Consider the following 72089-nt stretch of genomic DNA (forward strand, 5'->3'; position numbering starts at 1 on the left):
AAAATTTTCTTAGATTTGTAGCACAATAATATACAACCGAAATGTTCTTTGTTAACCAGGTCCTAGGACCAAAAATTTTTTCGTTTAATAGACTAAAACAATAAAAAGTTAAAGTTCAAACTTTAATTAAACAAAAAGTTTAAGTTGAATATTTTTTACGATTGTTCTTATTAAAGTAGGAATTGCACTTAAATTGTTAGAAATAGAAAAAAAAATCAAAATTTTAACTTTATGAACTGTAACAGCTTAAAACATTACCAAAATTTAGCTTGATATTAAAAGATTATTTTGTTGCAACATTTCAAGGTAACCAGTTTTATTACATATTAATAAAAAGTTAATCTAGAAGTTAAATTAGCTTTTACTGGTGTATTTTAAAAAATAGTAATATATTCTTCGTTTATCAGCTGGGTGCCTTAGCAGGCGCCTGTAATCTAGCTATTTGAGGCTAGAAAGGAGGGACAATGATACTAAGTTAAAACGCTGATTTTTATCACCGTGTAAAAATTACTTGACTCCACCGGCAAGGTAATGTCAATCTTTGATATTGATGTTAAAATTGCGAAATAATGTTAAACTTTAAAAATAAGTTTGGTAATGTTAAACCCTTTTTTAAATAAACACTTTAATAATAAAAGTTTGTTAAAGTTCGTCAAACAAAACTTGAAAAACAGTTATAAATTTAAATAAGATATTGAGTTAAACTATGAATTTTTTTACTTTTTGTTTATTTTTATTTTTTAACTGATAAAAATTATTAATTTAATTTATACCTGAAAATCTTAAATGAAAACGCTTAATTAATTTATACTTTTAGTTTATATACGTTTTGAATATATATACATGAAACATAAAACGTTTTAAAACTTTAAATTATAAAAATCTAAACAAGCAGAGACCATTAAAACAAAAAACACTTGTTTACGAATGTACTCACAAAGTTTTGCTGTTTATAAATTATGAATAATTTTACAGAACTACTAAAAGATTAATGCAGATCAAGAATGCATTAAACATTGCATTATTGTTTTATTTAATTTACTAGAAAACACACATACTGTAAACATGATTTATATCTAAATTTAAAACAACATGTAACATTTTTTAACATTAAAAACTTGCTTTAGACAACAAATTTAAGGCTTAATTAAAGATAAATAGTACAGTAATATGACAAGTTTTCGTAAATAGGTACAACAGTATAAATCTTTTTAAGTTAGTTTTTAAATTCAGAAATAAATGTAAATAATCATTATTTTAAAAATACTTTGTATAAAAGTATAATTCACATGTGTAAAAACTAAATCATCTTTTTGTATCGTATTCAACTAAGGCTTGTAAATATTTAACCTGTAAATTAAAGTTTCTCTTAAACTACGCTCTGAATGTACAGCGACGTCATAATTTTTAATTTCGAGAAAATGTTTTAATTTTTTTTGGAACTTTATACTAATTATAATATACTGTTTTATTTCTCGTTTTGAGGTAAACTGATTTAAGTTACTTAAAGGCTTTTTAAAGGGATAAAAGGTGAAAACGTTTTTAGATAATAATAAGTATCTATTCAAAACATCGAAATAATGAAAAACTACCATCATTTTTTAAAAATCTCTGCGAGAAGAAACAAGCTAAATTTTTTTTGAACACTTGACATTTTTTTAGCAATCTCATTTAAAAAAATTAACTAAAAAAAATAACACATTGCAAAAAGTCAAATCAAACAGTTTCATAATATTGACAAATAGTGATTTTAAATATAACATAAATACTTAATTTAAATAACTTAGTTTCACTATAAAATATTCTTTATACATCTATAAAATATAACAACTTGCTGTATGATCAAAACCTAAAACTTGAAGTTTTTCTTTAATTACTTTGCATAGGCCTAATAATAGGCCAAATATCTCATTTAGTACTTGACCTATTTTTTTAGTGTTATTAGACTTATTAGTGGTGGCTAAATACTAACATCACTAATACAAATAAAACAACAAAAGCAAAAAAAAAAGTACTAATAAAGAGAGTAGTTAGCTTAATAAAAAGTTTTTTCAAGAAAAAGAAAATATTAAAACTACAAGAAAGCAGATCAGTTACTAATATTTTATCACTAGTCATAAATTTCTGATTTTAAATAATTGATATGTTATAATATATATCACTGATTATTTAAATCCTAAAATATAAATTTCAGCAATATTACAACTATCATAACACAGTACATCTCCACAATACAACTACCACATCACAATAGTCTCAACAAAACAACTGCAATATCTCAGTACATCTCAACAATACAACTTTCACATCACAGTATATCTCAACAAAACAACTATCACATTACAGTGCATGTTAACAATACAACTATCACATCACAGTACATCTCAACATACAACTAGCACATCACAGTACATCTCAAAAATACAACTATCACATCACAGTAGATCTCAACAATACAACTATCACATCACAGTACATCTCAACGATACAAATACGTATACAATTTTTTTTTATTAAATTATTCGTTGAGTGGAAAGTTTTTTTTTGCAATACATTTACGTTAACTTTTATTTTGGAAGTTGTAATTATATTTGTAAGGTTTTAAACCAATGCTACGTCTTTTTAAGAATTGCGTCAAAAGTTTATTTGAATTTTAAAACAGGTGTGATGCGATTTTTGTAGAGTTGAGTTATACTATGATGAGATAGTTGTATTGTTGCAGTTTACTGTGATGTGATAGTTGTAACAGTGCAATTTACTGTGATGTGGTAGTTGTAATTATGCGGTCTACTGTGATGTGATAGTCGTATCGTTGAGATGTACTGTGATGTGCTAGTTGTATGTTGAGATGTACTGTGATGTGATAGTTGTATTGTTAACATGCACTGTAATGTGATAGTTGCATTTCAATCTTTAATTGTATCTTTGCAATCTAATGTGATTAATAATGTGATAAACTATCTAAACTTAAGTTATTTAAGTTAGGAAATAACTTTCGTTATAGTTTTAGGAATTTAATAATTTTAACTGAAATCTAATACTTTTACCTAAAAATATAGTCTAAGTTATTTGCAAGGTTATTTAAAATTTTCAACATAGAAGTAAGTTTTAAAGTAGTAAAGAACGCAGAATCTGTGAGAAAAACCGAGTTAAATTAAACTTATTAGTTTTTAGTTTCTAAGTATGGAAAATAGACCAATATAATTAAATTAGTGATTACTGTTAAAACATTATTTCAGTACTTAATTTGTTTAGTTTGTTGGTTCAAAGCTTGTTTTCTACATAAATTAAAAATATCAATTGGAGTATATTGTAAAACTTAAGTTATTTCAAAACTTATTTCAAGTATTTAGGCTGTTTTCACAAGCTTTTTTTTACTGTACTTTGTTAGTTTATAAAAATATTATTAAAATTCTAAAGTTTCTGAAATTGTTTGTTACTGTTTAGTTTGTACTTAATTTTTATCTTACTATAAAAACAACCTAACTTAAGCAACTAATATAAAAGTATTAGATGTGTTTATTTAACGTTTATTTTAAATTTTTAAGTAGTTAGTAGCTTTTTTTGTTAAGGAAACGCATTTAAGAAACCATTTTTAGCTTATTTAATATTCAGATTACTAGAACTAAAAGTTTTACAGCTAGTAGCTTAACAAATTACAAAAGATAAAAACAGAGTGATTATTTTTCTAATTGGATTGAACAAATAATGTTTTATTGTAAAATGTTATTTTTACGAAGATTTGACTAAAGTTTGTAAATCTAAAAACACAAACCATTGAAGAATGTATTCAAAAAACAAATCTATAAAATAAAATGGTGATTTTGAAGGCACTTGTAGTATAATTGCTAAAAAGCTTATAAAGATAACACAATATTTAATTAACTGACCGAAATATGTGTCACTATTATAAATTAAAATTTCACATAAAATTTTCGGTTTTATTATTACAAAATCTATTGTTATATAAATGTTTATTTCTAGAACACACAATCAATTACAACAGAAACTAGAATTTAATCTTATATAAATCCATTTATTTTTAACTCAGCTAAGCTCAATAATATATTCACATTTATGAATTCAAACAGGTGGGTGATTTAGCAGGCGCCTGTTATCTAGCTACACTAAGGTTTGAAAACTAAAACAGTATTTAAAAAACTAACCTTAGTCGTTGGCAATTTATTAAAAACTAATCAAATGAAAAATTGTAAACCGTTCTAGGAAATTTTTTTGAAAACAAAATTTAAGCCTTTACAAACTACATCAAAGTTCCGCTTACAAAAAGTATATATAAATAAGCATGTTTAAAAATTTGTACGACAATTTTCTATTATACTTTACTAAACAAGGATTGTAAATATATCGTAAAATCAAAGTTATGAACAACACAAGTTTTGATATTTAATTAACAACTTACTATGATAATTTTATGTTTTCACTTAAGTTAGTCTCTTATTAGTAGTGTATGTTAGTCTCAAACTTTTAACTACTAACCTTAATATACTATTAACCAGAATAATTTGATTTTTAAATTGTTATTTTATTCTCACAAAACAAAATTTCATCAACTTTGGTACATTTAGAAAAAAAAAACAAAAATTCTACAACAAAATAATTTCACACTTAAAATAAAGTTATAATATTAGATTAGCAAAATTAAAACTAGCATACATTTAAAATTTAAAAAAAGGGAGATATATTAATTTCAGCTTTAGTGTTGCTTAGCAACTAAAAAGCATGACTGTAACAATAGAAACGAACGATATTTAAAATACTTTGTGAAATAAATAATACTAACATTAGAACAAATTACTTTTTATATTGTTCGAATAATTTATTTATTTTGATCTCAAGCTGATATGCTATGAAAGGCTGCTGAGTTTAGTAATTAAGAAACTCGAAACAGTGATAGTGAAATTTTAAACTAATTGAAGAAACAAATTAAAATATTTACCTTACCGTCATTTGATATATGTGCTATGGTAAAATCTAGTCATTACTTGTCCAAAAGTGGTTAAAATGTTTTTAAACATATTCTACTTATATATTCTTATATACGTGAAAATACTTTAGTTTTAATTTTATACTAATATATGTTTTTTATTTTAAGTAAAACTTTTACTACTATCACCAACAAATGAAAATGAATGTTCTGTTAAATAAAATCAAAACTTTTACTTAATTTAATGTAACTTAATTTAGTTTATTGTAAAAGTAAACATTGTAATTCAAAATTTACACTTTAATGATTTTACTAAACTAATAAAACATTTTCAAAATTTTTTTGTAAATACTCTAAATCCAACAACTTGACTACTTATTTTTTTATTACCGCTGAAAAAATAAAGAAGTTTATGCTTTGTAAAGTATTAAGTAGTTAAACATATAAATTTCAACAGCTGGGCGTTTTGACAGGTGCCTGTAATCTAGCCACTAAGAAGCTTGGAATGGAGACGACTTCACTAAATTAAAACACTGATAATCATCACCGTGTTAAATTACAAATGAAACAATATTGACTATGCTCTCGGTAATTGTTGGAACCATTTCTTTTATACTTAAACTGATCATCATCTTTTTTATATACAGCATTATAGAAATGAATACCAAGGTAATGCTAAAGCACACTGTATACGGAGATTGACTATTGTATAAACTGCTTTATTCAAGTTACTGTTAAAATAAAATAAAAGGAAGAAAATATACATTAAGTTTGTTTTAACGTTACTAACATTATAAACACAATTTATCAACCAGAATAACTTTAAGGTTTTAATTTAATTTTGTCTTGTATATTTTGTAATATTTTTTAAGTCAAAGTAAAACAAATAGAAAATTTATTATTTTGTATTTTTACTAACTTAAATCTTTATACTTTAATTTGTAATTATTAATTAAGGAATTAATTGTAAACAGTAACATTTCTCGTAAGATAACTTGTTATTAATTTATTTTTATGTAAGAATTAGCTTCGAAAAATTTATTAATTAATAAATATATTTAAAACTATAGAATAAAACTTTTGATAACCACTGTTTCTGGCTATAAAAAACCTTTATGTAAAATAATGAAGGATAGTTAAAAAAACTTAAAACTTTACCCATCTTATGCTGTAAATTTTTAATACAGAAAGAAATTTAAGACTCATTAGAAAATGTGTGCAACAATAGTGTACTTAGTTCAATTAGATCTGAATGCGATGAGTTTGTAGATCAATTTACACCACAAATAATAAAATTGTTAGAACAATTACAACCTGAAACACTGTGTGGTGAAATAGCTCTTTGCTCGTTCTACAGGAAAAAGTTTCGTCCCAAATTACAAGTGATATTTTCAGCTTCTGTTTAAAAAATGTTGATAAAAGTTTTCAGTACTTCAAAACGTACTTTAATTTTATGAATACTTTCAATTCAAAACTATATACTTATTTTTTTTTCTTTTATCAAAAATTTTTCTAACATTCTTTTGAAAAAGTTGTAAAATATTCAGTGTCTGATAAACTTAATTTGTCGTTGTTGTTATATAAAAACTTTTTTTAAATATAAACACAGGTATCTAAGAAACCGAAAAAACTCAGAAGTTAAACAGAGTGTGAGATTTGTCAGTTTGTAGCTCAGGAATTAGATAAAACATTAGATGAAGATTCCACTCAGGTATTTAGATAGCTAAATCTTCGTTTGCAGCGTTGTTTTTACAAAAATTTGTTTATTTTTTATAGAAAGAAGTAGAGCAGGCCTTAGAGCAGATTTGCCAAAAAATCCCAGGACCCATTGCAGAGTGTTCAGCTTACATTGAAAAGTACACTGAAAAGATAATTAAGTTCCTCACCTCGGGAATGTTCAGTCCTGATGAGTTGTGTCCCGGTATCGGATTTTGCTCGACAAACTCTGATTTGAAAAGGTGGTAGAAAAACTGTTTATTTCTAGCGATATAGAAAGTATCTAGTTGGAGAATATTGAGCTCTTTATGTCGAGCTTTGTAAAGTCATTTTACAGGTAAATTCAGAAAGATTATTGAAAATTCAGTTTAGTTGGAATACAAGGAATTTTAATTAATGTGTTTAGCAGTTTTATGCATGTTATAAATAGCAGTATTGCTTGTATACTTTTTAGTAGTTTGCATGAGTTCACTGTTTTATATTCAAGCAAAAACTTAAAAAACCTACTCACTTGTCGGTTATTTAAACAAAGTTTAGAGATTACAAATGTATACTTATCCTTTAGGGCAACGTGGTTCTAATGTCTAAAATCCAACCAGCCAATGAAGACGCAGCACTGGATGTCTCGTCCAACCACAATGCAGAAAAGATGAAATTCACCAATCACAACGTCGGAGATTCAACGCCTTGCGACATATGCAAGTTGATACTGGAGGTTCTCGAACAGAACTTGGCAGCCAACTCAACAGAAGATGAAATCGAACAATTCCTGATGAAAGCTTGTGACGTATTACCGGATAATTCACAAGCTTTTGTGAGTCACTTGTTTTGTTATGAGTTAAAATTTTATATTACATTTTTTATTAAAAAAAATTCCAGATTTATATAACAATAAATTTTAATGTATGTTTTGACATGAAAGTATATTTTGATCTGAGTCTTTTTTTTTTAAATTTATTGTGTATTTTTTTTTTTTTCAGTGTATTAACATAGTAAATGAAAATTAATTTAAAATATTAAAATCTTTTATAAAGTTAAATATTTTTGTTTTTTACAGTGTATTTATTTACATTGTGAACGAATATATGCCCAAAATAATTTACGATTTTCTTTAAATATATAAAAAAAGACTAATTTGTTATATTAATTTTACTGTATGTTTTGATTTGTAGAAAACGAATAAAGAGATTTCAAATACTAGAGGGGATATAATATATTTATAGGGTTGCCAAAAAAACCTGGAAAAACCTGTATCTGACAATTTAGGCTAAAAGTCCTAGGAATTTTCACTATTTTATCATGTTAAGTAGTAAAATTTCGATTAGACACAAAAATCTATCCTGTTGATAACTTATTTTTCATCGTTTAATATTTTTTATTAAAAAAACATTTAAAGTAGCGTTACAGTATCTTTACAATTTTTTTTACTACTAAACAAAGTTTCTTATCTAAAACTTAACTTTAAACTAAAATTAGACTTTAAAATGTGTACTTTTAAAGACCTAGAGGAAATTTTAAAAACCTGCAGTGAATTTGCCAAAAAACATTATTTATATATATACCCGAAATAATTGATTTATTTTTTTAAATAAATAAATAGTGAACTCATTTATTTCATTTTTTCAGTGTATTGATGTAGTAATAGAGTATATACCCGAAATAATTGATGTTTTTTTTTAAATAAATAAATAGTGAACTCATTTATTTCATTTTTTTAGTGTATTAATATAGTAAAGGAATATATACCCGAAATAATTGATGCTTTTATTAAAAATAAATAAATATTAAACTTATTTATTTCATTTTTTCAGTGTATTGATATAGTAAAGGAATATATACCCGAAATAATTGATGCTTTTATTAAAAATAAATAAATAGTGAACTCATTTATTTCATTTTTTCAGTCTATTGATATAGTAAAGGAATATATATCCGAAATAATTGATACTTTTATTAAAAATAAATAAATAGTGAACTTATTTATTATATTAATTTACAGTGTATTGACATAGTAAAAGAATATATACCCGAAATAATTGATGCTTTCCTAGACAAAGAAAGTCCATCTGCCATATGCAAGGTTTGACAGTTTTAAGTATAATAAAGTAAAATTAAGTTGAACTTAGGTTGTTATTAGACTTAACCTAAGTAATTATTTATTTTTTAACTTACTCACAGACTATGACTTATATGTTTACAGTTTTTTTTTTTTAAACAAACCAACTTGTTATCTATTAAGCGAAGTTTTAAAGGCGCATTTTGATTTAAGATCTTTTATTTTACTTTTATCTGATTAATATATTAATTTATATATTTATACATTAATCTACTAAGGAATTACTTTTACTAAGTATAATTAATACAGAACATAGGATTATGCGAACAGCTAGTAGGAGTTGACAAGTGCACATTTGGACCAACTTTCTGGTGTAAGGACATGAAATCTGCTATACAATGCAATGTTTGTTATCTTATATTAGTAAAATTAAAGTTACTCAAATTTCCACCAATAGTTATATAGCTGTAGATTATATCGTTATCCGTTAAGCTTTAATAGTTTTTTTTATAATTTTAATAACCTTATAACAGTACTAGTATGAAATACACTAATTACAAAAATACTTTTTTATTTCGGCTTATTTTGATTTGCATATAATAGTTTCGTTTTGTATATGATTATACTAATTGGATAAATTTTTTTTTTTTTATTTTATACATTATCTGCTATCAAAAAATATTTTGTTTGCTTCTTTTATTTTGTATTAGTTTAATTCCATTCATTAGCATGAAGTTTTTTAACTAAAGATAGTTTAGTTAAAAATTCATTAATTTACTCAATTATTTATTGTACCTGAAAATCATAAGCATTAAAAGTCTTAAGATGATTACTACTACAGTTAAATTAAGCTTAAAGTTTACTAAGTTAAACAATATACCTTTTTAAAATGTATATGGTTTAATTCCAAGTAAAGACTATTTTTAGATTAAACGTTACAAATATAATCAGTTTTTATATTTAAATATTTTTATTTTTTATCTCATTTTGTTTATTTTTTACGTTTAATGATTATAATTTTTTTTCAGGCCGTAGCCCACTGCAAGCATCATTTCTGGTAAATTCCCAAAACCGAAAGTACCGCTGTGAAATCCAAAACATTAGTATTCCCAACTATTCACAAATACTTATCTTGTTTTAATATAAATATATGTTTACATTTTTTTATTTTCAGAAATCATTTGCGCTCATCTTATGTTAAAGATTTTTTAATTCTTTGTTCTTATAGTTTCGTTATTTTTGTATTACTTGTGAATTTTTTTGAATGTACTTTAAATGCTGGAGCCCATATAGTAAAAGATGCAATAAAGAAAATTTTCTCGTGTTTCAATTATAAACGTTTTTCAGTGTTTTACTTACTGTAAATTTTCTATAGTTATTTGATGAATTTAATGATAAAATATAACTGATGTTGATACAACTAATGAAACTTTTTATAAAGTTGTCTATTTTTTAATTTAAGTTTGTAAGGTTTTTTCTACTAGTTTTTATAGTCTTGTTATAAATTTTAATTTAAGTTCTACATATTTTCCTAGCTTTTTAATCTAAAAATTTCTTAATTAAAGAAGTAATTAAGAAATTTAAGTAAGAACTAAAAGCTAGTAATTGTGATTGCTAAACTGTAAAGTTTGAAAAATAATATCAAATATTTCTGTAGAGATTGTGCTTAAACAAAATATAAAAAAATTCTTGAACTATTTTTAAGAATATTATTACTTGTACAAATAGGCAAAAAAAAAGTTTTGTGCTGAAAATTACATTAAGTTCTATAACCTATTCTAGATTTTTCTTCTAAAAATTACTCATTCAAAAAAGTACAATTACGAAGAAAATACTTTGTTGGTAACTATAATATTGAGAAATACGAAATAATCGTATATAAGTTTTTTCTTCTACATAAACAAGTTGTAGAAAATTCATTTTAAACTTATCCTTTCAAAGGATATGTTAATATTTGTAAGGAAAAGCATAAAAAAGTTATTTGCTAAAAAGTTTCTATAACTGTTTTTTTTTTTAAATACGTTTTCTATCAGACGTAAAAATTACTTAAATTATTAAACAGAGAACTGTTCAAATATGCAGGAAGAAACTTCTGCAAGAAGGGTCAATTTTCCATTAAAAGCGAAGAAATTTTAAAAAAATATTGTCTGAAAAAGTTTTTATTTCTTTTAAGTTCTAGCCTGTCGACTACAAAAAGTTTGACCGTTCCTAGTTGAAGTTTATATGTACATTGTTTATACAAATTAAAACTATACTGATACGTGATGTACTGTATGTATGTATATTTACAATACATATAAGCTCATTTACCAAATATGATATTTCATAAAGCAAGAAGTAGTTTATCGTTTTTCAAAATTAAGCTGAGTCTCTACTAAAACTTAAAAGACGATTTAAAAAAGTACAAACCTACAAACAAAAGGTTTAAAACCTACAAACTTCAATTATTCTTTAAAAGAATGTCAATATATAGCAATGCAAAAATAAAAAAGAAAACTTGAGAAAACGTAGTTAGGCTTATAAAAAAAACAGATAAAAAATATTCCATAAAAACTGGATGCCTGGATAAAACTTTAATTTGGCTTTTTCTAGTAATTTAAAATTTCAATCATAAAAATATATATCAAAATCAGTTTACCCAAATACTTTACAACGCCTTTCATGACAAAAACTATTCTAGTTTTTTTTTTTCTTCTTTATGTTATTTATATATTAAAAAAAAAATTAAGAAAAGAAAAACACATTTTTCTGCACTGATATGTATTAATAAAGTGTTCTTAATACAAAACAAACTGTGAACATTCGGCTGAAGTTTCAAGCCATTTTCGCAACGCACACCCAGTCCAGTTCCTGGTACAAGCCGGTTTCTCTGTTTTGCGACCACTCTTCCGCCTCGACGTCGTAGTACACCACGCTGACGCCACCCAGCCTCACCAAACCAACTTTGCCGCCCGCGGAAAACACCCGGTCCACGTAGTTGCCCCGCGTGAAAACAAACGAGCCCGGCTGCTTGAGCAGAGCGAAGCGACCGCTTAGGAAAACTTCACAGCTGGAGTCCTGCTGCCCGGCGATCAAAAACAGCTTGCCCTCTACCGCCACCTGAGCGTGCAGGGACCTGCTCCCCACCGAGTCCGGCATCCTATCCCACCGCCCCGTCACCGGGTCGTACGCGCTCACCGACTTCCAGTTCGACGGGGAATCCCCTCCGGACACCCACACCCGCTCGTGGAACGCCGAGCAAGCCGAAAAGTTTCCTCTGACGTCGCCGCTCGCGATCGTCACCATTGCGCGGCTCGCAGGGTCGAACTGCAAGCAGCGGTCGGCGTGCCCGAAAATGTACATTCTGCCCATGAAGCCGCACGCGCACAGCTTCGCGCTCGACGGCAACTCGTCGTACTCCGTCGCGACGCTCGTCCACTTTCGTTGCCTCCTGCAAAACTTTTCGATCCTCAAAAAGTAGTGCGGGCCGCGTCTGCCGCCGAGCAGGTAGAGGTCCCCGTGAATTTCGATCATAGTCGCGTGTATGCGCTTCTCGGCCGGGCTGCTGTCGAGCGCTTCCACGGTGCGAAAATCCCCGTTTTTGATTTTGTAGGTTTTCAGGGAGTTGTCCTCCATTTCGCCCCTCCCGCAAATAACGACGTCGAATCCGGTTCGACTGCAGCAGCGGCTTTCCTTTCCAACGAAAGTGGGATCGTGACTTTCGTTCGCTGTTCCAATCACGCGATCGATGTAATCCCTGCACTCTTTGGAGGCGCAATGAAAAGAAGTGTTTTTGAGGAAGCGAGTCAAGGACTCGCCCGACAAGAGGTTGAAACGAACCTTTTCTAACAACCTGGCTGCGTATTCCGCTCTCGAGCTTGGATAACTTTTCAACCAGGAATCAACGGCGCCGACAACTTCTAGCTCGGAAGTAACGTTTAAGTTGGAGCTGGACAAAACTTGTTCGAAACAACAAAAACTTGTATCTTTGTGTTTGTTATCCCTCGAAAGTGAGCTGAACAGCATCTCTATGACCTTTATGCAATGTTTTTTTAGTTTTTTCTGACCCATGATACAAGAGATGTTGAGGTAGAAGTAAACTTCCTCAGTGTCTTTGTGTTTCTTTATGTAGGAAGCGCAATTTTCAGCTATCTCTTCACTTCTTGTCATTTTGCAGTATTTCATCATTGGAACCAAGCTTTTGTCATTCACGTCTCCGAAGCATGCTAAATATTTTTAATATTTATACAACGTTAACTTTTTGTATCTTTTAATGCAAATTTAACTTAAGTAGTTTTTACTTATTAAAAAATATGTAATTAATTAAAGTACAGACTAAAAACATATTTTGTACTATTTTACTGTTCAAACTTCAACATTCACTATTTGTTAACAAAAATTAGTTTTCCGCATGTTTATAATGACGACACAAGTAAAATATAGCTAAATAGTTCTTAAAATTTACATCTAAAACTATTTTAAACATTTTAGTTATTAAACATTTCACGAAAAAAAAACCTATACATCTTTTCAAGTTTTAAAGAGCTTTAAGTCTACGGATTTAGACATCCTTAAAAAGTTGTCTTCATAAATATTCGTCCTAACTTGGAGTGTAACACACCAATATGGTCTCCATACTTAAAAAAATATATCAACCATACATAATCTGTTCAAAGAAAATATACCAGGTTAATGCCCAACCGCTGCAACATTTCTTATACGTCTTACCTTGATAGAATAACAAAACTTAATATTAAATCTTTAGAATACAGGAGACGTATATTTAACCTCATTACTTTCTTTAAACTAGCTAACGGTGAAACTACAAATAATAAATTAAATTTTGAACCTTATAATTACTTACTGAGAGGAAATAACAAAAAATTTACATGCAAATATAATTTCAATAATGAGCCTTAGCATAGTTCTTTTTTTATCGGTTTATTTATTTTTTATTTAAATATGGAACAAACTTCCAAATGAATTAGTATCTTGCAAAAAAGTTGAAGAATTTCGATTAAAGTTAAATAATTTAATTTAAACATAATATTTGTTAGTAAATTATTAAGTATTTTTTATTAACCATTGATTTATTTAAAGATTTAGCTTAGTCCAAAGTTCAATTTTATTAGCAGCGCCTTTCCTCTATTAATGATGAGTCCTTTTTCAATGTTTAAAAATTATTTATCTGGCTAGTCCATTGTTATAATTCTTGGGGCTTTAGGTATTTATTTTTGTTGTTAGTCAATACATTTAAAAAATTATGTTGCTTGTTCTATATCAAAGCGTAAATAAATATAAGCTTGTGGTTAAAAATCTTGTTTTTTTTATCTATAAACTTTATAATATATTACATTATGACTTTATCCTTCTTTTAAACAAAATAAACTTTTTGTATTTTTTTTTGATTTTTTTTTTATCTGTCTTTTAATTTAAGTGCTCTAAGTTTTGATGCCGAGGTCAAACTTTCAATAATAATACACTATTATTATTATCAATATTATTATTTTTACTATTGTTTTTATTATATTGTTACTTAAACATTGTTAAGTTTTAATAATTACTATTATAAAATTGTTTATAAGGTGTGATATTTATCTAAATAACAAAAATTTATAAAAAATAAAAAATAAAACAAAAATTCATTTATGGTCGTTTTTTATTAATGTCTTTTCTTTGAAATATATATATATATATACTGGTTAAAGTTTTCGTTTACTTATTAAAAAAAAATTTAACCTTTTTTATCTACTTCATCCAAAAGTTTCATTGATATATTTTTAAATGCGTTAATTATTTCAATATCATCGCCAACTTTATCTTTTTCATTTGAATGATACAGCTTTCGTTTTTTGCATGGATTGACAGAACTGCAGCCAGAACTCATTGCTTTATTTCTCATTAATTTTAGCTTTTTTACTGTAAATATGTGCAATTTTATTTTAGTTTCTACGTTAAACTATATTAGTCAAAGGTAATTTATGCCTAAAAACTAGAACAATTAGTATATTTACAAAACTGTATTGACTTTTTAAATAACTCAGCACAAATCTATTTCAAACTCCTACATAGACAGTAGTTATTTAGTCTGCCTTTAGCAAAACAGTGAACACTTTTACGTTATCATTCAATACACTACACCGCAAGACCATCAACAATAGTCAGTGTGACAATTTTCGACGTGGTTTTGTCTTTAGAAAAATTAAGTGCAATTTTTTTTATCGAGAAATTTTTATGAAAAAAACTATCAAAAAAAAAAAACTTCAACAATTTTTTATTTCACTTGTTTTCGTATTAATAATAGCTAATTGACAGTAAACTTAAAAAAGAGAAGTTTAACTTTATTAGACTTGTGTCATTCATGAAAGAAGTAAGCAGTTTTTAATACAACCTATCAATTTTAAGTTGTAAAAGTCACAGTGGACCAGCAGCTTGACAACATTTTTATTTCAAGATTGTTAGCCGAAATGCCAAAACTTGATCGCATTTACACCTTCAAACTAAACTTAATTACTTAAAACAAAATTTAAGCCAGTTACGCGGGGCGATTCAAATGGTTTTTAGATAGTTCAGATTTTGACGAAAAAGATTCTAAAATATTCTTAATAATAACAAAAGTATTTTTCTATAATTTGTTTTAGTCAAGCTAACCTAACCTTCAGAAAAACCCTGTAGCTTTTATTTTTTAAGTTTCATAGATTTATTTCTTTATCATAGTTCTTTTTTTATTGTCTAAATTTCATTTATAAAGTCTACTAAATTTTTAAAAGCTCTTACAACATAAGTCCAGTGATTTTTAAAAATAATCCACTTTTTGTTCAAAAAATATGAAAAAAAAAATTTAAGGAGATAGACTTACTATGAAAAATTGAATATATACAATATTGAACTAAATTATGAAAATTTTTGTAATATTTTACAGATAATAACTTCATACAAAATTTCATTCCATATGTGAAGTTTAACGCAACTCTGGTCTACTGTTGAATTAAATTACTTTTAAAAACGATAAAAAAATCTCGGCTTATCTTTAGTAAACATTGAAAAAAAAAGTTTGTGCATTTCTGTCGTTAACGGTAAATATTTTTATAACTATGTTTTGCCAACAAAAAATAGTTTACTACTGTTACTTAACAAAGCTTGTAGTATATTTTTAATAGCAATTTAACATAGGTGTGGCTCTAGACTGCCTTCTTAGAGCCCAGGCTACCTTGGAATTAAAGGAAGTTAAGATGGTATAAATTGTTTTTAAACTATATATATATTACATATGGTTACAGATTTTTTTGTTCTTCTATTTTAATTTATAATATTCTAAATGATGAATTCATAAAGTGTAAACATAAAGAAAAAAGGATTATTCAAGAATTTAATACTTTAAAAAAGTAGTAGTTAGCTACAAATTATTAATGTAAAGCAGTAGCTTTTCCCACTTAACACAAAACAAAATTAATAAAAACACAAAAAAAAATAAAAAAAGTACTTACTGACCAAGGGTAAAGGTTAGGGCCTGTGGGTAACAGTGATAGTATGTATAAAAACTAAAAAACACTTAAACAAAATTTAATTGGAAGAAAAATATATATAAAACTAATATCTAAAAACAAATTAAACAAAAAAGAAGAAAAAAAAAAGATACCGACCAAGATCAAGGGTTAGGGGTAACAGCGATAAAAAAATAATAACAAATTAGAATTATTAATAAAAACAAAAATAGGAAAATTAAAATATTAGTTAATTAAAAAACTAAAAGATGAAAAAATTTACCGATAAGGGTTAGAAGTAATAGTGATGGTAAAAAAAAACATTTAAAAGAATTAACAAAAATTAAAAGTTAATTAATAATAAGATTTTTTTTTTCAACTCATGCAAAAATGTCTTCATGCAAAAAGACCCTTCGTGCAAAAGTTTCCTTATGCAAAAGTGACCCCTTGCGCAAAATTGGCGCCGTGCAAAGGTGTCTTTGTGTAAAAATGTCCCTGCATGGATAAGTGTCCCTTCGTGATATTTGACACCTACCCGAAAAAATAACTTCCAATAGTAATTTTAAACAGAATACTTTATAAATTTATATAGTTTACTGAATTAAATACAAATCAAACAATTACTATTAAACTTCAATTATATTAGTACAGAATTATGTTTTATTATAAAAAAAAAATGCTTTGAAAGCAGTATACAATTGTTTCACTTTATAATTTATTTTTATAGGTTACAAAATTCTCTTTTATTAGACAAAAACTTATGTGCTACCCAACAAAAACTTCCTAAACCTAGTTCTAATCTAAACTTTTTTGTTATTGACTTTTAAAAGTCTTCCAAGTTTCTACAACTACTTTCTATTGTATGTCCACCGACCTTTCAGTTTTATTTAATTTAAATAAAAACTAATATACCTGAAAATATTGACAAAAAAATAAAAAAATAGTCAGGTCATTTAATGTAATACACAAGCTAGCAATTTTGTTGTAAAAAAAATTAGTTAGCAAGAACTAGGCAATTAATTTAGTAAAATAGATTTCAAAATATATAGTTTTATACACCAAAACAAAAAGTAAATATCTATTTTTAAAAATTACCAACTTTTAAAAAGAGGTAGTCAAATTTTCTTTAACTTAAAAATTTATTCATCTAACTAAGTTTAGCTCAAGTCATGGAAGAAAGTCTTCATTTGAGTAATTAGTAAATTTTTAAAAAGAGAGATAGACAAAAATTATCACTTTGAGACAGAAATTTTTAAAACTTAAAACTATTTTGACCAAAAAATTGTCAATCAAATATTTTGTATGCATTATAACATGTGTTTTAAACAATAACAGCAAATAAAAAATCAGTTTTTCACAAGACATTTTTATAAATCCAGGTTTTTTAATTTTGAAATAACATTAAAAAAATTTGCTAAGAAATAGTAACAAACAGTTATTACATTACAATTATTGTAAACTTTAAGAAATATGACTAATTTTTTGAGTATAGCTTTAAAAGTCTTAAAACATAAGTAATATATAACACATAAAATCTCCTATAACTTTGCAAAAACAAAACCTTTTCTCTACCTTAATTTATTAGTTTGATGTATAGTTATACATTCGTTTCTTTTGTAAAATTCTAGATATATTATATTCTAAAAACTTTTTAAGTTTACTATAGAATAAAGCTTCTTCATGCAAAAGTATTTGTTGATGGATTGACGAATTTTTGAAAACTGAACATCATTGATTGTTTCATCAAAATACCAACGTAAAAAAAAAGCTATAAATTTCTGATAATATTTTTATGAAAAGCATATTAGTTTTGTAAGACAGTTATTAGTTTTATAAGATATTTAAAAGAGTTTTTTTCCTCGCAACAGGAAAATAATTTTGATGCTCTTCATCACCTTTAACAAATAAAACTTTGCCCCTGTTGTACTTTTATCCTTACAAATACTTTTTAGACATTTTATTTAGCGGAAGCTATTTTAACGTATAAATGAAAATACACTTTTATAAATATGCTTTTACTCTAAATTTAAATCAGCTTAAAACCATTCAAAACAATCTTTTTATTATTTATAAGACAAAAAATATCATTTTTTATAATTTATTAAATGGCAAGATTTTAAATAGTCTAACTACAAAATATTGAAAAAAATCTCGTTTTTATACGGTCCTTAAAGTTAATATATCATTTATTTTTTTAGCAATTATTTTTTGTTCTACCAATCCAAGTTTTGTTCCGAATAACCACTTCAAGGAAAAAGTATACATTACTTTCTTGTGAATCAAAAAACAGACATCTTCTTGCTAAAATTGCCAAAAATAAGTTTTATTGAAATCTAGCGGTTTTAAATGCTTTGTACATTTTTTATCATCGTGTGTTTCGCATTAAGGTTCAATTGTGAAAACATTGAATATTGAATGTTTCTTTTCAATGATTCTTATGTAAAATCAACGTGGTATTTCATTTCTGCCACATTTTAGGTACACTTGTTCTATTACACTTTGAAATAAACGCACATAAAATATTTGACTTTGAATGTTTAAAGGTGTTTAATCTGTTATTTTTGAATGAAAAACACTCAATTCTTTACTTGTTTGAAAGAAATTTTTTACATGTTAAGGTTAAAAAGTTATAATTCTTTCAACATGTTACTTGAGAAAAGCTACCTATGAACTTTGGATATTTATTTTTATCGTTTATTTTTGCTCTTAATTTATTTTTTTTCTTAGTTTTAATTTATTAAAGCTGAAATATTTTTCTAAACTTGTAATGATGTTTTTGTAGTAAAAAAATCACAATGACAAATTCCTTTTTTTTTTTTGTCTGCTACTTCTTTCTTTTTAAGCAATGAACACATCTGTAGCTGAAAAAGTGTGTATCGAAATATTTTCTACTAAAAATGCAAAGTATTTGCGAAAGTTTGTTCGATCTTTGGTGGATGAAACAGACAGTCCTGGACAAGAAGTTGAAATGTACCCGTTGTGTGCGAGTCGATAACCAAAAGGTTCTTCGTGCACCAGGTCGTTGGACCAAATATTTTTGAGCGACTTTTTTTGTCGTTTGAATAAAATATAGAAAAAAACATTAACAGCAAAGATACATTTGTTTTCTATCATCACAACGACCTGTGTTTGAGTAATAACAAAAAAGGAAATTTTGCTTAAATAAATGATTTGTGGAAAATGGAAAAGGTTGAGACGTGAGAAGTGGGCAGTGAGATTGTGAAATGCGTAAGGATTTTTTCAAGTACAAATTAGCGGCTCAAGTATTTGTAATAATGGTTTTAATGAACAGAATTAAGATAAACAGCCAATATGTTAAAATTGAAACAAACCGCTGTTGTTGTAACGTTTATAAATTGAGAAAACAGATTAGAAGTTCTCCACTGAAAATCATCCTAGGATCAAATATTTTGAGCACTTTTTTTTCTGTTTTTTGTTAAACTGCAAACTATAATAATATGACCAGGTTTGATTTAGAATAACTTTTCAAAATTCGAACCGTAAAAAACAAGTTTTTAAAATATTTTACTTATGTTAGAGCATTTTTGACTAATACCAAATGATTTTAAGATTTAATGTTAAGAACTAATATGAAGTTAATTATGTAAGTCATTTTAATTAAACTCATCTGATTTCATAACATCGATAAAAACAGTTATATAAGTTTTAATTACTTTTGATGTCATAAAAATTGGTTGTACAAATTTATACAAGCAATCAAAAAATTAACATTTTGCATAAAATTTTACGTTTGTTTTATATTTTTACGGATATATACAAAGCTTATAAATTTATAAAGAATTTTTGTTACGTTTTCATTGCCTAATAAAATAATTTATACGAATTTATTTTTTCATTTATCCGCAGGACTACAAATATATTTAAAAAAATGTGCACTAATCGTCAAGTTTAAGATAAAACCTTAAAAAAAGTGTCAAATTTATTCTCTAAAAACTATATAATATTGTTTAGTAAGGGGTGGGCAATTTTTTCAGTCGGCGAGCCAGAAATAAAAAGTTTAGTCTTTAACGGGATGGAGCACTTTAATTTTATTTTATTCAAAAAAGTTGCTAAATTATTTAATTAATTTCGACAAACTACTAATTTTATGACCTTTTATTTTTACTACATCTAATACAAGTTTTAAATACTTCCGTAAATTGTACATAAGACCTTTGTGTTTTTCATTTCATATCCAAAAAAAATTCAAGTGTAAATTTCAAAGTTTGGTTTAGCGGGACAGACTTACATGCTTTTGGAACCAGTTTCAAATTTCACAGTGCTGGTTAATTAAATTTTTAAAAACATTAGTGGGCAGGATTCGTAGTTTGCTATTATAAAGTGTCAATAACATATAATTTTTAGTAATTCCACGTAAGAATTAGGATATCTTTTTGGATACTTTAAAAATTCTAAAAGTTTTTAACTTTACACATATCATAAGACTTCAACAGAAGAAGAATAAATTAAAAAGGTAAACTTTACTTAAAGTTTGTTTTTCAACATATTTTACTGTACACTTTAAAGAAAACAAAATAAATAATTTTTGAACTATAAACTGTTCTTAAATTAAATTAACGCAATTTTTTTATGTGCTTTTTTACTGTAAACACCAAATGTTTTTGTATTTTTTGCGATAAAAAAAAAATATTTGAGTAGGCCATTAAAATTAATTCAGGTTTTATATTATATAAGTATTTTTCGGTCTGAAATTATTTAGGCAAAAATTTAAAGTAAAACACTATCAACACTAAAGGCACTTTTTAAATAAGTTGTTATAATAGTTAAAACACAATTGTAAACAATTAAAAATGTAAAATGCTCATGCAAAAGTATAAGCGTCAAATACTTAGACAATAGTAAAGTGACAACTCGTATGATTATTTAAAACAACTGTTTGTACATTTTAAATTTGTACACTATTTTTTTAATTAAAAAAAGTTGAACAGTTTTATCTAAAATTGAAACCTAAAACACAGTTTTAGTTACACTGATTGAAAAATCAATGAGTGATCAAATGAATTTAGTAAACACCTGATAAGTCTAAAAAAAAGTTAAGTTTTGTTTTTATAGTAAAATATTTTATCAAATTCATCAGTTTTAGGCGAAATGAAATATTTAGCTAGTAATGAAAAACTTTATAGACTATTGAGTCCTAAATATTTCATTGTTCCTGTACTATTAAAATAAATATTAGAAAAGATAGTCTAAAATTATAACATTTAAAAAATATCAAAGTTACATCAAAAACATTTTTTAAGAAAAATTCTCATAAGGACAACAAGAAAAGTAAAGTATACTAACACATTCAATAAAGTTAAAATTAAAAAAATTGTTGTGATTTAATCATAATAAATTTTTCTTTCTGGTGTAACTATACATCTTATTTTATAGACAAGTCATTGTGGTCTCATGAACTTAAAATAATTATTTGTCAGTAATAAAAAGAATTCAATAACAGGAAAGTATATACTTTAGTATTATTTAAAACTACTTCATTTAAACAATTGAGCTACTCAACATGCGTACTAATATGTAAAATACTTTTATTCATACTAAAGTATTTATTTTCACTAAAATCTGAATTACATTGCCTTTAATTGTATTTTGTGATGTTTTTTAAGATGTTTTGCTTTATTATTTTATATATATAAACTTTTCAAGATATTCTCTATAAACCATTTTGATTCTGATCCATAGAAATATTTATGTGACCGTTTTCAAAATGCAGCTCATGTTGTTAAAAGCTTTTTAAAAGTTGAAAAGTAAAAACTATATAAGGAATATTGTTAAACTTTCTTAATATTTATTTTAATTACGAATAATTTTCAAAAAGATAAACCATAAAATAACATTAATACCAGCACAGTTTGATATATTGGTTCATTGATATCTTCGTAAGAACAATTTAAGCAATCAAGAACCATTTCATGCTAGAAAATGTATTGGTCCTGTTATTAAAAAATATTGTTTTATTTATAATCATGAAAATTAATTTAGTTCTAATGTAAAAATCAAAATGAAAAAATTAAACTTTAAGAAAAAACCAAAACACAAAAAAACAAAATCGTAAGCCTAATAACAATTTTGTTTTTTTGTGTTTTGGTTTTTTCTTAAAGTTTAATTTTTTCATTTTGATTTTTACATTTGAACTAAATCTGCTTCCTAATTCTATATAACTTTGATTCAATCATTACAAACATTCTATATATAATATACATGTTACATCGAGTTTCTGTGACTCTTATTGCCTTCACCGTCGTTAAGTTTTATTAAATTTTATTGATCAACTATCTAATGGTTAATGTTTTATTTTTGTTCAAAATAGATTACATAAAAACTAAATCAATGATCTTTGCAATACAAATTAAATAGTTTGAATAACCTCGTTTACATTGTGACGTAATTATTAGTTGCAATGAATTTATTTTTCCTTAGTTAACGACAATAAATTTTGAATCAGTTATCTTTCCCATTAACGTGAGTTGTTTGTTTATATTATAACTTGTTGTTTTGTTGTTTAATTTAGCTTACTTTACTTATTTTAGACTTAATAATCATAAATATTATATAGTTTTATAACAGTCGGATTTAATATTAAGTATTTTACCTATTAATAACTATTATCTGTAGAAAATATCTTATTTTAATGAAAACATGTATACACATATTCTATTCTATGCTTCTATTCTCTCATTACAGTAATTTTTTTTTTACAGAACCCAGTTGAAGTGTGTTGATTCGTTGACACACAGAAACATATGTTGGTAGAATAAAGGAAGATTACTGTATAATTTTTTTTTATAAATACTAACTACAGATTGGAAGAGGTACATTCTGTGAAGGTTCATTTCATACAAAATACTATAGAAATCAACATATTTGTCATTTGCCAATTGTTGCAGTAACATGTCTGTTGCTATAAATACTCCAATGCTACCACTGGTGCTGTTGAGTATTAAATAGATTTCATTAGATCAAGAAAGATTTATGGTTTTAGAACTAGTTTTAAAAGTGAAATAAATTGTAAAGCTATTTATAGATTATTTTTTTAGAAAAAGATAAAAAACAAACTAATTTTTAAAAGTTTAATATAACAAATTAAATTTTTTTCAGAGAGTTTACTCTTATGATAAAACAGGAAACAAATTATGTACGATTTATTAACTAATTTTGTAATAACTTCAGTATTTTTAAACACATTACACATCTTTTCCTACATTAATTGAATGTAATCTTATTAGAAACCTCAATTAATATTTTTCTAACAAATAAACAGATAAATTTTACCAGCAAAAAATAACAACAAATGTCTATAACCTTAATTTTGAAAACATTCGTTATTTTAAACAATTCTTATAGTTGATAATATGTTTTTAAAATTCTTCTTTGCGTTTTAAGACTTAAAGTAATCTTAATTTAATGTATCTTGTCTTTAAAGCTTTAGCTATAAAGCAACAAAAAGTATTTATTTCTTGAGGATCTTTTAAACTAAGTCTGAAATACTCAATATTAGGTTTTTATTATCAATATCAACTTTACTACCAAAAAAAAGTTTTTTTTTTTTTCTGAATTAATAAAGCAACTTCAGGGTGGTTTTATTTTAGAATAAAACGAATTAAAACAATCAAAAACTTTTGATAACTTGATAAACTTTTTATTCTTGTTAAAATTAATTAATATTTTTGTTGGGAAAACAAATTTTTTATTAATTATTAAGTGATGATTGTTTTAAATATTAAGTTATACTATATAGTTATTCATTTAAATGTTTTTAAACTAAAACTACACTTAAATAAATAATCAACATTAAAATTAGTTTTTAAACATTTGTATTACAAGTAAAATAAACTAAAACAAACGAACTAATAGAGCAAATATTGAAAAAAAAAAACGTACATATAACTTTTATCTTTGTTAAAAATCTATATATGTTTGTTCAATAAAGAACAGTAAACAAACTTATATTTAGTGAAATTTTATAACTAAAAGTTTTCTTGAGAAAAAACAGTTTGTGTTGTTTATAATTTTATTTTTCTTTTATATTTACAAACTTCAACCCAATTAATAACTTCTCTAGTCAAACAAAAACAAGCTCATTTAAGACTTTCATTCATAGCAAATTAAAAACATAAACTTTTTTATTACAATTAAAAAATCAGTAGTGCATTTTTATTAAAATTTTGAAACTTTTAATCACTTCTAGTACTCTAAAGTACTTCTAGCAATAAGAATGCAGTGCGTAGTTTTGAAACAGTTGTTCAATAAAAGAGTAAAAACTAATTAAAAAATCAAATAAAACCTGCAATGCACTACAATGAGGCTACTAGTAACAAGTTCATTCGAACAAGTCCTGACATTTTGGACAAATTGGACCAACACTTTGGTAATTGGACAAAAAATTTTGTAGGAGACTTGACATCACTGACAAGAGTTAAATTAAAGTCAAGTTGTCGAATCTTGCGGGTTTCTCTGGTTTTCTGTGAAAAGTTGAAATAACAATTTTTCGAAACTTATAAAGAACAACATAGCTTAACAAACAATCAAGTGTGCGGATTGTTAAAGTAACACGCTTGATAAATAAATATAAATATACATCAAAGTCTTGTATTTTTATAAATTTTCATATCTAGTTTTTTTTTATGTTTGTTTAAAAAACTTAAGAGATAAAAATCGATATTGTTTTCAAGATAGTTTTTCTAAACAGAATATATACAATTTTTTTCTTTTTTCTTTAAAACAAATTTTTACAATTTATCTAAATTATTTTTTTTGTACAAAACAAACTGAACTAACGTATTGCCCAATCAGAGTTGGTTTCCTTTGTTTCCATGGTAACAATCAATTATTGCATTCTCAGTGCTTTATCGTAGCCAGTAGTGATCGATATTCAATTTTTCAGTTTAAATAAACTTTAAGTTAAACTTTCTTTTTTACTGAAGATAAACTAATACATTTTTAGTACTTTTAAACTTTAATGTATCTCTACAATACAGGTAGGTGTCAGAAAAGCACAGCGTCACTTTATCACGGAATATCACTTTAGCAGGGCGTCACTTTAGCACAGGGTGACACTTTAGCACGGATTGACATTTTTGCACGTAAAAACTTTAAATATTTTAAAATGTTTTTTTAAGTAATGTTTAATTATCTAAAATTTTTAACTTAAAAAACAAACAATTATGAAAATTCTAACATTTTTAAAAGTATCGCTCTAAAAAAATTTATAAATAAATTTTTTACTATGAGCTTAAATTGAAATAATAAAAATACTGATCTTTATACTTCTCACTTTTTATTTAAAACTTACGCTTAAAGTTTAGTTTTATTAGAATTAGTTAAAGAATTTAAAAAAAATTCAATAATCTTAGAGCTTATATTTATAACTAGTTTTATTAAAATAGTTTTATGTCGAAAACTTTAAAGTAAAAGTATCAAAATGTTTAAGCAAAGAAAAAAATACAAAAAAAATTCTGTGCTAAAATGACACTCTGTGCTAAAGTGTCACTCCGTGCTAAAGTGACGCCGTGCTAAAGTGACACTCTATGCTAAAGTGACACTCTATGCTAAAGTGTCACTCCGTGCTAAAGTGACGCTGTGCTAAATTGACACTCTGTGCTAAAGTGTCACTCCGTGCAAAATTGTCACTCCGTGCTAAAATGTCACTCCGTGCTAAAGTGTCACTCTGTACTAAAGTGTCACCCGTGCTTTTCTGACCCGTTCCCCTACAATACAGACTAATACAGAACAGTACACAGTTTAGAAAAGTTTTTCTTAATTTCAAAACTTTTCAAGCTTAATATTGTTATATAAGAAAATATTTAAAAAAAAAATCTAAAGCATAAATTTTAACTAATATGAATAAAACCTTAAACAAAAACAAAACAAAGTATTTTTCAAAATAGTTTTCGACATTTTTATAAAACGGTAAAATGTTGCTTTTAAAGTGTCTTTTTTTTATTAATCTTGAGTATAAGAGATAAAAAGGTTTTCTAATTAGAAAATTATATCCTTAGTATTTTAGTAAAATAAAAAGTTTAAAAACCATTTTGTTCAAATTGAGTAATCATGACAACTGTTCTTGTTTTTTCCTGCCAAATCATTTTCCAGAAATCTTGTTAAGTTGATTGTAGAGGTTCTAGGTTTTTTATGTACTCTTTTTCTCTGTTGTAACCGTGCGTATTAAGTTTTATTATTGATTAGAATAGATAATCAGCTTACTAGTTTTGGATATAAAATATAAAATTCAAAAACTTTCAATAAAGTAAGTATTTTGCACAATAGAACATTTTGCCTTAAGAAAAAAATTAACAAAAAAATAGATTAATTAAAATTGATTTAATAAAATAAAGTTACCGATCTATATGTTTGGGGTAACAATGATACTAAAAATGATGTTAAAAAGTTTCCATCCTTGTAAAAGTGACCCTACGTGCAAAATTGTCCCTTCTTGCAAAAGTTACTCCTAGTGCAAAAGAGATGCCGTGCAAAAGTTATCCCTTGTGCATTTTTGAAACCTACCCATTCAAACAGTATTGTAGGAAAACGAAATTGCAGACATGTTATAGTTCCCCTTTACTCTTTCTAAAAATATTAGCATAGGTATTTTTTTTGAATAACCTAGTGAGTTCACTATTTCAACTGATGGGATAACTCTTTGAATCTTACCAAGGTATTAATTGAAAGAAAACAGTATAATTGCTATAAAAAAGCACGAACTTTTAAAGACCTTACTGTTTACCAATGACTTTTTTTAAATTTATTTGGTCCCTTATGCGGCAAAGTTCATTGCCAAACTAGCTTATAAATACGAAACCATGAATACATTTTTTTTAATTAACATATTTAGTTATCATATTTCAGGGCTGCCAAAAAAACCTGGAATTTGGCAATTTAGGCTAAAAAACGTTAAATTTTGAACAAAAACTAATAAAAAAAGTTGAATTTTAAGTAATTTTTACATGTTTAGTAGTAAAAATTCGATTTGACACAAAAACCTATTGAATGGATAAAAGTTTTTTTTCATCATGATAATTTTTTATCAAAAAAGATATATAAAATAATTTTTTATCAAAAAAGATATATAAAGCAGCTATACAGTATCTTTTTAATGTTCTTATATTATTTAACAGGGTACAGTAGACAACAATGTGATGTGACAGTTGTAACATTGTTGTCTACTGTGATGTGACAGTTGTAACATTGTTGTCTACTGTGATGTGATAGTTGTAACATTGTTGTCTACTGTGATGTGAAAGTTGTAGCATTGTTGTCTACTGTGATGTGATAGTTGTACTGTTGCAATCTATTGTGATGTGATAGTTGTATTGTTTCAATCTACTGTGATGTGACAGTTGTAACATTGTTGTCTACTGTGATGTGACATTTGTAGGATTGTTGTCTATTGTGATGTAATAGTTGTATTGTTGCAATCTATTTAGATGTGATATTTCTATTGTTGAAATCGACTGTGATTAGATAGTGGTATCATTCATTGCTGTAATGTATAATGTATAATATATATAATCAGTGATATATATATATATATATTATAACATAGGAATTTGTAAGCAGAAAATGGTGATTAGTGACAAAATGATAACGAATAATTTGCATTCTTGTGAGTTTTAATGACTTTATTTTTATTTAATTATGTTTGTTCAGCTAAATACCTTATGTAATAATACTTGTCTGTTTGTTACCGTGTATTGATTTTCATTAGTCCCGTTATTATTTAACTTCCACTAGTAAGCCTAAAAGTACTTTAAGAAACAGGTCATGTCTTAGCGACATTGCTGGCCTATCAAAATTTTATAAGTTTTCAAGGTTTGAGATATGATATGATGAAAAATTATTAAGAGTTAGATTTTTATTTAAACAAAAAAACACGATTGGTAAACAGTAATGACACTGTTTGATTTAACTTTTTGAAACATGTTTATTATTATTTTTAAATTATGTATAGGAGATAGTCAAAAAAATGTCAAGTGTACAAGAAAACATTTATCAAAAACAAGTTTAAAAATACATAAGTTCTTTGTTTTTTATTGCAGAAAATATAAATTAATGGTATATTTTACTTAAACTTTTAGCTTTACGATGGTCTCTTAAATTAGCCAACACAGACCGCTTTTACCACATACATATGTAAATGTAAGACAACATAAGAAAGTGCTTCGTCTTTTATAAACATACTCATGCTAGTATAAACAAACAGTAAAAACAAAATTATTGTTAACAACACTAACGTTATTTATTATTTGAAATTATTGTAAATTTAATATCAAGTAAGTCTTAATCAAAAAGAGAAAAAAAATCTTAATTTTAGAGTCAAACAGCACGAAATTTATGACACACAGAAACATATGTCAGTATAATCAAAGAACTACTGTATAATTTGTTTTAGTTAAAGTATAAATTATGGACAATATTTTAAAAGTTTTAGTTTAACAAACATTAGTAATTTAAAACACCATGTATATTTCATTTAATACTAATCGCCTAAATATTTTCAATAAAAAAGTGTTAACAGATTAATACAGATAAAATATAAGTAAGTTTTAGAATATACGTTTTTCTGTTGTCTAACAAAATATTTTCAATTTTGTTGTTTAAGCAGTTTAGCATCTTACATACTAAAGTAGTTCGAAAATATGCTAGTATAGTAAGGTAACTAAAAGTGTACGAAAACTTAATAGAATGAACGTTATTTATTTTGAGAGTGCTTTATTGTTGTTAAGCATCTATACTTTAAACAAAAGAATAAAATATTTAAATGGATCTATAACATAGCTTTGTAGTGCCAATGATTTTGTCATTTCTACTAATAAGTAAACGATGAAACATAAAATATGTTTAATACTTATAATAAATAGTATGTGTTTTAAATGTTATCAGCTGAGCGCTTTGGCAGGCGCCTGTAATCTAGCTACCTAGAAGTTTGAAATGGTAACGACATTAATAAATTAAAATGCTGATAATTATCACCGTGCTAATGCATAATCAGAAATACTATGTTGGATAACTTGAAGAAGGTAATTGTCGAAATCATTTCTTTTAGATTTAAAAGTAATTATCATATTTTTAAGTACAACATTATAAAAGTAAATCTCAAAGTTCACTGTAAACTGAAGTTGACTACTGAACGTTTTTTTTTTTGTTTTTGTTAAAATAGCATAAAAGTATATCAATTCAAAAGTATGACACACTTTATTAACTTTGTCTTAACGTTTGTATAAACTTAAAAGTTTAATTTTAATTTCAAAAAATAAAATAGCATACGAATAATGTATATAGACTTTGGTACATTTACAAAAAAAATACGAACATCTCTAGTTTTTATAAAAAAGAAATAAGTACTACGCATTACACTAGATAAACAAACATTACTATTTGTTATAAGTTTTTCAAATCTACTTGTTACAAGAAATGAGTTTGTAACAAGTTATCTTACGAGAAATTAAACTATTTACAAGATAATTCCCCTCTTAAAATAAACTTCCAATATAAAATAATAAAAAAAGCTACTTATAATTTACAATTACAAAGATTAAAACCTTTTATTTTAGCTTTGTTGTTGCTTAGTTAGTAAAAAGTAAACTTGTTAGAGTAAATACGTACAAAGTTTAAACAACCAACTGAACTTTTAATTTTACTATAGAAATAAAACTAACACTTTAACAGTTTATACTTTACAATGACGTCATCGTTGTTCGTACTAAAGTTTCGGACAAATAGTTTTGTAGGGCATCTTAATTATTTTTGAATTTATTATTTTTTAAAAGTATAATTAGAAGCGTTGCTTATTAGCTAAAAACTTTACTAGTTGCAATTGTCATAAGTAAAAATTGTTAAACAAATTTACTTTGTATAATTTAACACTAATAAGATAAATAAGACTAATATATTACCCAGTTTTTTATCAATACAAACTGCTAAATAAGTTTGAATATAGGGCTGTGTTGATTATTTTACATATTATTTAGTTCTTAAAGTTTTTTTTAATTAATACTACTACAGTACTATTTTTTTATAATACATTTAACATTTGTTAGTATATATTACTTATTAAACGATAAAGATAAAGCGCTCAATAAATTTGTCTACAGACCTGGTGTATAAAAAACTTTTGGTTATTGAATGATACACTTAATAAAAGTTGTTTACTTTTTGATATATTATTAATTCAATATTTAAAACGTTCGTAAAATTAAAATAAACACTACTAAAACAATAATTTGAAATTATAACTGAAACAATTACTTAAAACAAATTTAAAAAAGTTTTAAGAGTTACGTTTGTTACTTCTCAGCTTTATAGTTTAAGTACTAAATGCCAAAAAGTTTGTAATTACTTAAAAAACTTCAGTATTGCATTTTGAACTACGTTTATTTCTTAGAACTAGTACCAAAAAGTTAACGCATTTAATAGCTGGGTGCCTGTAATCTCGCTAAGTAGAGACTTGAAATGAGGAACAGTATTATTAAATTAAAACGCTGATAGACTTCACCGTGCATATCTACAAAATAATTGATTATTCAACATATTTAAAGATGGTAATTGCTGGACCCTTTTCTTTTTTTTTAAATTACACGAAGTAACGAGAAAATCTAAACATTAACTAATTAATTTAAAAGTATAGAGCATCAAATGCTCTTAAAAATAATCAAAATCATTTAAATGTGGTTAATGTTTTGTTTTGTATTTTTTTTTTTCGAAAGCTTTAATTAGTACCATTAAATTAATTCTATTGATAATAACACGTTTCTTAACAGCTTTTTAACACTAACTAACAACGAAAACGCATAAAAAAAAATTTGCAAAAATGTTTATTTCAAATTTTATCAGTTTAATTGTTAAAAATCATATCGTAAATTAGAAAACAAAATGTCATTTAAGCATTTACTTATTTAGCTACTGATAAAGTTTTGTTATATTAAAATATATTACAGTTTTTAGCTTAAATAGTAACAATATAAATTTTTGAGTTTTTTTTCTTTTAATCTTATTAAAGGCATGAAGTGGTTGACAATAAAATTAAGTCAAACATTAAAGAAATGACGTAAATAAACTCAAAACGTAGGAAGTTATGACTAAAAAGGTAAACTATTAATCATATTTTTTGTATGTTTTAACTACGACGAGGTATACGCCTTAAAGTATAAAATTTAAAAATCAAATTTTTAAATTTGATATTTGGGATAAGGTTACATGAAAATATTTATTTTTTGTTTGATTGAATTTATTTGTTTACAAAGTGAGTAAAGTTCAAATCGAAAATGCTTCGGTTTTAAGCTTTATTGTGGCATTAATAATGGAAAATCATCCAATTTTAAAATATTTGTAATTTATAAACCAATCTTAAAAGTCTTAGTAGCAACTGTGAAAAGAAGTTAGAATAATTATAATAAAACATGGAATGTGTTTGAATCGAGCTTAATTAAAACATATGCTGAATAGTTTTTATTTCTTTTTTGTTTGAAAATAATGAACTTTAATAAAAATTACAACTAGAACATTGTTAGATTAATACTGTTTAAGTATAATTTGCATAATATGCAGTTTCACTACAATGAAACATTACGAGTTTTTTCTCAAGAAAACTTTAATATTTTACAAGCTTTAGTTATTAATTTGTAGTTTTATAGTAAATATATGAATAATTCAATAGTTAAACTACAGATTTTAATAAAAAAATAAAAATTTTGATCATTTTAAATTGAATGATATACATTTATAAAATAAAAACAGCTGAGTGATTTGGCAGGAGCATTAATCTATCTGCTAGGATGCTGTAAGTTGGAAGCAGCACTTATTTAACTATTCTCTTTTAAAAAGTAAAAAAAATAATTTTAAAAACTTTTTAATAAGTTAATTATCTGATTAGCTCAGTTTTTAAAACTTATGTATAATTCAAAATTATTAATAAAACAACTACAATTAGAAAAATATGTTTTAACCTACTCAAGTATTGTTTTTTTTTCCATAAACTAGATGTTTTCCATCTAACAGCTTAAACTTTTTGAGAAAATTAAAATATAATATTTATTAACAGTACTCTCAAAATATTAAAAAAAATTTGATTGTAAATTTTGAATTCGTTATACTAACATCCTAGCAGTTAATTATATTAGTTTTCTATTTTATTGCGGGACTTAAAAGGTCACATATTAACAAATGTTAAAAAATAAGTAAGACATATTTTTTCATAAGTAAAACTTATTAAAGAGAGTTTGTTTTTCTTACATGTGATTATAACCTCAAAAATGTGATGTTTGTAGACGCCTTTAATATAGCTATTAAACGATTGTAAATTGGAATGTTTAGTAATAAAGGAACTCTTTAGGGAAGCATCAGTACACGAGTACAGTTTAAATATATTTACGATCGACTAAACAATTAAAGAATATACTGTAAAGTGTAAACTAAAGTAGCTAAAGTTATATAAAAAAGGAAATAACAAAAAATTAACTTGATAAATAACAATATAATTCGTAAAATTTCATTAATATATCCTTTGTCGTTTATTTGCTAAAACAATTACTGTGACCCTAAAACGGTTAATTTTATTAAAAAAAAACGGAAAGTCGTTGAGAAAAAAAATTATGAGAGTATTAATAATTTTTTTGAGTTGTTTGCTTAAAATTGTTGCAAAAGCTTTTAAATATAGAAATAGTTTTTCATTTCAATTTGTCAGATTTGAGTTTTATTTTCAACTGATTGGTACAAACTAATAAGTAAAAATATTTTTAGTACATTTGAACTGTTGGTATTTTAACTTAAACAATTTATTACTTTTTTTAATAATTAGTTTTACGTGTATCAAAATGGTCGATCATGCCAATTCGATCATCAGACCACAAATTTTGGTAGACCGAGACTGGTTTCTGACGATCGAATTGGCATAATCAACCATTTTGTTAAACTTGAGCTTGTCTCACGGCAAACGAAAGTCCAGGCTTCTGCTTTGCAGACTATCGCTGATGTTTTTGTTTTACGTGTATCTAATTTTTTATAATATGTTTCTAAAGTGATACAACTTTTTTACTAAAATATCTTTAGCATTTCATTTAAAAACTAACTCAATTCAAAACTCGCGTTGCTATTTGTTAAACCAACAATTTTACAAGAGCTATTAAAGAAATTACTTTATCATTTTTTAAGTATTCAGTGTTAAGATTGAATATAATAAAAAAAACTTATCAGGTCAATTCTAAATATTTTCATTTATATTTAAATACTTAACTAAATTCAATCGTTTTACTCAGTTCATCTTCAGTTAATCTCTGAAAATATTTTTTCATAAAACAAAATTATGTAAGCATAAAAAGTGTTAGCTTTGTTTTTATTAGAAAACAAGTATTACAACCATTGCACCAGTTCAGATTTACCACTATAATAATATTTAGTGAAAATAGGAATAAATGTTTTGAAACGTTTATTAAGATTATTATAACACACAAAATTACAATCAAAAGTAAAAGTGTTCATTGTTACGTTAAACAAGTAAACAGGTCTTTTTTTTTGTGTTTTACAACTGAATAAGTTTTTTTATTTTAATGCAGTTAACAGCTGGGTGCTTTAGCAGGCGCCTGTAATATAGCTACCAAGAAGCCTGAAATGGTGACGACTTTACTAAATTAGAACGATAATGAAATCATCGTGTCAATGTTCTACAATTACTGTGATAGGTGGTTGTCGAAATCATTTCTTTTAAATCTGAAAATAATTGTCATGTTATAAATATATCACTATAGAAAAAAATATAAAATTAATTCCTAGCGTGTACTCTAAAATAAGTTTAACTATTGCACGTTTTTTTTTCTTATTTTAAAGAAAAAAATAATTTAGTTTGAAATTGTGAAAAAAATCGTCAATTTTGTTTTAACGTATGTAAAAATTTAAAACAAAAAAAAAAATTAAGTATCATATTAACATAAAGACTTGATTTTAGTTTTCTATTCTACAAAAAAGATTTTTTTACCAATCATTTATAGTTTGATTTAATCAGAAAAAAAAATTGTTTAATAAAGTTTACTTTATCGACTAGTCGACTTTACTTTACAATTTGTACATATTTTATTGAAATCTTAATAATTGGTTTTCATGGTAATTAAAATCTGGTTACAAGTCGTAAAAAAATTTCTCTATGCTCAAAGATTGAAAATTCAGAAACTCAAAATTAGTTTTATGCAGTCCACCTTGATCTCCAGAATACTTAGTATAACATTCTAAACCGCTATTATTTTAGTGCAATTTTCTATAAATTGAATGCACACTGTGAAGATAACTGGTATATATCATAGTTTAATTTTGTAGCTTGTATTTTTAAAAATACGAAAGTCACTAAAGTTTTACAGTAAACAGCTTTAGTGTGAAAATTACAAAAAGTTCAAAATATTTTTCTTAAAAATATACACCATGAAACGATAACGTCACTCACTAGATGATTATCAAAAAAAACTGATTATTTAAACTTCAATTTCAGTAAAAAAGTTGTCTATAACAATTATTAATTAACGTACCTGTTTATATTTAAACATAAGTAGAATTAAAGTTAAGTTTATCACATGTTACTATTATTTTTACAGTTTATCTAAGATTTATCATATCAAAATAATATTTAATTAGTTATAATGTTATTGCCTTAACCATTAACTTATGTTGTAAGGTTTTAGTTCAGATTAACTATATACGATAAAAATTACTACAACTAAACTATAGCTTTTAATATAAAACAAGAAATTATATAAGTGAATAATTCTTTTATTGCTACTAATGAGTAAACTAGAAATAAAACTTGAATATATAGAATAACTTAAAATTATTATTAGCTGGGTGCTTTGGCAGGCGCCTGTAATCTAGCTACTAGGAAGCTTGAAATAGTTACGACTTTACTAAATTAAAACGTTGATAATAAGCACCGTGTCAATGTTTTAACACAAATTGTTATAAAATTGAAAGACTACTATGTATGTAGTTGTCGAAACTATTTCTTTTAAGTTTAAAAATATTTATCATTATTTATATATAGACTATTATAGAAATAAATATCGAAGTAAATACTAAAATTCATTCCAAGCTAAGATTGACTATTTCTCGTTACTTATAAAATAGTTTATTATCATTTCTGTTAAAATTAAACAAAAATACATGTGTCTAAAAATATAAAAAGTTTTTTTTTTGTTTTAACGTATTTATAAACCTTATTCAAAACAAACTTTATTTAGTAACCAGAATAGTTAAGAGGTCTAAATCTAATTTATTTACTACAAAAAATCAAAAACAATTGTATCTACTTACTATAATCGCAAAATCAACTAGTTTGTTAAGTTTTTGTTAACAAAAAATAAATGCTAGGGTATATACCAGGTAAAAATAAACGTTATTACTTGCCATAACTTGCTATGACTTTTAAAGAAATTTTCAACAGTAACTTCGTTATTAAGAATTTGTCATACGAAAAGTTTTATTATTCATATAATGATTGCACGCTTTAATTAAGCTTATAATATAAGATTATTAAAGTATTAACTATTATTTTATTCAAGTAAAAAAAAAAATACTTTTATCAATTTCAGCTTTGGTGTTGCTTTGTTATAATGTTATTTTACCATTAAAATGTAAATATTTGAAAAGCTAACTGAAATTGTAATTTTACTATATGAATAAAATCAACACTGTAACAGTTAATAAATAAATTTAGGTATTACTAAAAATATAAAAAAATGTTTGCAATTTAAAATACTTTAAACAAGTTTACTTTTTTATGTTTAGATTGTTTTGATCTAACTGTATATAGTAGCAAATATTGGTTAAGCAAACCAAACAAACCTTATTTTACTAGTTTTAAAACGTTTAGTTAGTTTTTGTAAAGTACTTACTTATAAAAGTAATATAACTATAATCTAAAAAAAAACTAAAATTGGTTGATAAAAACTCACGTTTCTTACGTTTTAATGAAGACTATACTGCATTTTAAAAAGATAGTTATAAATTTTCATTATAAAGAAAAGTAACCTTATATTGAAATAAATTTTATAATCGTTTTTAATTTTGTAAACTTCTAAATAAAATTACTACATGCAGTGTATATATTATAATTTGATCAACAGAAGACTTATAAATGTTAGTAAATAAAAATAACAAATTGTAGACATTAAATAAAATATAAAGTCTCGTTACTAACAAGTTAGAATAAAAAACCTTACTAAAAAATTATTTCGGAAACTAGGTCTTTTATAACTTCAATATTGCTTAATAATCTAAACTTAAATAAGTTAGTATTGAAAAATACACTTGTTATTTCATATATGTATATATAAAGGCTAAAATATTAATTTTTGTCCAACTCAAAAATAAATTGTATGTCTAAAGGTATAACTTCAGTTTAAAATAGTAACTGTATAAATTGAAGTAAAGTAAGATTGAAATTTTTTAAATTTTAATATATATATAAAATTTTATTTAGGGAAACTTGTACTTTATATAATCATTAAATACGCTAGGATTTATTTTTACTCAGCTAAGCGCTTCGACAACGATTGTAACTTGTATAAAAAAAATTTAAGAGTTACATTTATACGTACTAATTAATTTTTGATTGTTGTTATAAGTTCGTATTGAGTTTTTATTCATTTCTTTTGTGATGCAACACAATATTATAAACTTTCAATGTAAAGAATTTAAAATAAAACACTCTTAATACTTTTTGCTAAGCTATGTATTTGAAAAATTCTGTAGTTAATGCTTTGAAAAATTATTTGTTTTTATCTATTCTTTTTTTTTTTAGCCAAGCGATATAGTAGGTGCCTGCAATCTAACTTCTAATAAATTTGATTTCAACCATAATAAAAATTTAGCCAATACTTTACCTTTATAAAACCAATATTTTATCTTTCTCTTAGAATCTGTTGCAGTATTTTTAAGCTTCATTTATAAACTAATTATAGTGAAAATTTTTCACTAATATTTAACTAGTGTTACAAACATATGAAAACGATTTTTCTAATAAATTAGACTTTTAGTTTTTACTTAAAATTATGTAAATTAGTAATGAAAATTTACTTTAATTTGTTTATACTAACCTGTGAAGACTTAGTTTATTTTTCTTTTTTGTAAAATTATACAATTTAACAAAATAATTACTTTTGTTTTTAAAACAAAATAATAAATAATAAATGGAAAAACATTGACTATTTGAAAACATAAATTTCATCAGCTGGGCGCTTTGGCAGGCGCCTGTAATCTAGCCGCCAGAAGGTTTAAATGGAGATGAAATTACTACATTGACATATCGCTTTTAGCACATACTTAAGCAATATCTTATATCAGTCAGATAAATAAATAATAACCGGATAACTATTTCATGAATTTTATTCAGGTTCTGAGAACAAACGAGGTTGGTAAATGATGAATTTTTTTTTCGAAATTAAACTGTAAAAATTAACAAACTAATAATAATAATAAATATCTCACTAATTATTTTAAAATTTCAGTACAAAAAAAAAAAAAAGATTAAATGCATTGTAAAACGTTTAGTCTAATTACTTTTGTTTTGAAAAGTACAAAAATACTGTTTAGCTTTTTATGTGTGTAAAACTCGTTCTTTTCAAAAGTGTAATTCCAAATATCACTATTGATTTCTTTGTGAAAAGTCAGTAATTTAAAACTCAGTACTTTAAGTGGAATAAGTAGCTTTGGAAAACGCCTGTTATCAAGCTGTTTAGTGAATTAAAGTTGTAAACGGTTTATCTACATTAGAGGCTCACAATTATAACCCTGCTTAAAATAAACAAGTTAAAAGGTTTATATTTGTAAATTATTTTTTTTTGTAATATAAGTTTTTTTTAAGTATATTTAAAGTCCTAAATAAATAATTGAAAATTAAATTATTACAAAAAGTAAAATTTTGCCTAAAAGTAATTATTTTAGTTATGTCTATTTTAAAAAGTCTCGTTGTTAAAATCTCTAATATTTACAATGATAATAAACTACAATAAACCGTATATTTAAATCAGTTATATGATGTGGCTAATCAATTTAAAGACACTTAAATTGGCTAACAAATCAAAGCTTTACCATACAACCACTTTTTTTTTACTCTTTAAAAGGTTAAATACTTAGTTTAATATTTTCTACTAGTGCTAATAGCATTTACGTAAAATATATTATTTTTTAAATAAATTATAACGAATCTAATATTTAGATAAAAGTAAGTTTTTTTGTATTGATGCAAGGTTGATTTTTATATTAGTTTTTATAGTTTTTGTGTTTAAGATTATAAACAAAAAGATTACAAAAAATATAAAGTAGAATTTTTCGAAAAAAAAGGCTGTAGATTTTTTTAAAAACTTTTTGCTAAGCCTGGCTAAACTTTATTTTTTATTTTTATATTTATCTTGAAATGTTAAGCTGTTTTATAATAGTTTTCTTTTTATGAGAAATTATTAACTTTGGTAATGTTTTCCTAGTTACTTTCAAAGAATTTATTTTAATACAAAGGGTGCTGTTTATAATTAATAAGTTCAGAATTAATTTTATGTTAGTTAGTTTACATTAATGCAAGTACATAAAACTATATTAAAGTTAAAATTGATAAACAGCTATGGTTGTTTAAAAATGCTTAATTTTAAGATAAATAAGTGTTTTAAACTTTTTTATGAGATATATAATTTTGATATAAAATTATAGGCCAGCGAAACTTAAACATTTATTTATTATTAAACATCGATTTAGTTTGATTTTAAGCTTTTTTGTGACGTTATAAAAAAAAAACTAGTATTTATTAATTATAAACTTAAGTTATATTAACTACCGTAAAAATATTTTAAGCTGATTACAGTAAACACTTTACTTTGAACTAAAGTAAGTTTTATTTAAACATATGCTATGTAGTTCTTTATTAGAATTTAGTTTAGGAAAATTTTTTATTGTTTTAAACAGTACAACCAGAATGTTTCTAAGACAATCTTATGTAAGGTGGTATAATGAGGATTTTATTTATTTTAATTGTACGACAAAAGGCTACTACTGTAAAGATTACGAGTTTGTATTCAAATAAAATTAAAATCTTATACAACCTTTAGTTAATTAAATTTAATAACTTATACTAAAAACATAACAAATACAACAGTTAAACTAAAGATTATAACAAAAGAAATAAAAATTATATCGTCGTAAATAAATTGTATACATTTTTTAATTTAAACAGCTTGGCGCTTTGGCAGGCGCCTGTTATCTAGCTATTAGGAGGCTTAATCACATAACAGCTTTACTGAATTAAACAGAGAATGTCTTTCACTGGCATATTGACAAAATAAATAAACTGCTTAAGATTTATGTAGTTAGGTAAAGCTGGAACCTTTTTTTTTTAATTTTTAGTTTTAACGAAAAATAAGTATATTAAGAAATGTCATGTTAGTCGTTACCATTAATTGATAATTAGAAAAAATTGTAAAAATTATAGAGAAAACTGATTCTCTAATTCCCATTGACAGGCGCCTGTAATCATAGTAATTGTAATCATTAAAGTTTCTACTTACAAATTTATCTGTTATTGTTATCATAAGTTCGTATTGATTCTTTAACTGTTTCTACTATGATACAAGACGATATTGTTAACATTCAAATGTAAAAAATTTTAAACAATACATTTTGTTAGTGTATATATAAAAAAAATGTTAAAAAAAAAAAATTCCATACTTGGAATCAATTTTTTATTTAGCAAAGCGCTTTAGCAGGCGCCTGCCATCTAATTGCTATATACTTGAATAAAAAACCAATAATGAATAATTTAATACTTTACTTTTATAAAACTAATAACATAACTTTCTATTAGTATCTCTTGCAGTATTTTTAAATTTTAGTAACAAACTAATAATGTTGTGTAAGTTTTCACTAAACTTTTTACAAGTATTACAAATAAATAAAAACAACTGTTCTATTAAGACTGACTTTTAGTTTTTACTTACAAGTGTGTAAATCTAATTAGATTAGTAATGAAAATGTTGTTTATAGTAATTTGTGAAGACTTTGTTCAAATATTTATTGTAAATACTCTACAATTTTAACAATCTACTTACTTTTTGTTTTAAAACAAAATTAAAAAACATAATTTTATGGTTTAAAAAAGGTTAAGTACTTAAAAACACATGTTTTATCAGCTGGGCGCTTTGACAGGCGCCTGTAATCTAGCCACTAGGTAGCTTGAAACAGCTACGATGTTATTAAATTGAAGACCATCAATGATAAATCGTCCAAACTAACTTAAACTTGGCTCTGTCAGGTACCGATTGTAAAATTATAGGTAATGACCGGATCCGTTTCATTTCAGAAAGTTATATCTAAACTAAAATTTTTCTCAAAGTAATGACTTTTTTTTTGTTTAGTTATCTTAAGTGTTGTGTAAAAAATATTCTCTAAATATAGAGTACTATGTGTTAAACTGAAGCTAACTGCTTTACTCGACTTTTTTTATAAAACAAGAAATTGTTAACAAAGTTTTAATAGTGTTTATAAGTAATTTCTTTTGATTTCTTAAGATTTAAAACTGTTGTATAACAACAAAGACAAATAAAATTACTAACGTAGAAAAAATAGATTTGTTTACTAATTACTCGTTTTAACCTTTTATGTTACATATAGGTTTAATTTTCATCCAAAAAAAAAAGTCCTTTAAAATCAACTTCAACTTAGTTATGTACTGTGATTTATCTATACAATCTTTAATTCAAAAAGTTTCTTTAGTTTTAGTGTTCACATTTAACTTTTGTTAAAACTTATGAGCAGCTAGAAAAAAATAAGTTTGTTGATTTTTATATCATACAGAAACGCAACTATAAAAATAAATAAAAGTATACCTTATTTTGTAAACAATAAAAGTACCGGATTTTATTCATTTTGAATTTTTACAAAAATTAGTCTAAGAGCGTATTATTAATGATAAATAAGTGAAACAAACTATTACATCGAGCTTTATCAAAAGTTTAAAAAAATTTAGAAAACAACAAAACGTTTAATCAAGTAAAATAAAACAAATTAAAATATAAAACTATTGCTCACTTTCGTGTAATTAAAATTAAAATAATATCAAACCTAATTAAAAAACTTATTAGAAATTTAAAAAAAGATATAAATATTTTCCCTACGCCTTCCCCTTACAGATTATAAGTTGTAGTATATATATTTTGTAAATGTGGAATCTTTTATAGTCTATGCATAAGTTTTTATATGAAAATTTATTTCGTTTTGTTTTTTGTGCATACTAAGTTATAATTGATCATACAGGACTATTTATTTGTAATTTTTTTTTATGTTATGTTTAGTTTTTTAATTTTCATTGAATGTAATTTGTTTGTTTCTTATCTCATGTGTATTGTTTAAGCAGCTCAGGTTTTAATGCTCGAGTCCATCTTCGCACAATAAACTCCGATAATAATAATAATAATATCAGAGTTGATCGCAACTGTACAATTATCACAGTAGATTAAAAGAGTAAAACTATCACATCACAGTAGATAAAAACAGTACAACTATCACATCACATTAGACTGCAACGATACAACTATCACGTCACAGTACATCTCAACAGTACAACTATCACGTCACCGTACATCTCAACAATACAACTATCACATCACAGTACATCTCAACAATACAACTATCACATCACAGTAGATTAGAAATATACAACTATCACATCACAGTAGATTGGAAATATACAATTATCACATCACAGTAGATTATAAATATACAACTATCACATCACAGTAGATTGCAATAATACAATTATCACATCATAGTAGATTGGAACAGTACAATAACCAAATCTTAGAAAATCTAAAACATACAACTATCACTACACAGTAGATCGCAAAGTGTTGCTTAAAAAAATTGTACTGTAGTAAAAACAAAATAAAGCCTTGTATACAATTTAAAGCTAAAAAAAGTACTAACTTTAGCTTTGGTGTTGTTTAGTAAGTTGAATGTATAATTTATATTGTAAATTTTTACTGCATTTGAACAACTAACTGAAATTAAATTTACTATAAAAATAAGACTAACACTGAAGATTTTGTGAATATATTTTGATAAAATTCAATTTAAAAAAAAAATAAAGTTACAGATGTTTCATTAAACTTGATTATGTAATTCTTAGCTTTAGTTTAAAGGTCTGTTCAAAAAGTTTATTTTTATTATTATCCACTTAACAGAGATGCCTGTTATTTAGTTTTAAAAATCTTGTTTTAATAAACAGCAATTATCAAGTTATAGCCTGAACAAAATGTTAAAATAATAATTATTTTAAAAATTTAAAAGGGTGAAAAGTATGGTCTCGTAAACTAGACAGCTCTAAGTTTAAAACAAAATTACTGTAAATTTCGAATTTATTTATTTTAAGAAATTATTTTTAGAAAATTATCGATCATACTACTTTAAAACAGTTTGGAAAAATCTTTAATATAATTACAAATAAGCAAACTTTTTTAGAAATGAATATGCATTAAACTGATTACACTTTACTCTATAGGTAAAGTCATTTTTTATAGTTTAAAATAATCTAAACAACTTTACTTTTTTTGTAGATTATTATAAAAACAACTGTCAGTAATTCGAACCAAATAAACTATGTATATTAATTTTTATAACTTTAACTTTTAAAGTAATTTTATAGACAAATAGTTTTCGTAAGCTATTAATATAGTATAAATGTTTGTACAATTATTACACAACTGTATAAAAAAATCTTTATGCAATTTAAATAGTGTAAATTATTAAAAAGAATAGTTACGACCGTTAATAAAACGAAAGTACAAACTGTAGAAGTCAAATATAGTATTTCACTATGTTAAAATCAACTTATAATGAAAAAAATAAAAATAATAGTTAGAGTGAAAACTATGTCTATTATAACCTTTGAAATGCGAAGCAGAATAATTTAAACTTAAATAAATAAATACAAAAATAGCTTCTCCTTATAAAATTATGTTCATAATGGTAATAACAAAAGTTTAATATTTTTTTTTATATCCAATTCAAGAGTTTATTGAAAGACAAAAAGCATAAACTTCAATATGAAATATTAACTAACAAAAGTAAAAATTGCTGTAGCATTAATTTAACTTAGTTCTGTTAATTTATGATATTTAGTTTAAAGTTTATAAACTGAAATTTATGTTTGTTATAATCACTAAATGTGCTTGTTTAGTCAGCTTGGTGCTTTGATAAGCGCCGGTAATCTACTGTATATGTAAACAGTTAAACTTTTACGTACAAGTTATCTATTGTCGTTTTTACAAGGTCGTAGTAAATCTTTCTTCTACTCTGATACAACACATTATTGTAAATTTTCAAATATAAACAATTTAAAACAAACAACTTCTTTTTTTTATCTGCTAGTTTATAAGAAATTTGTAAGAAAGTAGTGTAAGAAAAAAAATGTGGTATACACTTTAGAAAATGATATGTTTTAATGTACTCTATTTTTTAGTCGAGCGCTTTAGCAGGTGCCTGCAATCTAATTTATAACAATTTTAAACTCAAAAACTAATATTAAAAATGTCAATAATTTACCTTTCTTTCAATATATGTTACATTGTTTTTGGTCTTTAATTATAAAATAATATCTTAATATTAGTGTATACTTTTAACTAACTTTTTACTACCATTACAAACGAATGATAACGATTGTTTTAGTAGTAAAGTAGACTTTTAGTTTTTACTTAAAACGATGTAAATTTATACGCACAACTAATGAAAATTTAAATTTAATTGTTTATACTAACTTGTAAAGACTTATAAGCTTTTTTTTCTTTATATTTTTTAACTTAACATTTTAAATATTTTTTTTCAAAACAAAAAAATAACTGAAGTTTATGCTTTCAAGATATTAGATACTAAAATCTATAAATTTTATCAGCTAGGGGCTTTAGAAGACGCCTTATAATCTAGCTATTAGGTAGCCTGAAATGGTGACGGAGTTACTAAAATAAAATCCAACAATTACATATCATTCTTGGCACAAATCATACTTATAACCTATATATTTATCAGGTAGCAGGTAACAACCGGATCCATTTTATTTTAAAAAACTTGATTAAAAATTAAACTTTTGTAATAATAATGAAATTTTTTTGTATTATTATCATTAGTTTAGCAAAAGTCTTGAAACTGTAAATTATTACGTGTAACTGAGGCTGACTGCTTTACTAAGACATTTTTTTAAATTACAATACTTTCAAAGTTTTAACAGATTTATAAGTATATTGTTAAAACTATTTATTTTTTGTCACTGCTTTATAACAACTATATCAATAAAACCACAAAGGAAAAAAAAACAATTATGTTTATTGTATATTAAGTCGTTTCAAATTTTTATCGGATTTCGTTACAATAATAAAACATTAAGAAAGTAATTTTTAACTTTTTAAAACTTTATTCTCTTGCTACCATCGATAACAAAAGTTTAAATATAGATAAAAGGAAGATAAAAAAACTTATGTTACAACGTTTATAAATACAAGCTATGTCATTGCTTACTAATGACAAACGATACTAAAATAAGATATTTTACATATATTAATCATACAAAATTTTTTATCTATTCAAAAAACTTAACCAAAAAACGTGAACGTTATTTGTACTAGTATTTTGTACATATAGTATTTTGTACATATAGTTTTGTAGTGCATGTGATTTATTATAAAAAAATTATTGTTTAAGTATAAGTTGTTTTTATATTTATAAACATAAGTTGTATTAAAACTAAATTTATTTTCTTTTAAATATAAGTTGTCTTTATATTTTAAAGTAAAAGTTATAAATAATTTACAAAAAAAAATTACTTTTTATCCAAACAAACATTTTGCCAAACAAATTTAACCCATAGTTCAGTGCTTATTCACTTATCCGGACACGTTGGGCAAGATTTTTCAGTAAACGTGTCCGGATAACTAAAAATCTGGAAAAGTACCTAAAATCATTTTTTTCATATATAATAATATAACTGCTGCATATAATGTAATGCATAATAAAAGTGTTATGGTAAAAACAAATACATAGTAACTGAAAGTAATATAAAATAAAATAATAAATAATAAAAGCTAAACTTAAAGTTAATTTATTTATTTTTTCTATGGTAGAAAAACATCAGACTAACTAACCCTCTGCAACTATATACATTTTTTATGAGTCAAACAAGTAAAATTCATCATTTGTAATTCCGACTGCCATAACTATTAATTTAAAAAATATTAATTTTTGTATAAGAGAAAGTATATATTAAATATATCTTTAAAAACAAAAAATAATGTAAACCTACCTCTTTGAATGAAATGATTGACTTTTTTTTTTAATTATTAAAACAGACAGAAAGAAAACGGGAAACTTTGACTAAGTTCAAAGTCAATTTAATAAAAACATATCACTCCTAACAAACTAGTTTTTATGGAAGTTTAAAAAAATTAGAAATAATAGACGTTTGTTTTATAGTTTTTCCACGTTTTTCAGCAGAAAACTCTAGGAATTTAAAAAGTTACGAAACTTTTTGAATTAATTTTTGTGTTTACTATTAAATTTTTTTGAATTTTCTTCTGACCGAAACTGTCCGGATATGTGAAATTCGGATAAGTAAATAAGCGCTGTACTATTAATCAAATCTTTAATTTTGTTTTTATTATGCAAACATATCAAAAGTATAAATAAAAATTTATTGTTGGGTGTTTATATAAACTCTCAAATATTTTGTAAACAATTTTTTTAATAGTCTACAATACAAAAAATTAACTACTTTTTGTTCTAAAATATTTGCAAAAAAAGAAAATTTAATGATTAAACAAAATATCTAATACTTAAAGACACAAATTTTATCAGCTGGGCGCTTTGGAAGGCGTCTGTAATCTAGTTACTAAAAACCTTGAAATGGTGACGATTCTACTTATTTCAGCACTAACAATATTAAATCATTCTTGGCATGAATTTAATTCGATTTTTTTAGGTAATAATTTAAATGTTTCACTTTAGAAGAGATTATTTAAAATTGTTACTATAAAAAAGCGTTTAATTTCATGTTTTAGTTTCTGATATAGCTAAAAAAAACAGTCAACCTTAGTTTGACGCATCAAATTTTTAAAATCGTACTTTTATATCATTACAGCTAAAATATGAAATTAAAAAAACATTCTTAAAGTTCAAAAGGATTTATAAGTAGATTATTTTGATTTAAAATATTTTTTAACTTCTCTATGACAGAAAGTACTTATAAAATCACTAAGGAAAAGTACCAGCCGTCAATAACCTAACAGCTAAAACGCTTATATGGTAAAAATTATAGACCTACAATGAAATTTTACTTACCCGAATACATGAATACTAGATTGCAATTTAATAAAAACGATTATTTTATTATAATTTCTTTTTTTCAAATACTTTAAGTAAAGTATTCTAATGTGTTATAAATTTTAGCATTAATTATAAAGTACAATTAGTAATTAATTCTCACAAAATTTTTACTAGTATTACAAACAAATGAAAACAATTGTTATAGTAAAATAAACGCTTAGTTTTTACTGAAAACTTTGTAAACCTATCTAAATAAGTAATGTTATTTCATTCTTAGATACTTATACTAACCTGTAAAGACTTTGTCCAAAATTTGTTAATTTTAAAAACACTGTACAGACCAAAAGATCTGTTTCATTAAAATATTTTGTCATTAACTACAAATATAAGAAAACTTTTGGAAGCATTTTTTAAATAAACAATATAAAAATAAAACATATATTTGGAAACAAATAACTATAGTTGAAACCAATTTATTACCCGAATACAGTAATGTACATGATCTAACAAATGTTTTTAAAAAAAACTTCAAAAATATACAAAATCAATGTATTTCAAAAGTATTTAAAAACAAAACTATTACATAATAAATAAACGTAACATAGTTTGATTGTAATTATTAATCTTAAATTGTAAATGATTAAATGTATTTAGTTGATTATTAAACTTTTTACTCGTATCACCAAAAAATGAAACGATCGTTTAGTAAGTTATCTCTTTAATTTTAGTTTTGAATATTTAAAAAAATTCAAAAGATAATTTAGATATTTATCCTAACCTGTAAAAACTTTGTAAAAAAGTTTTCTTTTCAAGAATATTGTTTTATTATCCAACAACTTAATTACTTTTGTTATAATTAAAAATTAAAGTCTGATATTTTTTCTTTTTAAAAAATTAAGTACTTGAACGAATTAATTTTATCAGCTGGGCGCTTTAGCAGGCGCCTGTAATCCAGATTTTAAGAAGCTTAAAATGAGGACGGAGTTACTAAATTAGAACTAACAATGACATATATTACTAGCCATATACACTAAACTTATTATTTAAAGTAATACCGGATCTAAGGTAATAAAAACGTATTTAAACAGATTAAGTTTGCTGAAACAGTTTTTTTTTGTTTTTTTTATCACCAGGGAAAAAATATAATGGAAAATACTTTACTTTAAACTTTTAGGTTCTCACAAAGCTGAACTTAATCGACCAACTATATTATACTTGCATGTAAATGTAGTTTACCGAATTAATTATTTAAGAAAAATGACTGAAATTATATTTCAAAATATACTTTACAGTAAAACAGCTTTGTAGTTTAAACTGATAACTGTTTTTTTAAGTAAGAACTTTTCTTTTAAACATAACTTTATTTTCTACCCCTTTTGTGCTATTTCTTTTGTATACTTTTAACTTGTAGTTATTACGGCAATCATGAACAGAGTTAAGATGTTTCGCGCCATTAATAATCACCAATATACGATTTACCGCAAGATCAACAAGAACAGAATCCGAGAGGTAAAAGTGCGAAACCGGTCGTAGGATATCTCGGATGCTGCTGTTGTTGATCTTGTGGTTAAGTTCATCAATTATTATGGATACCTTTAAAAAACGTTTTTGTTTGATAACTTTTATGATTCTGTTTAGAATTTTTTTAACGTATACCGATATTTTTAATACTTAACTTTATTGCTAACGAAGTACTTTCAATCTTTATTTATAAAAACATAAAAAAGTAGTTGAGTGTTTTGTTATTACTATACTTAACAGCCAAAGCTGAATCAACAAATACTTTTAAAACAAAAGCAAAACATCAGTTAATACAATGACTATAATCTGAATATCGCTTTAGTATGATTTATAAATGATTTAAATACATAAATATATGTTATTAAACAGCTGGGCGCTTTGGCAGGCTCCTGTAATCTAGATTCCTAGAAGCTTTATTTAGAGAAAGGTATTACTGAGCTAAAGACCAATATAAAAAAACGTTTCTGGTATTTAATTTTCAATACGAACTTGACTATAAACCAGGGGTCGGCAAACTGCGGCCCGCGGGCCAATTGCGGCCCAAGAAGGGTAAATCTGCGGCCCGCGAGCACGGTATTTTTTTGAATGGAATGCGGCCCGCGAAAGAAAATTTCGTGGCCCGCGAGTATGTAAATGTGGCCCGCTGAGCAAAAATATATTTCAAGTTGAATTTTTTTGGTAATTCAATTTAATTTGATTAGTTTGGCTTTAAGTCTCTGTATAATATTTAAAAATAATTATAAAAAATTACTGCTTTAGTTTAAAAATGTGAAAAATACAAATTAGCATTCTAACAGGATATTTTTCTCAGTTTCATAATAACTCCTTTTTAACAACAGCAAGTAATTTTCTGAAAAAAGAGTGTAAATAATGCTCGGAGTGGAAAATAATTAGGTATATAATAGCTATTTATTAAATAAACTAAATGCAAATGTTTTCCATTTTGTACAAAAGTATTGCACAGTAATTAACTAAAGTGTCATTTCTTTATAGCTTAGATATTCTTTTTCAATATTTTTATACCTAAGTTTCCTTTATAGATTTTTTTTTGTAAATGTTATATTATAGTGTAAAAACATTTAACATAACATAGTAATAAGAAATAAGGTTTATTTGATTTTTGTTTTGACACATTTTAATTTTTTAAAAGTTTTCTCTGCACTTTGAATTAATTTCTATGCACACCAACTTAAAAAGATGCTCATACTTTAAACCACTTTTTATTTGATACTTTAGTTAGTTAAAGTTTAGTTTATGCTTAGTTTTCTAACATTGTTGTTTCTACATGTAATATCTAAATTATACACACACGTTTAAAACAATATAACATGAATTAATATAGTTTTTGTTAGGTACACATTTTAATTTTTCAAACATTTTTTTGTCAAACTTTATATGCCTCGCATATCAATAAACACAATTGCCGTTTTTTTTTTGAGCTACCTATTTAATATAAACTAGATTTAGGGATGGTAAGTTTATTAAGTTTGTACATTGTTAACCAAAATAGTTCAAATTCAAGCAAATAAACAACTAAACATTGTCACACACTCAGACTATCACTATTTGAAGACTTTAAATCTTGAGCCAACTAAGTCATTTTTTAAGTTTTTGGCTAGAACTACTTTTTGTATACAAAAATATCAGGATGTTTTTGTTGACTCAGGCTGACTTTTTTGCTTGAAAGAGTGGCAAATTAAACTTATGATGTATGTTTTGCTCAATCCACAGTGTTAGTTTGAGCTATAATATATGTTAAATTTTAAGTCTTGCAGCTAATATATTTTAAAATGCTATTTATATTTTTGTGTACATTTAAGTGTGAACAATCAGTGTTGCCAAAAAACTTGAATCCCGGAAAAGCTTTGAATTTTAAAACTTATGCTTAAAAGTTCTGGAAAAAAACTTGAAATTGAGAATTTTTGAAAAAACCTGTAAAGTAATAAAATTTCGATTTGACACAAAAAACATACCAAATAAATATTTTTCATTAAAAAATCTATTGAAGTAGCTTAACAGTATTTTTTAATATTGATATATTTGTTAAGTCATTTATAAAGTTATGTCAGATTCAGCATCAAATAGGTTTTTGTTTGTAAATTCCATTAAAAAATTTTGTAAAATATTATCAATTTAATTTAAACATTTATTTTTATAAGCAAAAGCTAAAAAATTGATAAGTAAATATTAATCCCTAACTACTGAATACCTATTATATCTCAGATACTTACTTAACATACATACTTGAAATTTTTTAATATATATAGTTTGTTGAATTTCACGTGTAAATAAAATGAAACTAAAAATAAAAATTAAGTTAAATATTTAACCATACTTCGTAAATTCACGAAAAATTTATACAACCAGATTTTTATTTCACTTTTACTAACTAAACATTTAAACTTACTTTCTAGTTTATAAACGATTTATATTTACAAGATTAGATTGTATGTTACAAAAAAAGTCGAAAAAGATTAGTTATTTATACTCATTTTAATTATTAAAATTAAACATTAGCGTTTTTTATATAAATTTTATTAGAACAACTAAACTTGAACTAAGCTTAATCCTTACTTAGTAAACTTACTTAGTAATATGTTATGTTTTAAAAACAATGCCTCTAAAACATTATCCTTTTAACTTTAATGGTCGTAACTTACTTATTGCCTAAAGTTAATAATGGATTTATTTTTAAAGTTTTTAATTTCCAAAAGTCCCCTCGTGCTAAAGTTACGCTCGTTCAATAGAGTCGTCGTGCAAACGTGTCTTTGAGAAAAAGTGACACCCATCAATACATTTACCGGCTGAATTCTCAACCACTGTTAAGTAGTTTAAAAGAATTTGTTGAAGACGATACCATTATTTTATATTTATTAATAGGCTGTTGTTTTAAACTCAGACTGGAAATGTAATAAACGTGATAGAGTTACCTCTCGCTTATTTACGCACATTGTGTCCACAGAAAAAATGCGTAAAGATACGAGAGATCGTAAAGATACGAGAGGTACCAAATATACTTACTCTAATGGCTGTTTTTTGATATTGCTTCTAGTTAGAAGTAGACTGGGGACTTTCCCACTTTAAACAATTTGTTTAATTATTTATAAATATGAAAACAAAATACAAAACTGTACATATATAAAAAAAAGGATTTAAATTTATATAAATTAGTAATACTTCTAGAAAAGATATGATATGTGTTCTAAAAAAAAACAATTGAGATTTGTGTGAAGTGTAAGCTCTATATTTGTTAAGTATCACTGCTACTTTTTGCTAGGAAGTTTCATTGTATGTCTTAGATTTTTAGATGTTTATTTATATATATAGGGCAAAAGTGCTGTAATATTTATTTTTGTTTTGAACTCTTTATACTTCATTATAATTTCATTATTTAGCATAGTCATATTTCGTTAAGATTTTTGATTTAATCTCTTATTGTTAACAAAATTCCTGATATACTGAGGTATAACTAACCGTTTTTCAATTATTCAGGGAACATGAGTTAACAAAGTCTAAAGATATAGAGAGGTGAATTAGAATTTAAAAACATATTTTAAATTAAAAATATACAATAAGGGCATAGGGGGGGTCCACCTTGATTTTTACAAATTGATCTTATTTTATAGAGTTTTATCTGAGCTATTAGAATTTTTTATCCGCTTGAAAAAAATTTAAAGTATTTTTTGACATATGAGCGATCAAAGTCGGTGACCTCAATCAGATCCTAATAGGAGGCGCAAAATAAAAATGCGAAAAAAGACCATTTCATTAAAAATCTATCTCCTCCTTCATTTCTTAAGCAATCTTCTTCAAGTTTTCACAGAAAGTATATTATTAAATTTTAAAAAGATTGAATGCAGGATTTTTTTTTAATTTTAAAAAATAAAATTTTTATCAAAAAAAAACCACCTATTTTTTGTTTGTTCTATTTAAAAATTTTATTTTTTATTACATAATAAATTCCAACATTCAAAGTCTTTTCAATTGCAAAAGGAACCTTTCCTGAAAGTTTGAGGTCTCTTGCTCAAAAAAAAAAAGGAGAAGATAGGTTTTTAGTGATTTTTGAAATTTCCGAGAGAATTGACGTTGAAAAATTTGCGGTCCATACGTTTGTATTGGAAACTTTTTATAAAATTACAATATCTCAAATTTTAAATAAGATTTTCAATTCTATAAAAACTGGCTTGTAGTGTGTACTACAAGCTTTCATATAAGATACAATGTTATTTTTAGTAAAAAAAAATGTCGGACATCCCCCTATGCCCATAAACCTTATTTGTGCAATATTTAAATATATATTTTTTTGGAATTTTATAGAATTTTAAAATGCGTAACTAAACGAGAGTGCGTAACGTCACGAGTGCGTGAAGATGCGAGAGGTTACTGTACTTATATCTAAGCTATTGTATTGACTGATAAAAATAAACTAGCTTGTTTTGAATAATTTAATCTAAAGAATAATACGATTGATGTTTACTGCTGTCTATACATTTTTAGTATACAATAATAGTAACAAACTTTAAAAGTTAAAATATTTATAATTTAAAATATTTTGTTTGCGATAAGGTTATTGTTAACTGTTTTTTTTGTATCAAACTTAAAGTTTTCAAGTTTAGATAAGTTTAAAAGACTTGTTTTTTCAAGATTTTCATTATATGTATAGACTATCTTAAATTGAAAAAAAAATTCAAAAAACGAAATATTAAAATAATAAAAATAAAGTTTTGTTTAGTTTTATACAATAATATTTTTAATTTATATTTTTGCTTTGTATTTTATAAACTCGAATTAAGAGACGTAAATTTTCTCTTTGTTTTATTACATCATCAAAATTTAAGTTGCTCAATTTATAAAAATAGTTTAACATCTGCGCATTTGTAAACTTGTATAATACTTTAGGTAATATAAACCTTTAATAGATTGAATTTTAATTCGCCTAATTCAAAAATGTTTTTTTTTAATTAATTTTTAATAGATCTAAAATTTAATTCTGATATAAATAACAATAATTTAAAAAAAAATGGTTTGTTAACAAAGTTAAGACAAACAATTGTTTTAAAGTACGTAATTCCGATTAAATCACTGAATTGCTTTTTTTGCTATTAAATCATCAGTTGTAGACTTATACTTTGTTGAAGTTCAAAAAATAGTTCTAGCAAGTCACACTGAGTTTGTTTTGTTAGTGAAATGAAGTTGATACTTATATGAAGTTAAATTATATATATATATTAGCTACCGAATTAATGCATTTAGTTTTAATGGAAGTTTATTACTAAACTTTATTTTATGATAACCATCTTACAAATATTATTAAATTATTTTTTTTATTTATGAGTTTTTTAAGTTATAATTCTACAAAATTATTGTTTACTTTTATTATTTTAGTTCCTCTTTTAAAGCTTAACCCGGTATGGCAACAGTAACCCGGTCAAGAACAAAACTTATACTTCGTTTAACTTATTTATTTTAGTAGTTTAAATAAAGCTTTGATTTAATCGAAATTGCATATTTGAATCCTTGTATTCGTTTTATCTTTGTTAATAGACAAACTTTAGTTTTAGTAGTTATATAAACGAAATGAAAACGAAATTAAGTTTTTTTTTTTGTTTTTTTTTACAACCATAGTCGTAGAATTTTCTGAATTAGATTATGTTTGAAAAATTATTTCTATTTTATAACTAAAAATGTCTTGTGCTTTTGTTAAAATTTTGTACTAACACGACAAATTTTGTCGTCTCTTTGATTAATAAACTTTTTTTTGTTATAAACTTAAATTTTTGAAGTTTACTTATACAGAGTTCGATTAAATAAAAAAGTCTTTTTTATTTTACAAATAAATCTACAAATTTATAAGTATTCGTTATATTGCCTAAAGTACTTTCAAATTCTTATTCAGTAGGCAATTAGAACTTTTTTTTTTTGTAAAATAAAAAAAAAAAAATTTTATTTAAAACCAATTTGATAAAGACAAAAAAATTACGAAGAACAACACACAACTAAGAGAAGATTTGAAATACTTAAAACTATAATATTCTTACCGTACTTTTACAGAGTTAAAAGTTTAAACATTTTACTTTATGTATGTTTTCTACCTATTGAAATTTAATATTAAATTATATATGTTACGTGTGAATAACAACCTAAAATAATATTATACATTGATAAAAAAACATTTAGTTTTAGTTAAGTCGTTCTAAAAATTTAATAAAAAGCAAGAGCTTCGAAAAAAAACTAAAATTAAATTTCAATATAACTACAGCTTGGTTAAAACTACTAAAACTAAAGTTTGTCTACTAGCAAAGATACAACAAATAAAAGGATTAAAATACGCAATTTCGATTAAATCACTGAATTGCGCTTGTGACTATGAAATCATCAGTTATATATTTATACTTGTTTAAACTTTAAAAAAGATTTTTCTTGTAGTAAGTAGTACTGATTTTTCTTTTTTTTTTTTGTGAGTTTGTAGTAAGTATTTTATTATAATTTAAGCTAGTTTCTTACTTTTTTATTATTTTACTAAGCTTATATACTTTTTTGCTTTATTTTGTATATTTATGTTTTGTTTTTAAGTCATAACTGTTGAAGTTGTATATTTACTTTTATTTCTTCAGTTACTGTTAGAGAGAACGCAGTAATTTCTAAAAACATCACAGTTTAGCATCCTTCTTTTATATAAAATTCAAAATGCTACTTGATTTTTTACAATTTCTAAAAAAATCGTAAAATTTGTGCTTTTTTATTTGTAAAAACACGTTTAAGCGTTAAGCTCTAATAAAAATTTGGTCAATCAATTGTTTACATTAAAGTTTTTTATAACCTTTCTTAGTTTTTTAATTTACTTAAACGAAGTTCAAATATTTATTTTTTGGATCTTATGTCATAAATTTTAAACAAAGAAAATCTGTTTTAAAATCTGAAAGTGCAAGGCGCTTATGATTGGGTAAAACTTAAAATCTGTTTGTAATTTGTTTAAATTCATGATCTTTTTTGTTTCTTATTTATTTTATGTATAATGGGTATAGGAGTAACTGTTTACATTTGAAAGTTTTGGTTATAGCCAGATACGGTTAAGGGTTTAAATGTTATCAACTTACTGATATATTCATACCTAACATCATACACATAAAATTATAAACTATCAAAATTCTGAACTTTCAGTCCTACAACCGAGGCGAAGAAAACTTTTAAACAATAAAAAACGAATTTAAAAACAAAGCTTTGTTTAGTTTCATAGACTGTCATTTATTTATCCTTTGTATAACTTATATATTTATAGTATATGAAAACAAAGATAACTTGTATTCTTGAAAAACTATAATTTGAATACTGTTATTAACTATCTTAGTACTAAGAGATACAATTTTTGCTTATATGATAAAAGTGTATTAAACTAACGGTAATAACATATAAGTAATAATATGCTATAACACATATAATGCATTGATACGATTCAATTGCAATGAATGATAAAATTGTAATTGTTTGCACGATTTTGTTAAAAGCAAAGTTTATTTAGTACTAATTCTAAAAACTAGTTTCAATATGAGAAAAAAATAGTTAAAAAATATAACTTAGAAAAACAATGATTGTCTGTTAACAAAGACAAAACAAATAATAGATTTAAAATACGCATTTCCGATAAAACCACTGAATTGCGTTTTTGACTATAAAATCATCAGTTATGTATTTGTACTACGTTGAACTTTAATATAAGTTTTGTTGTATGAAATTACGCTAAGTTTGTTTTTGTGAAAGTAAAAGCATCAAATGTTAAACTTTACTTTTTTAACCAAGTTTACATATGTTAAAAGCTTTAATTGTCTTATTAATGATATGTATTTCAAGCAATCATTCTAATCTTTTATATTTTAATATTATTGATTCTCATGGAAAGTAATTTTAGAGTTAATCAAAAAATTTAAACACTTATTAACTAATACTTACTTTTAATATTCACTAGTTAGTTTTGCTCCTTTTTTAGTTCACAAAAAACTATGGAATGAAACAAAAGAATAATCAAAAAAATCAATTATGATAGTAAGTAAAACAAATTATGTTATTATATAAATTACTAAGTAAGTTGCTTTTAATATCCAACAGATATTCCTAATTAAATACAAAATGAAGTTAGGATTCAAAAAAGCTTTTAACATTGTCCTGGCATTAAACATTTTAACTTGTTCAGTGTTGATTGTTGTTGGTGTTCTCTTTGGAATTGGAACATTTTCATTCACTGCAGATGTAAAACAGGTATTTTTTGTTAATGCTTGTTATAAGGAATACTTATCTTAATAAGCTGCATATTTTTCAGGAGTTACAAAAAAAGTTTGACGAATAAGATGTAGAATTTAAAAAGATAGAAATCGAAATCAAAAACAAAAGTAAAGAACTTTATCAGTAAAAAAGTGAAATAATAATGCAAAGCATTAAATTAACAAATAAAAGTAAAGAACTTGATCAATTAAAAGAAGAAATGCAAGAAAAAAACAGTGAAATAAATGCGCATAGAAGAAAATTTGAAGAATTCCTAAATAAAGTGTTAGGTAAAAAAATTAAATCTGAAAACGAAAATTCCAGATTTAAAAAAATATAAGTTTCCTTAATTTATTCAGATAAATCTCGAAACTACCAGGAAATCAAATATTTCATGCCCAGTTCTGAAAGTGGAATTTACGAAATCCAAGTTGAAGGTGTAAAAATACAAGTACGTTGCGAGATGAATGGCAATTTAATTGGATGGATTGTGAGTTTATACTAATATTTAGCATATATTTTTTCTTAAATTTACAACATAAAACAAAGTATCTATAAACAGATGAGTTTATACTAGTGTTTCAAAGATATTTTTATTGCATATTTACAAAATAAACCAATGTATCTATAAAAATATGAGTACACACTAATATTTCACACATATTTTTATCGCATATTTATAATATGAACAAATGTACCTACAACAAAGTAAGTTTATACTAGTATTTCATACAATTTTTTATCCTATATTTACAATATGGACCAATATATCTATAAATAAATGAGTGTAGATCAGGGTTTCCAAAATGGTTTACATGTTTTTTTTTTGTTTTGGGGGCCAAAAGCCGCAAACGGGCAAAAGGGACATGATTAGTAAATGGACTACAAGGCAATAGTTTTAAATTTACTCTAGATATTCTGGAGTTTAAGATGAAGAGCAAAAAAATGTCTTAAGTGTATTTATAGGTAGTTTTTGAATTTACATCAAACGTTACGGGAAAATATAAAATTCAAACTAGATAAAAACTTTAAAAAATTAGGCCATTTTAGAAAGGTATGTGGCCATGAGCTGCAAAAGAGGACATAATACTATCATATAAAACTTACACTAGATGTTTTATTATCGGTTATGAAGAGCAAAAAATGGATTTAACATAGTTTTTGAGAAATTTTACAAAAATGGGCCATTACTTTTTCAAGTTTTTCAAAATGGACCTTATGAAAAAAGGAAACCCTAGTATAGATATTTTTTCAGGTCGTTCACAACAGGTTTGATGGTAGCGTTAGCTTCACAAATAACTGGCAATTCTACCAAGAAGGTTTTGGTAGCTTAAAAGGGGAATTTTGGTTGGGTGAGTTAATTACTTTTTCAAATAATTAACTTGTTAACCCATAAAAATATATTTCTATCACAGAATGCTACACTTGATAAAGTTTTAGTGTTTTTATACTTTAGTTTATTTTACTTTACAGGCCTTGAAAACTTGCACAAAATAACCAGCTATGGAAGTTACGACTTGAAAGTTGTGATGAGCGACTTCGATGGTTTAACAAAGTTCGCCAAATATAGGTTATTATTTTTACATTGTTATTGTTAACAAACGTAGTAATGCTCATAAAGAGAACTATTTAATGTTGCAAAATACAAGTTAAAAGTTAAGTTTTGGTATATTGTTTTAATGTTTTAGAAAATATTTTTTTAGGGAGTTTTACATAGGTAGCCTAACAGAAAACTATAAGCTTTCTTTCCAGCAAGATTCTTATTATGGTACTGCAGGTTAATAATTTTTTATTATTCAATAAGTCTAAAATTTTAGGGAAGCTTGGAAGTACTATCATAATTTCTAGCACTACTAGTGGCAAATTACTTTAATACTTTATATACTTTTGTTTATTTGTTGCTTTTTCATTCATGTTTTTTGTAAGACTCTAAAATTGTGGTTTTATTGAAAAATAGACTAAGGATTAAAGTTATAACACGAGTTTAAGTGATGAATTAAAACAATTAAAATTAGCAAAAAAAGCGTATCGATAAAAACTGCATTTATATGAATAAGCTACAAATTTGGCTAAACTTTTTAGCCTGATAAGTATACTATAGGTGAAAATAATAAAAATTATTCTAACTCACATAATTTGCATGACCAGGTGATGGTCTGTCAGCACATAACAACGCAGAATTTTCCACTCAAAGACTCGGATAACAGTGGATCCGGATGCAGTACTCAGCACGTGCACTCAGGTGGAAATTGGTGGATGAACGGGTGTGCCTCACGTCAAAATATAAACGGGTACTACGCGTCTAATGCAGCAGACAGGGGTGCGCACTTGATGCATTGGTATTATTTCAGTAACAAACGGCAAGCGTTGAAGAGTATTAAATTAATGATAAAACCGGCTTATTGATTTTGTCATAGCACTTCGAAAAATAACTTTACAACAACTTGAATTTTTATTCAGATTAACTAAACATTTTTCCGGTTGTTTTTTATTTGATAACTGCTTCAAAAACTGTGTAAATTATTTATACTTTTTTTTGTGATCATCATTTACGAAAGCTTTTTGATTTTTTATACATTTTTACTTTATTTCTCTTATCATTGAATTTTTAATGTAAACATAACTTAATATTAAAACAGTTTTCGTTTTAAACTAATAACCCAATTTAAGTTTAATAAAACTTATGAAAAAGTCTGCTTCAGTATAAATAATACATTATCAAAAGTATAACCACTAGTAAAGTAGCGTTGTTTTTTTTCTAATAAATCTACTTTTTCATTTTGAAGAACTAAGTTTTACTGGATACTTGTAAAACTGAAATTCACTTAACTTAAGTTTCCAAACTTAAAATTGTATTTCTTTTAAACAATTAATACGCTTGTTTATATTAATTATGAGCTGGACACGTTTGCTGACCCCTAAAATCTATCTTCTAGAAAGCTAAGTGTGAAAAAATATCACTAAATTGAATACTAAACTAAAATATGTTCATTTCAAAAACTAAGGTTCGTAAGGCTTGACCAGTTTCGTTTTTTAAATTGTTTTTTTAATATTATTTAAATTGAAGATAAAATACAGTTTATTAAATAAAAAATTAGTTTTGTTGTTCAACAAAATAAATTATTTTAGTAGATAATATTATCTTTAGATAAAAAACGTTTCATACCATACTAAAGACGAAATAATTAATAAAAAATTTTAGTTACAGTATGTTAATCAAATAAAAAGTTGTCTTAAGCTAAGTTCAAGCAGTTAGGAAAATAAAAAACAAAAATTTGTTCATTTTACGTAAAAGTTTTATATATAATAAGTACACTGCTAATCACTTTTTAATTTTTGTGAAATTCGCCTAAAATATAGCTTAAGTGCGTGTGAATTATCTATTATTTTAGTTTTCAAATTTCTTGATGTTTTCTTGCTAATTCTATTTACGAAAAACACTGTTATATTGTTTGTTTTCACTAAGAATATTTATAATACGTTTTTTAAAGTAATTTAATTTGAATAATTTTCTTGGATCTTAACATATGTTGAGAATTCTAGAACACTTTATGTCATATATTTTTAGTTAGTTTAGTTAGAATAAATTATCATTGCATTTAAAAAAAATATATATTAAAAATTTAATGTAAACAGCTCGACATTTGTAACATGTTATGTTCAATAAAAAAGTAAACTGACTAACCTTACTTATGAAATATTATGACAACTATCTGGTTGTAGCTTATGATAAATTTAGTTTGTTAGTTTAAAGCTCGTTTATTAATATTATTTAAAAAATTTTTAATGTTTTAATCATTACTGTGTGTTTGAAAAACAAATTAAAACTAAGTTTTAAATAACCTAAACAGCTGGGTACTTTGGCAGGCGCCTGTAATCTAGCCACTTGGAAGCCAGAAGTGGTGATGACTTTACTAAATTAAAACGCTGATATAAACCAGTGTGTCTACAGAAACATGCATGGTTGAATTTATTAAACCTTGGTAATTGTTGAACCCATTTCTTTTTTATTAAAAAATAAATAAAAAAACTTTCGAAACAGCAGTGTTTATTTTTTCTTTATGAACTGAAGTTACTGAAATAGTCGTTTTTTTGTTTTGCATTAAAAATTGCAACTTGAATAAAAATATTTATTTATGTATAAAACATGTACATGTGAAAACATATGCTGACAGAGTAATTTAAAATGCTTTTATTTTAAAGAAATCTTTAAAAAGTCATAGCTAATCACGATCAAGAACTTAATTGGAAACAATGGTTTTAATCCGGTTGTTTTAGTTTAATATACGTTATATGGAAATTCCGAGCAATTCGAGTAATAGTTTTGTGTAAATAGTAAAACATAACTTTCGTAATTCATTAACCTGAAACTCAAAATTAACTCAAAATGTCTCCACTTACTGCTAAATGGAAGATATTACTTCAAATTTTTTAAGATTTTGTTATTACAACTATCTTTAACTCTAAAAAATATAACATCAATAATAACAAAAGTTTTTTATTACAATTTTTTATCTTTAAAACAACGTTTAGGAAAAAAAATATTAAAATGTTTAAAGTTACAACATATAGGTAATAAATTATAATTATTAATTAAATATATAAAAAAATATTAACATAAAATTATAAAGGTAAAATTATGAAAGCATCTGCCTTAATGTTACATACTTAAGTTAAATTTTTTCATTTCTATAAATAATTGACCTTTATATGACTTATCTCAAAAAAAAAACAACCTTGTTTTAACTGATATCTTTTATTTTAACTAACAGGTTCTCTAAAAAAGCAACAATAACATGAAATTTTTTTTTTAATTATAAAAAAAGTTAAATAAAATATATAAATTGTACAATCCTTGTTACAAGTCTTTTTTGACAAAATTAAATAAATGATCAATAACATCTAAATGGAGACTGTGAACCATAATAACCAAATAATAGATACTTAAAACAAATGCATGGTCTTTGAAACTAGACCTCATTAGTATAAACTCCACAAATTTATTAATAAAATATATAATAAAAGTTTTCAAGATAACCCTAATAGAGATGTTTAAAAACAAACCCTGGTAAGGCCTGAGCTATGCAGATAAGATTTTACTGAACTGAGGTTAATTTGAGGAAAACCATGGTAAAATTTGATAAGTTAATTTTACTAAGGTTAATATAACACAAATATAACACAAATTAAATTAATTTCATTTTTTAGTTTTTATATTAATTTGATCGATTATAATCGATGTATTTGTAATTGAAATAAACAAAAATAAATAAATTATTTTCATAAACTTAAAACATAAAATACTATCGATTAGCTATTGCAATGAAAAATTTTGTTTGAAATTTGATAAGTTTCAAGAATTTTACTTCTAATAGGTTTAAAAACTGTTATATTAAGCTTTTAAAAATAATTTTAATGATTTTATAAACTGTTTTAAGACTTTTTCAAATATCAATAACTTTTTAAGTTTTCGCTACTTAATATAACCTATAAACTCATATATTTGATAAAGACTTTTACAAGTCAGGATAATCAACTCGTATAATATAATTATTATCACTACCACAATTTTACTTTATATTGAAAAAATTCTTTATAATAGTTTTTTATTTTCTCTATGGAACATAAAACCGTTGTTGATAAATAGTGAGTAATAAATCTGTAAGTCTTGCGTATAAACTAAATTTTTGATTTGTATAAATATAGATTCGTTCATTTGTATTCAGCTTGGCGCTTTGGCTGGCGCATATAACTTAGCTATCAAGAAGAACAGCATTACTAATTGAAACAGAGAATAAGTTAATGTTCTCTAGCATTACAACACAACAATTTACGAAATTAAATACAAAATTTTTATTTTACCTGGCATAAAAAATGATAACTGAATTGAAAAATGTTACTTGACTATGGTAAAGCTTTACCTGTTTTTATTTCAGTAACTGATTTATATATAAGAATAATTGTATTTAAAAAATCAATTACTTTTCATAGCTAGAATTTTTTTTTTAATAAAAACTATTATTTCTTTTAATTGAGTAAAAACACTTTACATAAATTTGTTGTATTTTTTTAATCTATAAATAAACTAGTTATTTTCTTTTGTAGTTTTATATAAGTTTCATTGATTATAATCGATGTATTAGTTATTAAAATAAACAAAAATGAATAATTTATGCTTCTAAATTGAAATACTATTTTTTCTACTACACGAAATTACTTTAGCTGTAATTGAAAACTAGTATAAACTTTATTTTTACAACTACCAACAAAAAAAATACAACTGTACTATTAAACAACACATTTATTTTATATTTATTCCTAGGTAATTATATTTAAGACATTAATGAAAATTTACACTTAGGTATTTTTAATTTGCTGTAAAAACTTTTTAAATTTTTACTTTTTATTTATGTTGAAATCAAACAAATAAACTACTTTTGTATTTAACAAAAAAAAAGGCATTAACATTGTAAAATATTAAGTACGTAAGTCTACTAATAATACAGCTGGGCGCTTTGGCAAGCGTTTGAAATCTAGGTACTACGAAGCTTGAAATAGCGACGGAGATACAAAACTATAGACTAATATTTACAAATCATTCTTGGTACAGTCTTATATGTTAACTTAGTTAAAAACAACAATATTTGAGGTAGTTAGCGGAATCGCTTCATTTTAGAAAACTTTATTGAAAGTCAAACTTAATAAAACATTTGACAGTGTGTTTTTGAACTACTTTAATTTTAGCGTTTAAAATTTCCATGAAAAATAGCAATACGTGTTATTCGAAGCTAACTGTTTTGTTTGGCTACTTTAAAAAGTAAAAAACTGTTTTTACAGTATCTAAAATATTTAAAAGTAACTTTTTATTTTTTATTTGAATCTACTCTATAACTACAACTACAACTTTTGATACAAATGTAACTATCTTGGGATTCGAACACAAAACTTGCGCTTCATATGCTCGGATAAACATTAGTCTATCCAGTAAATAGACTTTTTATAAGTTTATATACATACTTTAGTAGTATATGGTTTAAAGTCATAATGTTTAAATATGTCCTAAGTTTAAGAAACTTTTATTGAAATATAACACATAGTATTGGATGTAAACTGTTTTTATATTATTTTAAGGTAAGAATGATTCTGAAAACTATTAAGGTATTGCTTATTCAATACAATTTTTTTGTAAACAATCGTATTAAATAAGTCAAAATTAAGTCTTTTTTGTTATCAAATTAAGATAAGAATTGATAAAATTATATATAATTTTATGTTAGGATAATACAAAATTTACACGTAACTTGTTATTTGTTTGAAACAGGTAAACATTGTATTTTTATATACTTAATTACTCCTAAAACGAGTTTATATCAAAAAAATGCATTAGTTATTTGTTTATAAGTTATTATTGTTACTTTTAACATTTATAGTTATATGTATTCTATGAAAAAATAAAGGAGGTAACACGTTTTTTTTTCAAAAATATTTTGTAACATTTTAAACAACTAAATACTATATCTATCAGAACTTTAAGGTAAAACCGCCATATAAAAAGTCAATAATTTAATTAAAAATTAAAACATGTTAAGTTTTATTTAGCTTTATTTTCATACTTTAGAAAGCTTTATTTCTCGAATTATAAAACCTAATTAAAGACCGAAGGGCACCTCTTGACTTATTTTCATGTGCTACTCATAAAATAATGTAAAATACAGTTTAGTTTGTTTCCCGCGAACGTTTATATAAAAAATTACTAAGTTTATAAATTTTGCTTGTTAGTTTTTACTAATTTAAAAATAACTACGTAAGTTTTAAATTAGAAATTTCTAAATTAAGCGCATGATCCCAATTTATTAATAGTATCACAAAAAATATTTTTTTTCATTAACTTTTATAAAACTAAAAAAAAAACTATAAATTTTGTATTTAAATGTACAAATAAATCATTTATGCGATTATTCCCAACTGTTGAAAAACTTTTACAGACCTTATAATTATTTCAAAAACTATACTCTTAGAATAAAATTTAGTTTTAAGAATTTAAAACATTATCACATTTATTAACTGTATAGATTTGAAAAGCTAAATTGCCCTAAAATGTAACTACTCATTATTTTTTTACAATATAATTTTAAATCAACAAACATTTTTTATAAAATATAGTTCAAAAGTTATATATGAGGTAATAGGACAGCAGCTACTATGGCTAGTTTCTCAATATAATTTAAAACTAATTATTCTAAAAACAGTTACATGGAATATTCTGTTTTTTAATTAATTCAACATAACTTTTTTTACAAGGCGAGGAAACTGAAACAGAAATTAATTTTATTTTGAGCTTTGTTTATAAAAATTATTATTTATTATTATTATTATTTTGACGTTATAAAAAAAACTATTAGTTATAAACTTAAGGTCTGTCGCTAACCGGAGCGTTCTACTTATACAATGTTAGGGGCCTGGTTTGTTACGCAACTTGCGCTTTAACTTGTATAATAGAAGTTCTTACTATAACGAGTAAACTATAATTGATTTAAATAAATTAATATGACTTACTTACTATTTACTAAAGGTATAATAAATCAGTTACTTATACTAATTTAAACGTAGTTAGAATCTGTGATAATGCTTATATTTACAATGAAATTGCGAAACGAAAAGATGATAAAATACTGCACAACATAAAACGAATTATGATTAAAATACTGCGAATTATCAATTCTTTTAAAAGACGAAAATACTTGAATCAAAGAAGCTAAAAACTAAACGTTTAAACTAAACTCAAAAACTGTTCTCAAATCGAAATAAACTCGACAAAGAAGATTGAAACCATTAATAACTTAAATCCGCACTGACTTAAAGTTGCTGCGACGCAGTCACTACTAAAAGCCTCTTTTACGCGCGATTTTTTTAATTTATACTGCGCTTAAGAAAAAAGAAGAAAGTTAATAAAAGACAATTACCACGAGAGTGGCGCAATTCTATTAACTACCGTAAAAATAATTTAAGCTGATAATAGTTAACACTAGACTATCTTTGAACTAAAATAAGTTTAATTAAATCATATGCAAAACAGTTTTTTATTAGAATTTAGTTTAGGAAAATTTTTGATTGTAATAAACAGTGCAACTAGAATGTTTCTAAGAAAATTTTATGTAAGGTGGTATAATAAGGATTTTATTTATTTTAAATGTACGACAAAAGGCTACTACTGTAAAGATTACGAGCTTTTTTTCAAATAAAATTAAAATCTTATACTACCTTTAGTTATTAAAATTTTAATAATTTATACTAAAAACATAACAAATACAACAGTTAAAATATAGATTTTAACACAAGAGTTAAAAACTATATCGATGTAAACAAAATATATACATTTCTTAATTCAAACAGCTGGGCGCTTTGGCAGGCGCCTGTAATCTAGCCATTAGGAGGCTTAATCACGGAACAGCTTTACTGAATTAAACAGAGAATACTTTTCACTGGCATATTGACAAAATAATTAAATTGCTAAAGAATTATGAAGTTAGGTAAAGCTGGACCCGTTTCTTTTTTATTCAATTTTTAGTTTTAACGAAGAATAAGTATATTAAGAAATGTCTCGTTAGTCGTTACCATTAATTGATCATTAGAAAAAATTATAAAAATTATAGAGAAAACTGATTCTTTAATTCCCATTGAAATGCTTAGCAGAATAATTTAAAATTACTGCAATAAATAAATAAATAAATAAAAAATTATTGAATTATGATTATATTTGTATAAATAAAATGCAAAAGTTCTTTTTTATATCCAATTAAAGACTACATTGCAAGTCTAAAAATAAATAAAGTATAAAGTAGTAATTAACAAAAGCAAAAATTGCAGTAATGCCAATATAACATAACTTATTTAATGTTGATCATTAAATCTAAGTTTACAAACAGAAACTTATATTTCATATATTCATTAAATTCCCCTATTTTTATTTTTACTCAGCTAAGCGCTTTGGCAGGCGCCTGTAATCAAGTGTAAGTTTCTACGTACAAATTTATCTGTTATTGTTATTATAAGTTCGTATTGATTCTTTAATCGTTTCTATTTTGATACAAGACATTTTTGTTAACATTCAAATGTAAACAATTTTAAACAATAGATTTCTTAGTGTATAAATAAAATAAAAAGTTAAATAAAAAATATTACATACTTGGAATTAATTTCTTATTTAGCTAAGCGCTTTAGCAGGCGCCTGCCATCCAATTGCTATAAACTTGAATAGAAAACCAATAATGAATAAGTCAATAATTTTCATTTTAAAAAACTAATAACATAGCTTTCTTTTACTATATGTTGCATTATTTTTAAGTTTTAGTAACAAATTTATAATAGTGTGTAAGTTTTCACTAAACGTTTTACCAGTTTCACAAATAAATAAAAACAACTCTTCTAGGAAGACTAACTTTTAGTTTTTACTTACAACTCTGTGAATCTGATTAAATTAGTAATGAAAGTTTACTTTTAGTTGTTTATAAAAACCCGTGAAGACTTTGTTCAAATTTTTATTGTAAATACTCTAGAATTTAACAATCTAATTATTTTTGATTTAATATAAAATAAAAAAACAGAATTTAATGGTATAGAAAAGTTTTAAATATTTAAAAACACAAGTTTTATCAGCTGGGCGCTTTGGCAGGCGCCTGTAATCTAGCTACCGGGAAGCTTGAAACGGTGACGGTGTTACTAAATTGAAGACCATAAATGATATATTATTCTTGGCACAAACTTAATTATCTGCTAAGTACCAAGCAAACATTAAAGGTAATAACCGGATCCGTTTTATTTTAAAAAATTATACTTGAAATAAAAATTTTGTCAAATTAATGAAATGTTTTTCGTTTAAATATATTAAATTAATAAAGTCTTTTAAATCTTTTTAAGAATTTGAGTTGACGGAATTCGAGTCTTTATGTAACCGGTAATGCTGGACCTATATTTTTATTTTATTTTTTCGTCCTAACGTCTAGAATTAAGGTTAAATATAGAGTTATTATAATAATTAACAAAATGCGTTTAAGTTTAGTTTATTATTTATATTTTTTGTATTTATAAAAAAACAATAGTTAAATAAGCATTCCTTTATAAAAGATTCTAAACTGTAGTTAGATTATTAAAACTAAAATAAACACATAAGCATAGCATATAAGCATATATATTAACAAATGTTTTGCAATTACAATTTATATTAAAACAATAATTTTGTACCAACCAGCCAAAAAAAATAACATAAGTATTAAAGAATCCTACTATATATTAATTGAACAAAATTTAATCTTTTCAACACTTATTAAATTTAAGACATTTATTTGTGTTTATACTGACTAAAGAGTAATGCAGTTTAAAGTACAATAGTCATGCAAATCAAAAAAAATAGTAAACCATAGCTTATAAACAACTATTTCTAATTTAAACAACTTTAAAATACAATAGTTTTTATAAAGTATCAGCTGGGCATTTTGGAAGGCGCCTGTATTCTAACTACTTAGAGGTTTAGTTAGGGAACAGCGCTACTAGAATAAACAAAAAACACTTTCACTGGCATAAACAATAACAGTATAAACATTTGGTAATGTTAGACCCATATCATATTTGTCTTTATGTTTTTTCGTCAAAAATTATAAGTTTAAAGTCAAATAAGTATAATTATTACATATTTTCAGATTAAACCAAAGATTATTCACATTGATATAGTGTTTATACTTTTTATTTAAAACACTTTAATCAATTAAGCATAATGATAACCATTTTTTATTGAAAATTTTATTAAAACAGCTAAAAAGTTTTTTTTTTGTAAGCTACAACTATTTAATTTTTAACAATTAAACATCCTTTAAAAGATTTTTTTAAGTAGTTGATTAGGTTTCGCTGTTTTAGCAGAAAAATTAATTTCCAATTGAGTTTGTAGATAAGAAAGTACTTATGAAAAATGTTATATATCTCTTTTAATTATACGTAACTTTTTGCTATTTGGCAGGGGCATGTAATCTAGTTGCTTTTAATTTTACAATATTTTCAAATAAAATTTAAGTTGTGCAATTTACACAGCATTTGTGTGTTCTGCTACAGGTAAGAAAAGCATAACTTTTTGTTTTTAGCTCATAGTATAGCAAGTTCTTTTTTTAGTTTACAATTCTTGTATAACTAACTACCTTAGTGTTAATACTAGCAATTTTGAATTAAACAAACAAAGTAATATTTTTTTTATTATCAAAGTTTGACAAAGCACAATATAAGTGTATAATATAATTAATTGGTTAAAAGTTAATGGTTAATTGAGTTAAAGTTAATAGATATTTAAAACTTATGGTTAAAAATGCTCTCACTACTTGTTTTAATGACCATTTTTCCTTTTTTTTTTTTAAACAAAATATGATTATCTAAATTATAAACAACAATTGTCTGCAAACAGCTTGTAAACGATCCGAGGGTCAAACAAACAAGTTTATTTAGCTAGTAGAAAAACTACTAATGCAGAAAAATTTAATCTTTTTTTATTTTAATCAAAAACACGATACTCATTTTTGCTAATAAGTGATCTGAAAAGCACAAACAGATCCAAAAATAGTTTTTAGCTATAAACTTCAAAACTTACTACTTCAGCTAAATTCTAAGTTATTAACAAAAAATTATTTTCTACAAAGTGTTATGTTTATAAATTTACAAATCAATACTAACTAATTAAAATATTACAAAAATAAATAAAAGCTTCAGTCGCAATGTTATAAAATTTCTAAGTTCTTGTAATATTTTTATACCAAAACAACTACAAAACTGCTTTGTCAATTGAGCTAGTCTAAGTGAAAAATGTGCGATTTTTCGTGTTGAATAGTAATTTTGTTGTTTTACAACTACTAAAATACTAAAAATAAAGTACATAAAGAAAATTTAAAAAACTAATAATATACTTACATTTATAACACTTATCAGCTGGGCACTTTAACAGGTGCCTGTAATCTAGCTGTTAGGAAGCTGAAATTGGGAACAGCACATAAAAAACTAAGCAAAAAATTTCTTGCATAAAAAAAGAATTATATTTATACACAGTATTACACTTACCTTACAATTAAAAGCTAAACACTTTTTATAACTTATTACGAAAAAAAAAATTCTGTTTAAACTTTTATGAAGTTTAATTTCATATTAAGCTTAAAAAATATTTTCATAAGAAAATAGTAAAGATTTTACATTTTTATTTTGATCAATGTTAGAACTTGAATTGTTAATAGTAATTAAATATTAGGTTAAGTTTTGAATAAAGCTTTTCTATTTAAGCAGTAGCGTACTTCATAAACATTACTTTTCGTTTTACTTAGTTAATCAATTCTTAACAAAATATTTTTTTTAAATAAATAAAAAAAAACTACACTAAATTGTAATACTCTAGAACTGCGTAAAAATGATTATTGCTTTTCATTTTTTAAAATCGTAAACTAACTTGTTTGAAACTGTTAAAATTAAACTAATTTTATACTGCAAGATATTAAAATTCTAAATTTCTCTAAAGAAAAAAATATTTAAAGTAAAACTAGTTATATTTCGGTAATACTTATGTAAAATCTTATAAAAAAACAAAATTTTAAATAGGTAATAAACTTAATTATCAGTTCGCCTGTATTTAGCTCCAAAGCTCCTTTACTAGAAATTTGGAACAACACTACACAATGAAACACTTAATAAAATAATGTAACTGGCTTATCAATTTAAAAAAATAGGTTTGTAAGGCTAGACCCGTTTCGTTTTTTTAATTGCTTTGCCGAAGTATTTCAATTAGAAATCAAGTAAAGTGTAATGAATAAAATAAAACTTTTTTTTGAATTTGTAATTATTTCTTTTGAATAAACAACATATGACATCATTTGACAAAAGCTTACAGCATTTGCGTTTATTTTGTTTTAGTATTTCAAAAAAAGGTTTGAATTAATTTAAACAACTAAGCTTGCTTTCTTAAATTTTTATATTCAACTTTTTTAATCTAGGATCAAGGTAACTGGATGAAAAAAATTGTATTTTTATTTAAATTTTTCTAATAATTTCATAAATTTTATCATACTTTATGTTTTTACAAAGTATTTTAGACAGTGTTTAAAAGTATTTAGCTCAAAGTAATTTAATAAAATCTAATTATTTTGTCAATAAAAATTAAAATCAATTAGCACTTTTTATTAAAATTTCAATGTTGAAATTAAACCACTTAATTGTGATCATATCTTAATTACCGCCTAAAGTAATTAAAAACTAGTTTTAAAAGTTTTTAACATGTTTTTTATTAATATTATTGTAAAAAATTGTTTATGTTGAGTTTTTATTGGAATAAAGTTATTTTTTGGATTTTATACACACATTTAACAACCTTACCAGCTGGGCGCTTTGGCAGGCGCCTGTAATCTAGCTGCTTAGAGGTTGGAAATGGTAACTACTTTACTGAACTAAAATGGTGATAACAATCACCGTGTCAAATTTGTAAAACGATTCCAGCATAGAATCGATCAGATTTCAGTTTAATTTATATTACGGTAGTTGTCGAACCATTTTTTTTTAATGTTGAATAAATAACATTGTCTATAAATATAGAAGTAAGAATGTATATATCAAATTATATAATACATATCAAGTCAGAGTTAAACTGAAATTTATAGCTTTACTTTATTTTATAAATGTTTAATCTAGGGTTAAGCTAAAATCAAATAAATATAGATCACATTTAGAAAAGACAATTTTTGTTATTTTCGTCTAAACATGTTTATATACTTTGAAAACACATATAAAATTTGATAAATAGAATAATTTATAGGTTTAAATTTAAGTTCAACTTACTACAATTTTTTTAATTATCTGTTTCGCTATAATGATAAATAAATAATTTTTATATATTTTTTGATACAATTACAGCTTTAACGTTATTATGTAAAATAAAACAATACTAGTTGCCTAAAATTATTCTACGAAACTTGTTTCCAGGTTTTGTTACAAGCAGTTATTTATTATAAAAATAAAAACTTTATGTTTTACTAATTTACGTTTTTAAAATAGATCTTTGTTAATAGAACATAATAAACAAATTTTATAACATAACTGATAAATGCAAAGCTTAAACGAATGTGTTATTGACTGTTATTAAACAACTAACAAAAATATAAATCGCAGTGAAAATTAACAAAAATGAAAATAATTTTTTTCAGTCAGCTAGATCGCTACTTGTCAATAAAATGAAATCGATTCACATTTTTTTAATCTGAAGATGTTGTTAAAAGACAAATCTTTATTAACAAGTGCTTATAAAATACTTAATTAGAAGTTTTAGAATATGACGTATACATAAAATTAAAACAAACTACTACCGAACAAGATGTTGAAACGTATCCAAGTGGTATACGACTCAAAAACCCAAATGTTTTTTCGTACACTAGGTCCTAAGACCAAATGTTTTGAAAATTTTTTTTGTCGTACAATGAAATAAAAAAAAATAATTAATTTACCAGAATAAATTAGAGTTTTATCCTAGTGTTTATTTTAATTTACAAAATAAATATCTATATCAGTCATAACTACATTGGTATGATCTCAAAAAAAAATTCTCAAGCTTTTGTTTCAAGAGAAAAGAAATAATAAGCAATTAATGAGTAAAAATAAAACGTAAGTTTTAGCTTTTTTAACAGTTTATCGTATAAGAAAGCTTACTATTCATAATATAGTTTATTGCTCATATCAAATCTATAATTTTAGATTAAGAAAATAATAATTACTATAAGTTTTTGAA

At 24.5% G+C, this 72089-nt stretch overlaps 1 protein-coding gene across 1 annotated transcript; it reads left to right on the top strand.

Moving 5' to 3' along the window:
- Nucleotides 1-19025: 19025 nt before the first annotated feature.
- LOC145828902 (angiopoietin-4-like) lies at nucleotides 19026-58702 on the top strand. The gene is made up of 6 exons (XM_082936648.1): nucleotides 19026-19161; nucleotides 56656-56786; nucleotides 57552-57648; nucleotides 57770-57866; nucleotides 58000-58073; nucleotides 58398-58702. Exons 1-6 carry the CDS (start codon nucleotides 19026-19028, stop codon nucleotides 58700-58702), a joined length of 840 nt encoding a protein of 279 aa, XP_082792774.1.
- The last annotated feature ends 13387 nt before the right edge of the window (nucleotides 58703-72089 follow it).

This window comes from Thalia democratica, chromosome 2 (genome assembly GCF_965202585.1).
Source record: "Thalia democratica chromosome 2, ktThaDemo2.hap1.1, whole genome shotgun sequence".
NCBI classification, from domain to species: domain Eukaryota; kingdom Metazoa; phylum Chordata; class Thaliacea; order Salpida; family Salpidae; genus Thalia; species Thalia democratica.

Bases quoted from the DNA above. Each gene is read 5' to 3' on its own strand.
- LOC145828902 (XM_082936648.1), top strand. From the start codon at position 19,026: ATGAACACATCTGTAGCTGAAAAAGTGTGTATCGAAATATTTTCTACT. The intron at 56,787-57,551 runs GTGAGTTTATAC...ATATTTTTTCAG, and splicing joins GCAATTTAATTGGATGGATT to GTCGTTCACAACAGGTTTGA. The intron at 58,074-58,397 runs GTTAATAATTTT...AGTATACTATAG, and splicing joins TTCTTATTATGGTACTGCAG to GTGAAAATAATAAAAATTAT.